The sequence below is a fragment of the Melanotaenia boesemani genome, chromosome 6, assembly GCF_017639745.1.
Source record: "Melanotaenia boesemani isolate fMelBoe1 chromosome 6, fMelBoe1.pri, whole genome shotgun sequence".
NCBI classification, from domain to species: Eukaryota; Metazoa; Chordata; class Actinopteri; order Atheriniformes; family Melanotaeniidae; genus Melanotaenia; species Melanotaenia boesemani.
This window is the reverse complement of record NC_055687.1, coordinates 28,072,429-28,141,539: the sequence shown is the minus strand read 5'-3', so window position 1 is coordinate 28,141,539 and position 69,111 is coordinate 28,072,429. Positions and strand designations below refer to the sequence as shown.

The 69,111-nt window shown below is 38.9% G+C and overlaps 7 protein-coding genes across 13 annotated transcripts in view; all 7 read left to right on the top strand.

Annotated features, from left to right (window-relative positions):
• The window catches only part of gapdhs (glyceraldehyde-3-phosphate dehydrogenase, spermatogenic), an 11,486-nt gene extending 210 nt beyond the window's left edge, over positions 1–11,276 (top strand). Inside the window, exons 2-11 of the mRNA XM_041988085.1 lie at positions 7,556–7,615; positions 8,532–8,628; positions 8,741–8,847; positions 9,385–9,475; positions 9,573–9,691; positions 9,860–9,941; positions 10,049–10,200; positions 10,310–10,472; positions 10,558–10,655; positions 10,780–11,276. Of these exons, the coding sequence (XP_041844019.1) occupies positions 7,587–7,615; positions 8,532–8,628; positions 8,741–8,847; positions 9,385–9,475; positions 9,573–9,691; positions 9,860–9,941; positions 10,049–10,200; positions 10,310–10,472; positions 10,558–10,655; positions 10,780–10,849 (1,008 nt within the window). The 5' untranslated portion in view covers positions 7,556–7,586 and the 3' untranslated portion in view covers positions 10,850–11,276. The remainder of the gene's footprint in view (positions 1–7,555; positions 7,616–8,531; positions 8,629–8,740; positions 8,848–9,384; positions 9,476–9,572; positions 9,692–9,859; positions 9,942–10,048; positions 10,201–10,309; positions 10,473–10,557; positions 10,656–10,779) is intronic.
• Positions 11,277–17,809: 6,533 nt separating this feature from the next.
• On the top strand, positions 17,810–19,710 carry LOC121642055. The gene is made up of 3 exons (XM_041988523.1): positions 17,810–18,101; positions 18,183–18,495; positions 18,692–19,710. The coding sequence occupies exons 1-3, from the start codon at positions 17,821–17,823 to the stop codon at positions 18,890–18,892; spliced, it is 795 nt and encodes a 264-aa protein (XP_041844457.1). The 5' UTR covers positions 17,810–17,820; the 3' UTR covers positions 18,893–19,710.
• A 2,133-nt stretch (positions 19,711–21,843) lies between these two features.
• On the top strand, positions 21,844–26,718 carry tmem147 (transmembrane protein 147). The gene is made up of 8 exons (XM_041989104.1): positions 21,844–21,963; positions 22,661–22,765; positions 23,244–23,313; positions 23,421–23,486; positions 23,578–23,714; positions 23,824–23,908; positions 24,242–24,363; positions 25,997–26,718. Exons 2-8 carry the CDS (start codon positions 22,689–22,691, stop codon positions 26,115–26,117), a joined length of 678 nt encoding a protein of 225 aa, XP_041845038.1. The 5' UTR covers positions 21,844–21,963; positions 22,661–22,688; the 3' UTR covers positions 26,118–26,718.
• Positions 26,719–30,975: 4,257 nt separating this feature from the next.
• Positions 30,976–40,165, top strand: LOC121641248 (sulfotransferase 2B1-like). 2 transcript variants are annotated; one of them, XM_041987279.1, is made up of 7 exons: positions 33,423–33,466; positions 36,121–36,288; positions 37,571–37,779; positions 37,853–37,979; positions 38,156–38,250; positions 38,460–38,640; positions 38,850–40,165. In XM_041987279.1, exons 2-7 carry the CDS (start codon positions 36,147–36,149, stop codon positions 38,963–38,965), a joined length of 870 nt encoding a protein of 289 aa, XP_041843213.1. In that variant the 5' UTR covers positions 33,423–33,466; positions 36,121–36,146; the 3' UTR covers positions 38,966–40,165. The 2 variants fall into 2 exon arrangements, with proteins under 2 accessions (XP_041843214.1, XP_041843213.1); XM_041987280.1 differs by lacking the exons at positions 33,423–33,466; positions 36,121–36,288 and adding an exon at positions 30,976–31,186.
• Positions 40,166–41,309: 1,144 nt separating this feature from the next.
• Positions 41,310–63,753, top strand: LOC121641249 (sulfotransferase 2B1-like). Of its 3 annotated transcripts, XM_041987281.1 has the most exons (7): positions 41,310–41,365; positions 59,248–59,489; positions 61,244–61,452; positions 61,526–61,652; positions 61,829–61,923; positions 62,133–62,313; positions 62,522–63,753. In XM_041987281.1, the coding sequence occupies exons 2-7, from the start codon at positions 59,354–59,356 to the stop codon at positions 62,635–62,637; spliced, it is 864 nt and encodes a 287-aa protein (XP_041843215.1). In that variant the 5' UTR covers positions 41,310–41,365; positions 59,248–59,353; the 3' UTR covers positions 62,638–63,753. The 3 variants fall into 3 exon arrangements, with proteins under 3 accessions (XP_041843215.1, XP_041843216.1, XP_041843217.1); XM_041987282.1 differs by lacking the exon at positions 41,310–41,365 and having other exon boundaries at positions 59,192–59,489; XM_041987283.1 differs by lacking the exons at positions 41,310–41,365; positions 59,248–59,489 and adding an exon at positions 59,997–60,187.
• Positions 41,318–58,129, top strand: LOC121641244 (sulfotransferase 2B1-like). 4 transcript variants are annotated; one of them, XR_006010673.1, is made up of 11 exons: positions 41,318–41,615; positions 49,481–49,689; positions 49,763–49,889; positions 50,066–50,160; positions 50,370–50,550; positions 51,377–51,434; positions 52,030–52,142; positions 52,217–52,524; positions 53,075–53,341; positions 56,535–56,798; positions 57,266–58,129. XR_006010673.1 is itself a non-coding variant. In XM_041987274.1 (6 exons), the coding sequence occupies exons 1-6, from the start codon at positions 41,480–41,482 to the stop codon at positions 50,824–50,826; spliced, it is 873 nt and encodes a 290-aa protein (XP_041843208.1). In that variant the 5' UTR covers positions 41,318–41,479; the 3' UTR covers positions 50,827–51,419. The 4 variants fall into 4 exon arrangements, 1 of the variants encoding a protein (XP_041843208.1); XR_006010671.1 differs by lacking the exon at positions 41,318–41,615 and adding an exon at positions 45,116–45,260; XR_006010672.1 differs by lacking the exons at positions 41,318–41,615; positions 57,266–58,129 and adding exons at positions 45,116–45,260; positions 57,055–57,253 and having other exon boundaries at positions 56,535–56,969.
• A 1,682-nt stretch (positions 63,754–65,435) lies between the features above and the next one.
• Positions 65,436–68,649, top strand: LOC121641250 (sulfotransferase 2B1-like). The gene is made up of 6 exons (XM_041987284.1): positions 65,436–65,466; positions 66,644–66,852; positions 66,926–67,052; positions 67,229–67,323; positions 67,533–67,713; positions 67,924–68,649. The coding sequence occupies exons 2-6, from the start codon at positions 66,655–66,657 to the stop codon at positions 68,037–68,039; spliced, it is 717 nt and encodes a 238-aa protein (XP_041843218.1). The 5' UTR covers positions 65,436–65,466; positions 66,644–66,654; the 3' UTR covers positions 68,040–68,649.
• Positions 68,650–69,111: the final 462 nt, after the last annotated feature.

Sequence of the window (69,111 nt, the reverse complement as noted above, 5' to 3'; positions counted from 1 at the left end):
AGTCGTGACACTAGACGTCGTAAAGGGCATGCGGAAGCAGGTCCATCAGGCTGCATCCAGGGTTAATAAAATCGTATATTTGTTAAAAGTGCGTATTAGGTGGCGAAGACAGCAGCAGAAATGCTAAAAGACAAGAGGGGCCTATACGGGATATCAGTTTATCTGGCCAGCGCGTTTTACAGGATAAACCATCCATTGCTAGCTACAAGCGTGAGGATGGGAGGGGATGCGTCATAGCCTCGAAGTGTGGAAGAGAGGCTTGCTATTGCATAATGTCTTCTGCCACCGCTGTGTAGTTGTATCACGTAGCTTAACGTAAATGTATCCAATATTTGACACGAAATTAACACAAACTAAACGCCTTATTCATACAGCGAAGTTCGCGGTCTTCCACTAAGCTCACCAAGCCGCATCTGCGGAAGTGGATTAGACTCCATGTTATGTAACCCAAAAATGTAGGGTTTGCTAATGTCTTTATTAGAGGAGAAAAATCAGGCATGTAAATTAGTGGGAAAAGCTGGAATGAAAATCCCCCTCGTCACCTTAGTAACATGGTTAGTACTGTTTTTGTGTAATGAACCGTGAGCATGATGTCGCTGTAACGGAATGAATGGATCCATGTGAATAAATTAAGCTACGTGCCTCCCCTGGTTTTCGTGATGAAGTCTGACGACGTTACGCCATTCTGAGATGAATTGTATTCTCGCAGTTACAGGAAGTATAGACCAGAATAATGAGAAGCGAAAGGAGAAAATGAGTAACGTAACTTTCATTTTATACATGTGGAAAAAAATTGAGGGTTACTGAAAGTCCCATTTGAAGGGCAGATCAGAGATGCAGCCCAGTGTCGCATGATTTTGCCGCAGTTTGACTTCAGACTCGATGGACCTGTTGATGCGGTTTGCTAGCAAGCTCGGTTTTGCTGAAAGCCGTTGGGAGTATAATTATGAAACAACTAGATTTATATTTTATCTCATACTTATATTTTATTCATTTATTATTGATATTTTTATTCAGACAAAAGTAAGTTCACAGTACTCTTAGCTTAATCTGTTAGCAATGCGTGGCTGATTTTTCCATATAGTGCAGGTTTGCTCGCCTACAGCCATGTCTGCCTGATGAAGGTCACATACTCTGTTGATGAAGGGCGTTGAAGGCCCAGAGCTACTGGGATGATGCTGATCACCACTTTAACATTGACCTTTACCTGAATTTAACAGTTCATACCGTAGGACATGGACAGTCACACATATTAGCTCAGTCTACTCAGGGTCAGCTATCTCTCCGTAGCTGCGCATAGCTGCTTTGAGCTAGTATGTTTGGACTGCATCTTGAGGCCTGCAGCAGGAGGAAATTAGCAACTATATTCACACTGAAATTTAGATGTTTTAATCAAGATACTTTATACACATTATTTTATTCAAAGTTTACCTTGCCATATGTCGTATAATGCGAGCAAAAAAAAAGTAGGACAGAAATTATTATTGTATTTTATTTATTTTAAGATGTTAGTTAAATGCAGTGCATTAGGAGGCTGTTTACTCTTAATGTCTTTCTTAATTACTCAGACATTCTGCTTTGTTTTAACTCAGGCTTACTGCAGATGTGTGAAATGTACATGTCTGTGACTCTGGTACTTAACTGCTGAGCAAACTGTAAGACAATGAGATTAGCCAGAGCTCACCAACATCACACAGGGCATAACAAGGACTAGAAGATGTAGACAATTTTCACTGCCTACTTGCTGTGAAGTCTTTATCACTCAGGTTATAGATATGGACTGGATTTTGACTTGTTAGCTGTAAAGAGTATATACATATTTCCCCATTTGTTCTCAATCAGTGTAAATATTAAGTGCTTCTTCATGTCAGTCTGCCATGTGACTAATTTACATTTTTATATCATTCATTCTTGAGGTGGTACTGAGCATAGATTAAGCTTTGATTAAGTCAGGTTTTCCACATTAAAGTGTTGTGGTTTGTATGATTTTCCTACTTAATCATACAGCTGCAGCTCAACCATCAACCTGCCATCATGTGTACGTGGTCTGAGAAAGGGAAGGAGCTACAGTGACTCAGCACTCTGAATTAAACTGTCGCCAGTTTTAGGAAATGAACCACAACGCAGGGAAGGAGGTGCACATTGAGGCTCAGGAAACATGACAGCTTGTGAGGTTATAACCGTCATGCGATGTGTTTGAATTCCGCAAGACAATTTAAATACCAGATTACAGTGATTAGAAAGTGAAATAAAAGAATTTGAGCCCCAGGAAAACAGTGTTTTGTGTGTTTTGTCATAGAAATGAATAATGCTTATCATCTTAATTGTCCACTGTTAAAATATCTTGTGGCAACAGTGGTATGGGGCCATGCCTCCTGAGTGAGGACACTGTGAGTGTGTGGGTGTGTGTGTTTACCTGTCAGGTAGGGTGATGGTGATTGAGTGATTAGTTGGGGGCAGCAACGTGGCATTCTCAATGAAACATCATCAAAAGGAAGTCAGCAGGTTTTCTTTTAAATAATGATTAAGATGAACATAAAATATTACTCCAACACTTGGATTTGACGTGAAAAGGAGAAAACATGAGCTAACAGGATAGTTTGTCTGGCCTCTGGCCATCAACCCACTGCAGTGGAAAAACACTGGAGAGTCAGGGTGTGACGGAGGAATAGGAAGCTGGGGGAAGGTCTGAATAGGCAAGGGACTGTGAAAAAAGGGCAGTTGAAGAAGGAAGGCAGGGGGAGGGTCAGAGTGGTGAGGTAAAATGAGGATACACTCCTGAATTAGTTGATTCACTGTGAACTTTATCATCAATGCACAAACTAAGGGAAACTAAACTATGTGGAGAGTCTGGTACATTTATTACAAACTTAGCTTTAGCTTCCTTTAGCAAGACTATAGTGAATTATGTGATGGGTTTACTGAGTTTTGTCTATATATGAGTCATTACACAGTCAAGCAGTAAATCATTTTTTGCTATTCTGAACTTGAGTCTGTAAAAAGGTTTGCAGCAAGGTATTGCCTCCACACATCATCCTAATACTGCTGGAAGACCAGTGACACGTTGCACACAGAAGTAGAATCAGTCTTTCATTTCAGTAGAAAAATGTTGGCACAAGAGAAATGCTGTCATACTCATTTCTCCTCTCAGGCTTGCTCTCATAGTTTTCAGACTTCAGCACCTGATACATCTGATTGTCTTGGTTCTTTGCTGGTCAACCATTTGCAAGTTATCCTCTCCCAGTGGTCCATCAAGCCCACCCTTATGGGTTACTCATGTTGTTTGTGAGAGGAAAATAGGTCATGGGGGGAGGGAAGGACGTAGTAAACCAAGAGGACCAGACATACAAAGAGTGGCAACAAAAAAGACAGCTGGAGGTTGCTGAATTTTAATGATTAGTTCAGGGGGTGTTGGTAATGTGATGGGAAGTGTGAAAAACTCATGCAGCCAAAAATGGATGATAGAGGGGGTGTAAAGGTAGCTGGGAGGAGTTGCTGGTTTACTTGTGCTGATCAAGATAGATAGATAGATAGATAGAAGATAGAAGTACTTTATTCATCCCAAGTTGGGAAATTTAGGTGTTGCAGCGGTACAGTCATTTAGCAGTTGTGCTTCTAAAGGTAGCAAAATACAAAACAGTATAAAAGAGGAAGTGAGAAGAACCCTTACAGAGATATCAGGATGGATGCACAGATGGAAAAGAGAAGGAACATAGGTTAAGGAAAATAGTGAGTAGCTGGATGGGCCTTCCCTAATCTACCCCTTCAGAAGAGGAGCTGGTTGCACTGCACATCCCCCACTTTTGTCTGATCCAGGCTTAGCAGCAGTATCTGTTTGTGGCCTGTGAAAGCACCTGCTTTTGCTTGAAGCAAATAGTACTAAAAGCATTGTCTTCTTACCTATATTATCAAATCTGAATGACAGAACCAGCTACAAAGTGTTGACCCTTCATGTGTGTCCCTACTTGTTAGAATTAATGAACACACATATATCAAAGCTGTAAAAGGTGGAAATGGTCCAGAAAAGGATAAAGGGAACTTGCCAGAGCCACTTTATCTGGCCATGTGTCTGCCTCTTCCTCTAATGTATTAATGAGTGTCAGCAGATTGTAGGCTGCAGTTGACAGCGTGTTACCTCTTTACCCTCTTCTGCACAATACGGTCTCTGTGAGCTGTGGTATGTCTGTGTGAGGGCTTTCAGAGAGTGTGTGCTGAATACCAGACTGGGCCTGTCTGAGTCTTCTTTTGCAAGAGGCAAGACTTTGAACTTAAATGAAAGTAGAGCTGCTGGCTACTAAGCTGTTTTCTATTGTTGGAAGTAGAATTGAGGTTAGGTTTATTGCACATAAAGAGATTTAAACATACAATTAGTTTGTTATTAATACATGATATTATGGTTAAATTTCATTCAACATTGTATTGATTTCCTGAAAAATATTTGCTTCAGTCAACCTGTAAAATCTTCACCTGTAAAGCTTAAAGACTTCAGCTAATTCATGTTTTAAGGAGAATGTTGTTTACCAGTTAGATTGTGTGTTCAGATATCACCAGTTGCTATAGTAATGGTGTAATTTATGAGTCAGTAATTAACTGTTAGGTGGATATTTGGTGTCACACAAGTCAGATTTTGATTCACTTCTCATCACTGTGGGCTCAGATACTGTTAGATAAATATTAGGAGGCTTTGGCTATCCAGATGTTTTGTCTGAGAAACTATTTCTAAACAGTCTCTCTCCAATTTTAGCAGCAACAAAGTCACATTCTGGTAATTCCTGTCCCACACTGAATTATTATCTGTTTGTTAGCCCAAATAAATGTGCAGCTGGCTGGTCGGATGTGACAAACAAAAAACCTTTTTTAAAATTGAATTTGAATTGATTCTGAATTTCTGAAAATAACTAATTACTAAATATCCCTATTATCCATGCTTATAGTGTGGCTTTTGTCTCTCCACAGACTTTGGGCCTTCATTTTTTTCTTCCATAACACTGCTTATTGTTGTTGTTGTATTGATCCCACTCAGCAACACCAGTGCTGCAGATTCAGCCAGTTTAAAATCAAGCCGAGCAACCAGAGCTTCTCAACTATTTTAACCTTCAGCAAACAAGATTTGGATCCATATTTCATTAGGTTTCTCACAATTTTAAAACTCAGTTTGCAGAGTAATCTGAATAAGCCAATAAATAAATAAAATAAAAAATATATCTGATTTGGACTGACAGTCTGAACCTAATTTGTGAATTTGGGGACCTGTTCTTCATCACTACATTCTCAAACTGAATTCATACTCAAGTTGCCTCCTTTTTAAATTATTATTATTGTTGTGTTCACTGTGCCTCGGCATTGAGAAATGGTTTTTTCTTTCAGAACATTGCAACGTCCATCCCCTTTCTTTTCTGCCCATGATTGGCCAGTCCAACCTAACAGCTGCAAGGCAGCATTTACAGATGTTTCACCATGTTTCACCAAGTACAGGAGACTGAGGCTCACGGACATTCCCCAGGCTCCACTTCTTGCTTTAACATGTTTATCAAATGTGAGCTTAGTAAAGCATAATAGACCACTCTGTTGCATCATTTTTCGGGATACAAGCCATTTTGTTGTTGGATACCAGAGGCAACAGCTCTTTGTAGAGAAAACTGAGAGGGTAAATGGTGAAGCAGGGGACGGTCACTGCTGAGTTTTGCGAACACTATAAGCAGGAGAAATGTGAGAAACATTAATCATACTGAATGCTCTCTCTCTCTCTCTCTCTCTCTCTCTCTCTCTCCTCTTCCTCCATCTTTGGTGACCTTGTGTTATAGATGCTAGTAGCAGAACACAAAATGGTCGCTCTCCCTTCAGAGAAAAGCACAACAACTCAAATACGACAACACTACTAAAAACTCGTGTAAGAAAGCAGACCATTGCGGTCATTGAGGTTGTGCTATTTTAAAACTGCCTGATCAATAGATTGATTTTAAAATGCAACATAAATCCAGTTTAAAACAAGCCGAGCTCTAATTTACTATAGTTCATAGGTGAACAGAGACAGAGATGATGTTTCCTAATCTTGCAACCCTGCTAGCCTATTTAGAATGCACCCACAATGCATTTCACCAGATTGTCCTACAGAGTTCCCGTTGAGATACACACTCTCACAGGCACACACACATGCGCTCACAACAGATTACGAGATTAGAGTAGTTTAAAATGACAACCAGCCACTTCCAAGGACAATCCAGTTGCCCTCACCTGCTTTACCTTCACTTGCCGCACACACACTTACACACACATACGTTCAAGTCATCAAGGTGCCATTTCTGTTAACTTCATGCTACAGATAAAAAGCTGTAAATGTGAAGGACTTGCTAACCAAGTCACACCTATCAATGTTTTAAGTTTATGTCACAAGTGTCTTATATATATTTGGGAAGCTTAGAGACAAAACAAGTAAAACAGATGAGACTGAAAAGAGGAGGCAGACATTCATATCTTTATTTATCATTTACTCCAATACAATAGACATAATAGACGTTTGTGTTTATCCAGTAATAGAAATGATATGAAAATGAAAAGATTTCTGTGAAAAGAACAAACACAGACTGTTTTTACCATATGTAATCAGATCATGTTCACTGTCATCCGAAGTCACACCTACAGGCCCGCGGTGAGCCTGGATAGAGCTGAAAATAAGCAGGAAGAGGAGGAGAAAGGGGTGTGCTGGAAGCAGCAGCTAAAGAAAAGGAAAGCAGAGAGAAAAGCAGGTCGCATAGTTGGGACAAGGCCAGACCTCCCCTCAGCTCAGCTGCCAGACAAGTCTCTACTGCGTTACATACCAACCACTTTCTCCCACCCCTCTTATTGTTTTTAAGCATGTCCCTATGTGGTCCAACCCCTCCACACATCTGAAATACTTGTTTAAGACACGCATTTGACTACCTGTTTTATTTTTTTTCACTGACTGGTCATAATCATAATTAAACACTTGCTCGCTTTCATTAACATCAGCTTTATGCATACTGCACATCAACTTGCATATTAAATGTTTAGTTTTTCTTTTCTGTGCTAAAGCTGCATTGATTATACACTATGTGGCACTTGCTAGCTTGCAAGTTTTTTCACGTGCAATCTCTTTAACAAAAAGCTACAAGAAGAGAGGAAGTCTGCAAATCACTTAATGTTACCCTGCATGCTCTTGTCCAGGCTCATGGTAGACAGATGGAAAGAGTGGGATAATCAAACAAAAACAAGTGAAGGCCATAAAGTAAGAAAAGAGTTGTAAAACATAGTGGTGGAATTATGCACAGACTTGGATTTTGATGCCAGAATTTTCCAGATATGTATACAATGCTTTTTCAAAGGTTAACATAAACTTTGAAAAATAAGAAGCATTCTTCTGCTGAGGCGTAAAACTTTCCATATTGGTAAACTGTTACCATTCGCAAACTGCCTCAACATTTTGTCCAAATTTAAGGCAGTTACAGATACATTTCTAAAGCACAAACTAGTAAAGATTAAGTAGTGTGCATAACTTAGTTTTTCTAATAACATGGTTATATCTTTTTTTCTTCAGGTAACTCCACTCCCCCTAAGCAGCAACAGCCATGTCAGACCTCTGTGTTGGAATCAATGGGTGAGTTTGACCTTATAAACAAGATGGTTCAGACTGAATTTCAGATGTTTTAGCAGGATGTCAGTGAAGCTTAGTGAGGGGATGCAGTAGCAGAGGATCAGTAAATATTTATGAAGAATGACTCATGCATGTGCTGAACTTTGTGCGGATGTTCAGAACAAGAGAAACAGACATCTGCCAGATTATAATTACACAGCAAAAGCTGTCATTTGTCATAATGACTTGTTGGTGTTTTAAATTCACATGCCCTTAGTCTTTCATCTCACAGGCTTTATTCTTACTTCCTACTGTGTGATGTATTTAATTGAACCCTGGTATAACAGAAGAAAAAATCCTGTGGTTCATCTGCAAGCTGCTCACCTTCAACAGACTTTAAAAACCATGTTTTTATCAGACTTGGATGCACAGTTGAATGTGTTAGATAACAAAATATTGAAAGGGAAAAAAAATCTTCCATAGTTGCTCAGAAAATTGTTTGGTTTCTTTTACTGTTTCATACGTGTTTATTTAGTTTGGTTGGGCATGGAAATACTTTGACCTGATAAGTTAAATGGTCAACTGGCTCTGCAGCCGTGGGGGGAAAACGTGATCTGACTGACTTGAAAGAATGATTGCAATATGGCAATATAAAAGATAAAATCCTCCCCAGTTAATAGAAATGTGCAGGATTTACCTATTCTTTTCCATGACATTTAAAAAGTTGACAGTATGATTGAAACAAAGTGAAACCAGCCAGTTAATAAGGTTAAAAAAAACAAAAACACATATCTCATTTATTTGGCAAAACAACAGTTGGAGTTATATTTAGTCTGTTAGAAGATTGATGCGTGGTCCCAGGAGTGGTTTGACATCCTGAGGAAATCTCAGCTCCCAAAGCAGCTGTTATTAATCATTGTCTCCATCTTTGGATCTGCAGCTTCGGTCGCATCGGCCGCCTGGTCCTGAGGGCTTGCCTCGAGAAAGGCATCAAAGTCGTGGCCATCAATGACCCCTTCATTGACTTGCAGTACATGGTGAGAAAATCCCGTTTTCGTCACATATAAACTAACACACGTACACACTTAAGAAGATTTTTTACAACCAAATTACGTTGTTAACCATCATTTCTTCCCCGGCCCGTCCTAGGTCTACATGTTCAAGTATGACTCCACTCACGGCCGTTACCATGGTGAGGTCTCCCAAGAAGGCGACAAGCTTATCGTTGATGGCAACGCCATCTCTGTTTTCCAGTGGTAAGTAATGATGGTTAGTGTCTATCAGCAGTAATTCTACTGAAAACAGATAGCTAATGCTTTTCTTAATATTTTATTTTTAAAGTGAAGTTTTTATTCCAGTTTGACCTGCTGGTCTTCAATAATCTGAGTGAATACCTGCCAGCAGAATGAGGCTTTAAGCTTCTCAATGCTTCACTCATATAATGACCCCCTCCAACCCGAGGTCCAGCTGTTGTTTTAGTGCATTATGTAATATGTTCTCTGATCTGGAAAAAGCAAAGCCAGCATAGAGGATGGGTATAGAAGAGACATTCCAGCTTCACTGCTTTGAGCACTGTGTCCGTGCATAAACCAAGGCTCTGCACGCAGTTCGAAAGCACAGGTTGCATTTCTCCAACAACAGCAGCACTAACCCTTTTCCTTGCATTGTGATGATTTGCTCATTATCTCCATCTTTGCTGTCTGTGCTGTTGCAGTATTTTAATGTTGTATGAATCAAATTTCAAATCATTTAATCTGGGATTGACTCTATTTGGGTTGTTTTGTTTATGTTAGTATGAAGCCAGCTGAGATCCCCTGGGGTAGTGCTGGAGCCAAATACGTTGTTGAGTCCACTGGAGTCTTCCTCAGCGTGGAAAAGGCCTCTGTATGTATTCACACCTAAATATAGCTTAAAACCAAGGAGTATAGACAGCTCACCAGATTGTCCATTTTCTGATCTGTGCTCACTTTCTTCCAAACAGTCTCACATCCAGGGGGGTGCGCAGCGCGTGGTTGTGTCCGCCCCCTCACCTGATGCTCCAATGTTTGTCATGGGAGTTAACGAGGACAAATACGACCCCTCCTCCATGACCATTGTCAGGTAAGGGATACACATTTCTGTATATTTTCTGTTTTGTACAAACAAGCTCCAACATGTAGCTCCATTGTCTAACCAGAACATAAAGATTGCACCTCCTGTGTTTAAAAAAAAAAACGGAAAAGAATATAGTTGAGTTTAATAGCAGCTTGTTTCTTTTTATATCTATAGTAATGCCTCCTGCACCACCAACTGCCTGGCCCCTCTGGCCAAAGTCATCCACGATAACTTCGGCATCGAGGAGGCTCTCATGGTAAGTAATTGTGCAGTAACCAAATGCGTTATTACAAGTTTTGCAGTCACAATGTTATTTATTTTTGGGCTTTGATGTTTCACACTGTGGGACTCTTCTCTCTGTAGACTACAGTCCACGCATACACAGCCACCCAGAAGACAGTGGACGGACCCAGCGCCAAGGCCTGGCGTGATGGCCGCGGTGCCCACCAGAACATCATTCCAGCTTCCACTGGTGCCGCCAAGGCAGTGGGCAAAGTCATCCCTGAGCTCAACGGGTGTGTATCATCAGTAACCCTCATTAATTGTGGCCAAAAATGCATAATCAGCTTGTGAGGGCCCAGAAAAGACCAATGTGTCTCTTATTCTTTCTCCATGTCGGTTTAGCAAGCTGACAGGAATGGCGTTCAGGGTGCCAGTCGCAGATGTGTCCGTGGTGGACCTGACATGCCGTCTGTCCAAGCCTGCATCCTACGCTGAGATTAAGGAGGCCGTGAAGAAGGCTGCACATGGGCCCATGAAGGGAGTTCTGGGTTACACTGAAGACCAGGTATTTATTTACTCTGTATCTTCCTGGAAGATATGACCCACTTTGAGGAATATATAGATGAAGATTTCTGACCTGTATTTTGCAGGTGGTGTCTGCTGACTTCATTGGTGACTCTCACTCCTCCATCTTTGACGCCGGTGCCGGCATCTCTCTTAACGACAACTTTGTCAAGCTCATTTCCTGGTCAGTTTTTTAACATTTCACCCACATTTTAACCAAGAAGTTTTCATTGCTCCGAAGACGAAAAAGAAAACATTTAGAAAAAAACATTCAGAAATCGGCTGATTTTTTTTCCCCTTCCTCACAGGTATGATAATGAATATGGCTACAGCAACCGTGTCGCTGACCTGCTGTTGTACATGCACTCCAAGGAGTAGACACTTCCTGCCCAGAGAGGAAGTCCAGAAAGGGACCACTCATAACCATCTTCTACCCCTCCCTTCTCTTTTACACACAAGCCCCACCCATAGCCAAGTCATAGCATCAAAGCCCTTAGCTCTACTACAGTAAATGTAGGCAGCAGCAACAGTGTGTTTGAGTGTTCTGAGTTCATCTGTCTTTTCCTTTAATGACGAGGCGACCGGTCGGTGAAAGTATTTGTGTCCATGTGTTCCTTCTCCACCTTCCACTGCCACTTTAGATGTGTCGTTATGGCTGAGTATTATGGTAACTACTGTATCCATCTCACTGTTGGTGTGTTTTAAAAGCTTAATCACCAGTGGAAGGAGGAAGCTGAGAGGCAGATCTACTGTAACTCTGCTTAAGATTAACGAGGCAAAGAAATAAAGTTTGAAAAAAACCTAAGGCTGAGTGTTTTGTCTCATTTTTTAAATGGACCAAAAGTGTGAGAACTCCCAACAATCTAAAGTACTTGGGCTACTAATTACCTTGAAATTAGTCAAAATGATAGTTAATCTGATCCACTCTATTGTAGACTGACATAATGTACAGATAGCCAATGTACAGAAGCCAAACTCATGCACTGACATTGTAGTAATCTGATCAGGTTTATACCTGTCTTCTCGATGATCAAATATCTATTTTATTAATTTTTTTGAGGAGACTACAGATGTAGTTGAAACATGTCAAGGTAACAAAATCTGTTAAGTTTGGATCTTTGGCTGAGGCTTGTCTGTTTTCTCATTGTGACATTGAGGATAATGCAAATGCATGCTAGCTTCATTGGTGATTCTGAACTTGCTGCAGGTGTGAGCAGGTGGTTGTTTCTTTTTAAATGTTAGCCCTGTAATCGGTTAGAAATCTGACCTCTGACCTCATGGAAACCAGGATATCTTCCTGAACCCAACAACCCTGATATTGCAAATATATAAAACAGACATGTGAATTCAGAAAAATCCAAAGATTTAATGATGATGCCGCCACCTTATCATGGTGGAGGAGTTTGTGCGTCCTGACGATCCTAGCGGCTATGTTGTCAGAGGCTCATGCCCCTGGTAGGGTCACCCATGGCAAACAGGTGTCTAGGGAAGGGACTAGACGAAGTGGGGCTCAAATCACCCCTATGATGATGAGAAAGCAAAATCCAAGGTTTCCCTTGCCCGGACGTGGGTCACCGGGGACCCCCCTTTAGAGCCAGGCCTGGAGGTGGGGCACGGAGGCAAGCGCCTGGTGGCCGGGCCTTTGCCCATGGGGCCCGGTCGGGCTCAGCCCGAAAGGGTGACATGGGCCTCTCCTCCCGTGGCTCACCACCTGCAGGAGGGGCCATAGGGGTCGGGTGCATTGTGAACTGGGAGGCTGCCAGAGGCGGGGACCCTGGCAGGCTGATCCTCGGCTGCAAAAGCTAGCTGTAGGGACGTGGAATGTCACCTCGTCCCTACGGCAGGGAAGGAGCCTCAGCTGGTGCGTGAGGTTGAGCGGTTCCGGCTAGATATAGTTGGACTCACCTCGACGCACAGCTTGGGCTCTGGGACCATTGTCCTTGAGAGGGGCTGGACCCTCTTCCATTCTGGAGTTGCTCCCGGTGAGACCCTCCGAACAGGTGTGGGCATGCTCATTGCCCCCCAACTTGGCGCCTGTACGTTGGGGTTTACCCCCGGTGGACGAAAGGGTAGATTCCCTCCACCTTCGGGTGGGGGGACGGGTCCTGACTGATGTTTGTGCTTATGCACCAAATAGCAGTTCAGAGTACCCACCCTTTTTGGAGGGGGTGTTGGAGAGCACTCCTTCCGGGGACTCCCTCGTTCTGCAGGGGGACTTCCGTGGTCACTTCAATGATCACGTGGGCGATGACAGTGAGACCTGGAGGTCTCACTGTTCCTTCCTGTTCCTCCCACCGGAAAGAGGCCCCGGGGAAGACCTAGGGGTCAGACTACATCTGTCGGCTGGCTTGGGAACGCCTCGGGATCCCTCTGGATAAGCTGGTGAATGTGGCCAGGGAGAGGGAAGTTTGGGTTTCCCTGCTTAGGCAGCTGCCCCCGCGACCCGACTCCGGATAAGTGGCAGAAAATATTTGGATGGATGTCTTTCTTTTTTTTTTTTTTCTTTTTCTTTTATAAATCATTTAATCTATGTGCCCTGTGATGGACTGGGTGCCTCTTGTTTGACAGCAGCTTTAGCCTCCAGTTCCCCCAGCAATACTGAACTGGATAAACTGAGCAAGGAAAATGACTGAATGAATCTACAGTGCGCTTTGTCTGCGGACAAAGGAAGGTGGAAGGAGACATGCATAATTGAAAAAGGAGAATTTTGAATGAAGGATGCATGGGCAGTCAAATTTCTAAAGTTTCTTGTGTCTTCACTTATCCTTTGTGTAGACACCTTGAAAATTGTCTATATAAAATTTCCTTTTAGATGGACAGACAAATACTTTACAAAAGCTATTTCTTGTCTCCATACTTGTTTACCCCAAATCAAGGATGGAGTAGCTGCGAGGAAACTTCAAAGCCATCTGCTGTCTTTTTGTGGCACTACAGGAGAACCACCAGAAGATACCAAAGCTTACAGACAAAGTCAGTTTTTTTCTGTTTTGTTTTTAGACAAACCAGGATCATTACCATCCTGTGGGGAGAAAGAATGGACTGCACAGTTGTACTTAACACAGAGGATTATCACAAAAACAAATATAAAATGAAATACAATAAACATAATGAAAATACCATCTTCAAAGATAAGTTTAAAAAAATAATATTAATATTAGCAACCAGGAAGCCACTAACTGCCCATCTTATTGACTTTACCCAAGAGGAGATTCATATATTGATTTCTGAAGACACATAAAGATCCCCATAAAGACCCAACAGCAGCATTAACTCCATCACCCCTGACACTGCAGAACATCACATGACCATGTTATCACTACAATTCACATAAAAAATTCAGCCCTGTCTGTGAGGTCAAAACTCTGACTATTGACTGAAATGATGGTGTCATATTCATATAGTCATCTGCTGGCAGTGGAGCCAGTAAGAAAATGGCTGCAGCAACAACCAAAGTGGCCTCACTCTGTCCTGCACAGCCTCTACCTTACTGCTCCTGTTTCTAGTAGACTGAGGATGAAGCAGACAAAGTTCTAGCTGTGTCATGTATTATTCAATGTTATCAAAATCTTTGTGGCCAGTGTCTTCAACACCAGCTCTGAAAATGTTTCATGCTGCAATGATTTACAAATCTCTTAAACCAATACTGAAAACAATCTACAAGATAATCTAGAAAACATGGCAAATGCTGAAAGTTGAACTTTTTTCCTATATATATATAAAAAAAAGAACTCATCTTGAATTTGATGGCAGGACCCACATCCCCTCTTCTTTAAACAACAGTCTGTAAATGCCCGGGCACTGAGGAGACTGTTTTTGACCTTTGAAATACTAATATTGTCTCATTCAGGTCTGATATGGTATCTGGGGTCTTTTTTTTAAATTTTGCCCCAAATGTATTTTAGTTGAGTTCAGCACCCGGACTCTTATTCTATGAATCCATGTTGCATAAATCCAGTATGTGCAAGCTCTTCCATAAAAAATACTTCATCTGGACGGATGCTACTCTGAAATTTGTATAAAACTTCAGCATTAATGGGGCCTTTCCAGAGGTACAAGTCAGATCCATAGACACTCCATAGACATACCATCATTGGAGACAAAGGCTTTTAAAACAGAATTAATAAAAAAAAAAAACCTGATGGTCTCGACCTTCTTTAGTCCAGAGGACACAGTGTCCATGTTTTCCTAAAAAAAAATTGAAATTTTTTTTTCAGAAATTTTTGACCACTTTTCCACTTTGCTTCAGTCCACTTAAAGGAGTTTCGGAACAGAACATGTTGATGTTTCTGCACCAAATATGGGTTTTTCTGTTAATGGTAGAGCTTTAGGCTGCCTTTGTGGATAGCACAGTGGGCTGTGGTCACAGACAGTGATTTCTGCAAGTGCCCATGCTTATGTTTCCACGAGAGAATTGTTCTTGTTTTTAAGGCAGCACTGCCTGAGAGCTGAAGATCATGGGCATTCAGTATTGATTTTCAGCCCTGTTCCCTGTACACAGATGTCTCCACATTATCTGAATCTTCTGATGCACTGCAGATGATGGAATATTTCAGATTGAGGAACATAATTTACATTCACTGCCCATCTTTATTTCTGAGAGACTCTGCCTCTGTAAGGTGCTCTTTGTATGCCCAATCATGTTACTGAGCTCTTGCTAATTAACCGTATCCATTGAAGCCTGCTTCTCCAGCTGTTTCCTGTTCGTATCACTTACATTTCCAACCTTTGTTGCCCCCATCCTAACTTTTCTCAGATATGCTGCAGCCATCAAATTCAAACTGAGCTATTAAAAAAGTCTGTCAACATCTGGAAACAACAATTTGTTTTTCAAATCATTTAACGGCCATCAGACAACATATCAGTTTTGTGGACAACAACGTCAACTTCACAGGGGTAGATGTCACTGAAAATACACGTTCAAATACCTTCTGATCATCCCATACATTTTTATTACCTTAGTCAAGGGTGCTTAGTCATTTACAACATGTGTTGTAAATAAAATGATTATGCATCTTATAAATCTTAGCCGATTAATGAAATAAACAGAAGAGGATATTATTAGAGGAAGAGAGGTAAAGAGAGAAAGAGACAGAGCTAGAGATAAGACAAGACTCAACATCAGACTATGTTTTCTGGCTGTGCTCAGATTAAAGACAGGATACAAGATGGATGCTAAATTAGTTAACGTTGGGTGGCTCACTAATAAAATCCGTCAAAATTCAGTTGTGCTGATTTAAAGTCCCTAAGAGGGGACATACCTGGGATTCAAAACCATTCAAAAATGATCAATCATCTTGAAAAGAGACATGAACCTTTTTCAAGAACTAAAAAGAAGTCCAGATGTTTTCTTCAGATGCACAGATTATTTTTTCTACCTCTATCTTGTCTGTATTCTGAATAAGTCTTCCTGCAGTAGCAGAAAAACGACTAATGACTTATTACAAATCCATCAATCTCCTACAGGAGCACAAACATGGAAGAGACAGGCTGTGAGGGCTGTCATGACCTGGATGACTGGAAATATACAAAAAATATAAACTGAATTAGAAGAAATGTTTCATGCCCTTTCTTATGTTGTAAGAACTGCTTCCTGATCCCATGAATGGTCAAGATCCCCTTGTCAACTAATAATATAATATAATATAATATAATATAATATAATATAATATAATATAATATAATATAATATAATATAATATAATATAATATAATATAATATAATATAATTGGAATTTGGGTATGTGAATAGTTTTTTTTTCAACTACTTACTTTAAAAAGGCAGTTTGACTTACATTTTGTCTGCTGTTTAGTTGGATTAGCCACCTCATGAACATAGTATGCATTCTGACCTTGTCTTTAGATGACAGAGTAAAACCAGCTGTACAACAGAGATTTTATCATCACTTTTTGTCTGTAGCATTTCCATTTTAAAACACTTGATGTTTGAAAATAGCTGCAACTGAGGCTGAATTGGTAAGCCGGACATGAATCATGTCAAGGATGCATTCATCACCAAGACGTTTCAGAGGATCAAATAGCCAACCTGCTGCCTGATTTCCCCATCCAAGCACGAGGACTGTTTTGAATGAAGAGGATTTGAATGAAATGCTGACAACCACTGAAACACACAATGCTGCATTTGAGTACACTTTGTTTGGTTTTGTTTTTCATTTCTTAAAATTTGTTTTTAAAATCCCCATGTACATGAAAAGCTAATTAACCACCATCATTTCCAGTCACTCCATCACCGTTTCTGATCAGGTCATATAGATTAGATATCAGGATTACAAATACATATTTTAATTTAGGCAGAAAGAAGAAAACTTAGTAGATTAGGGCACAGAAGGGATAAAAGCACTAAAGAGAACAGGTGTGTAGAAGTACAGCAACTGGAGCACCCCTGGGAATATCCAGAATATGATGCAGAAAACATGCAAAATACTTAAAAATTCATTCCACATTTCACAAAATACTTTCAGAAAATGAAACCGCCGTCCTCACTTTGTTTTCAAGTATATTATGTTTTACAAAAGAATAAAGACAAAACTCTTCTGAAATGGGAAAGTTTAGTAAAGTTAGATTTGTTGTGGAGTAATTATTTTACTAGCCTACTTTTATTGGACCATTTTTGTTGCCGTATCATCTGCTATGGGGCACAGTATGGATTCAAAAATAAATTACGTTTGCGACTGGTCAGAAATAAATGTTTACTGAATCTGTTGTTCTGATCGTAGCCTGGAATGGTATAGATCATTTAAATAGTGTTAACTTTCCAATGGGGTAAAACTTGTGTAGGTAGTTGGAAGGGAGAATAAATAAAATACAAATTTATGCCACAGGATGTATGGTCCCAACAGGTTAAAGATCTTTTGATTTTTAATATATGAATTATAAAACTTACAGAAAACTTAAAATGTAAAAGTTTAAAAAGGAAAAATAATTAATTCCATCATGAAACATCCATTGTTGACATATTTTAGTTATAAGTGCTTTTTTTTCTGAAAACATTGTTTGTTTCTGAAATATTGTTTGATTTTGTAAATGAGGAATTGTTTGATAAATTTGCACTGATTTGACACCCTAATATATTTTCATGTTTCCTCTCTGGTCCATACAGATGTTCATGTAGTACAAACCAAACAAACAAAACAAAAACAAAAAGGACACCTTAAAGGAAAGATAAAAGTCAAACAGTGACATATCTCCACCTTCACTTCAACAGCAGGGGAGGAGAGGTCAGCTGGATCTGAGCATATGTGTCCAAGTGGGACTGACTTGTCAGTTGATATAAAAGCAGAGTGGCAGCATCTCTCCGGTCACTTTAACTTGATGTGACAACAGGACTCAACATGGGGAAAATTAGCATCTTTGAGCTCCTGTTACCCTTCCTACTCACGAGTGTAGTTTGCTTAGAATCAAAGATAGAAATTACTGTATTCCTTCCTGGTAAAAAACTAGATTGGACAAACGCAAGACTGTACTGCCAAAGTAATTACGTTGACTTGATTACTTGGGACATAGTGGGCACTGACCAGCTTAGTACGTGGTTAAAAGGACAATCATCGTTTTTCTGGATCGGTCTACACAGAGATAATGAGACAGCTTCAGTTTGGAAGTGGATAAATGTGAAGTGAGTATCCTTTTTGTGTATTTCTTGATAATGATGTTAACTTCACTGTTAAGTGTCTCTGCATTTCTGTGTTTTTTGCAGAACTGGTGAGGGACTTTCAGGAGACTATGTCTCACAAGACAGCAACTGGGGTGACTTAAAATTAACTGGTGACTGTGGCTCTTTTCAGCCTACAACTGGTAAGTGGAACAGTAAGACGTGCTCCGCAGAGTTTAAATTTATCTGCTATGATGACAACCTGGTGGTGGTGACTGAAAACAAGACATGGGAGGACGCCCTGAATCACTGCAGGGAAATGACAACATCATCATACCAGTATGACCTACTGAGTGTGACCAGCCCACTAGACTACAGCTATGTCAGAGACAAGATCTACAGAGCCACCACTGATGAGGTTTGAGGGTTAAAACTGTTTCCTTCAGAACATTTTAACTAGTTTTCAAACTTAGTCTTTAATTCAACATAATCATTAAGATTTAATTGTTTTATTTTGGTCTTTTAAATAAACTAGTGTCCCCTGAAATGCATCAGCACTCACATAAAGAATTTCCATGAAAGGTGATTCTCAGACTCTGCACTGTGCTTGTCAGGTTTGGACGGGTCTCCGCTTCCTGGCAGGGGAGTGGTGGTGGATGGATGGAGAGGAGGTGGATCACAACAGCAGCCTGCCAGACTGCCCGACCCTTTGGCAACACTGTGGGGTCTTCTCAAAAAGTGGCAGTAACTGGATCACAAGGGACTGCTCAGAAAAAAGAAACTTCATCTGCCACCGTACGAAGGTGCAGACCTAAACTGACAGTGTAGAAAACACAGAGGAAGATTAGATTGAAGTCTCTTCACTGTAGGCCGAGTTTTAGGATTTTATTTTACATTGATGATATTTATATAATATTCAGTTAATCATTGTGAAAGCAGACATGTATATGTATTTTATTAAGAAAAACAAAGCAACCAACATATATTAGATGGCAATTTTGATTTAAAAAAAATATAAAATTTGTATTTTAACAAGTTTTTAATCATTTTGGATTATATTTGCTTGAATTGTTAGCATGGGGTTTGGTTGGCTGTTGGGCCTTTTGGGTTGGTTTGTTCTAGATGAATGATCCTATGGCTGGTGGAGGTATGCGCTCTCTGAGTGCTTCTAGTTTAAAATGCTTCTTGGCTATTTGTTTATGTGACCTAATATGTATTGATATGCAGTGATTTGTTGTTGTTTCCCCTTGTTTAAATGGCTGTCATATTTATGAAGATAATTGGTAGACGCTTCAGTTCAGCCACAACCAAAGTAACAGTATGTTAAAATGCCGACTTAAAACATTTAAATCCTTAATGCAAATGGACTCAATGCTGCAGAGCACAACAGGCAAATTATTTTCAATATTTAAATATCCAAATAACATTCAAATGAAACTTTGTAAATACATTAGAAGTAATTAATACAGAGAGGAAGAGCTGCATAAATGAGTGGATTTGTCCTTTAAAGCATTTTACGACTGATATTAATATTTCTGTAGATGGTGTTGACTGCCTATGCGGCTAATGGTTTCTTTTTAGTTTCCTGTTGCTATATGCCATAAAGAAAAACAAATATAAGACTGAATTTGAAAGAAAAAAGCAATAAATAAAAAATTAAAAAATTAAATAATTGTTTGTGTAAATAATTTGTGTTTCATTGAGCACACTTTGTATTTGGGTACACTTCACTTTATTTCTTGATATTTGTTTTTAAAATCACCATTTACTTAGATGACAAAGCAAATTAAAGACAATAACTATTTATTGTGTTTATTTCTCATTACACATCACTGTTTTTGTTCTCTTTATATATATATACTGTATATATGTATACATCCTCTGCAGGAGGAAAAGTATGGTGACACAGAAAATAAAAATAGAAACATCTATTAATATGCATGAATAATACAGACACCTTAGAAATGGATGATAACTAATTTTGACCCATTTTATAACATCCATATTTACTTTCTGCCTTCTATCCTTGGTTGTTAGTATGCAGGGTATTTCCTGGATAAGTCGCCCGTCCATCACTGGACTGAAGTCAGAGACAAACAGCCACACTCACAATTTAACCATCCAGTTCAGAGCCAATTAAATAATTCAACTGATAATTTGAAGCAAAAACTGGATCACCAAAATTCACTCCACATATCCCAAAATACATTCAGTGTAGGAGGGAAAAAACATCCATTCTCATCTTGTTTTTATGTACATGTTGTACTAAAGAAATGAAGACCAAACACCTCTAAACCTGGCAAGTTTGGTAAATGTATCTACACTAAGGAGGGGATTTCCCTTCCTGGGAGGAGAGTGGTGGTGGATGGACAGGGAGGAGGTGGACCACAAAGGCAGTCTTCGAGACTGCCGACCTTTTGGCAACACTGAAGGGTCTTTTTAAGAAGAGGCAGTAACAGATCACAAGGGACTGCTCAGAAAAAAGAAACTTCATCTGCCACAGTAAAGAAGTGCAGACAGAAACTGACAGTGTAGAAAACACAGAGGAAGATTAGATTGAAGTCTCTTCACTGTAGGCCGAGTTTTAGGATTTTATTTTACATTGATGATATTTATATAATATTCAGTTAATCATTGTGAATGCAGACATGTATATGTATTTTATTAAGAAAAACAAAGCAACCAACATATATTATATGGCAATTTTGATTAAAAAAAAATATAAAATTTGTATTTTAACAAGTTTTTAATCATTTTAGATTCATTTTGTGTAAATCCTAATGACATTATTACATTTAGAAATGAACCATAAGGCTTTTGACATGCATCAAATGTCAGCGATAAGGAGAAACCAGGCAAGCTGAAGGAAGCTGGAGATCTTTGGATGACATCTCTGAACGTAAGGAAAGGGTTGTTGAAGGGTGTTGTGAGGGAATTGTATGACACATCATTCTACAGAGGGAAGGGATTTACATAAAAGGTTATCACATGCTAAGCTGCAAAAAATAAATAAAATAAAATAAAATAAAGTAAAATAAATAAATAAATAAATAAAAAGTTCCCATTGATAGCAGGTTAATGGGAACTGATTAAATGAAGAGGGAAGGATTGGACCTCCAGTAGTAACCTGTGTGATGAAGGGATCACTAGTGTTTCTTTTATTGTTTAGGAGCTGTGTCACATGAAATAAACTTAAAATAATACTACCACCTTATTGTCAAACAGAACCTTGTCTTACACTTGTCTTACGCAAATATTAGTGTTTCAATGGAAGAAAAATTATATTTAGACATACTTTAGTGGAAAGTCAAGAATTTGACTGCAAACTGAAAAACAAGTTTAAGAGGTTTAATGGATTTATTAGAAAAAATATCATCAGAATATTATACACGACTGAGACACGCTCTGAATTCTGCAGGATTGTGTGTGATATAGAGGTAAGACTGCAAATGTGACTTTAAAAGAAGATTCTCACTGGGGCAATTTTACTACTATTGTCTCTATTTGGATATGGATGTGTTTTATGGAGCAATGGATCAAGTGCATCTAGTGGAAAGAGCAGTAAATTTGATTGCTTATTCCTTTGTGGAGTAGTTAAAAAAATGCTGGATATTATTTTAAAACCTTAAAGGTCCATATCACAAATTACAAAATAGACATCGGGGGATGAAGAGCGACAGCGCCGTTTTTGTGACAGTAGGTGGCAGCAACGCACTGAGCTATACTTAGACTGCCGGAGGGACAAAGAAGAAGAAGCAGCAGCAGAAGAAGAAGCAGAAGAAGAAGAAGAAAAGCCGGAAGCATTTCTAAGTGACGCCTGGCTCACTTCCGTTTGTCATTTAATGACAGTTTCACGATTGTGTGTCTTCTCTTCTCTTTTAACGTTGTAAGTTTCATTTATTGAGTTGTTATTTTTTGGTTCATAGGTGCTGCCATTAGCTCTAACCCTTACCACAACAGGGACAATCTTCGTGCGAATATTATCAGTGATAAATACCTTGTTAGCATAATGTATCGGCGTGCCCACGCCGGTTAAAGACATTGCAGCTTAGCTAGCTGAAATACAGATTATTCATTTTCTTAGCAGATTTACACGACTCTGTTGCTTTGTTAGGTACTCATTTAATGAACACGCTTAAGGTTTTAGAAGGCAATGGAAGATTTGTTTTTATCCAATGTCATTTAGCTGTTGTGCTCGTGTATATGAGACACTGACTATCTTAGAACACTTGACGTTCTTCAGTTAAAAACATGTAAGGTTAAATTGGTCTAACTGTTTTATGAACGCAGCAAACAGGTTATCTTGTAAATTGTTTTATGCTGTAAACAAAGCAGTCATTGAGTTACTACAAATTCGTAATTTTCTCGCTTGATAATAGTTTTGAGACAGCGAGAAATTTAATTCAGCACATTTTTAGTTTTAGTATTTCTAGACAAACATTTAACAGACTTAAGTCTGGAGCTGTAAATCAGAATGCTGTCTCGGGCAATATGTGATAAGTATTATTTTGAATGGTATAATTATTTAATGCATTGCATAGTTGTTTTTAATGTGTGTTTTCCTTGTTTTTTTTTATCTCCAGGCTGAGCTGAATTTAGTCGCCATACATCATGACGCTTTTTCACTTCGGAAACTGCTTTGCCCTGGCCTATTTTCCCTACTTTATAACATACAAGTGCAGTGGCCTGTGAGTGTCTGAATTGGGGAAGATGCAAAGTTTGTGATGACTGAAAGACACTTGTTTGACTTTAGATGCTGTGTGATGCCATCAGTGAGATCACAACTAAAGAAAGTTCATTAAGAAGAAATCTAGTTGTACCATAATAAATAAAAATAAAGTAATACCTTTGTTGCAGCAGTAACATGTTTAGAGACTGTAAATTCTCTATAAGATAATAATCTTCTTAGTAATGTCTGAGGTTTTGGGAGAGGGTCTACATAATCCTCTTAGATCTGCACAGCATGTTCATGAATTGCCCAGTATGTTCACTAAAGGCACTTTTTTCCTGTGTGTTAAGGCACTTATTATTTTAACTCGTATCTTAAAACTTTGTATTCTAAAGTGGAGTTTTTTTTTTCTTCTTTTACATAACGTTAAGCTGACATGCCAAGCATTGTGTCTCAGGCCTAGGATTTAACTCTGTGTTTGTCTGTTAAATGCTTAGCTCAGAGTACAATGCCTTCTGGAGATGCGTCCAGGCTGGTGCAACATACCTTTTTGTCCAGCTCTGCAAGGTGAATGACTTTCTCTGATCTGCTTTTTTGGGGGGGGGGCTTGTTTTTACATAAAAATTAAATGTTTCTCTTTGTGTGAACGTGGCTTGTTTAACTTCCTCCTTCAGATGCTTTTCCTCGCTACATTTTTTCCCACTTGGGAAGGAGGAGCAGGAGTTTATGACTTTGTAGGGGTGAGTGTTTAAACTTCATGAGGAAGCACACTGAATACTAGCTTTTTTTTATAACATAATATTTGTATTTGTGTGTTGTGTTGTCTTCTAGGAATTCATGAAAGCCACAGTGGACCTGGCAGACCTGTTGGGCCTCCACCTTGTGATGTCTCGTAATGCTGGTAAAGGAGAGTACAAGATCATGGTAGCTGCCATGGGCTGGGCAACAGCTGAACTTGTGATGTCCAGGTTGGCAGTCAGTCTTCCTTTTTAAAAACAAAAAAAAAAACAAACTTGAATTTCTAGCTCATTAAAAAACACTGCATCTCTATTTATTTATCTCTTTGTGATTCTTCAGGTGTATTCCTCTGTGGGTTGGAGCAAGAGGGATTGAATTCGACTGGAAGTACATCCAGATGAGCTTTGACGCTAACATTAGTTTGGTGAGTAGCTAGACTTCTTTCCTGTATCTTCTAAATTTAATCACTCTATGTATTTTCCACTCAGTCTTTAGTTTGCATTTGGACATTTGATTTCAACAGTTTTTATCCATTTGACATCCACATAAAGTTTTTAACAAATCGTTTTTACCAAAAGCTACTTGCACTTATAAACTTCATCATTGCAACAACTTTTCTCCTGTTTGGACGTTAAGATGAAAATAAACATTCATTTGCTCCATCCTCTAATATTGACATTTTTGTTGAATGTGTATTTTATAAAAATGTACTTGTATGAAAAAAAAAAAAGGAATGAAAATGTTTGTGATTGTACAGGTTCATTACATTGCTATGGCATCGGTGGTGTGGATGTTCACCCGATATGACCTCCCTAAGAGCTTCAGGCTGCCTGTTACCGTTCTGCTGGTTCTGTGTGTCTATAAGTCCTTCTTAATGGAGTAAGTTTTGCATGCTCTATACAAACATATGCAAGTCAAGACATTCAGTTTAAGGATGACAAAACTAGCCTTTGTTTAAAAACTAGTCCTGGAGTATATAGCTCACTCAAACTGGGAGTCTAAAAAGTATAACATCAGTAAAAGAACGGCTGAGTCTGACCTCTTAAGTTTGATATAACTTAGAAACAGGAAGGAGATAAAGTTGTCTTGTCCACACTTCATGGACAGAATTACTTACAGAAGAATCTTCTTATCAAAACTGATGTAAAAACTTTCATATTATCAGAGTTGAAATGATTTTTAAAAGTGAAACTGTAGTTCAGCTTGCGATGCTGAGCTGCCCTCAAATAGCTGAACATGACTTTATAAACCACATGATGGCACCACTACTACAGAAAATAAGTTTCATTGTAAACCATGCAACAATAGTAAAAGCTTTATTCATTCACTCATAAGCATGGATAACTGGTACTTTTGTATATAGTAATGTGGCTCTTGTGTTACAGCTTTACTTTATTAAAATATATATGTACAATGGAACGTCAGCTAATTTGACCTAATTTCCATTTACACAGCCTGAAATGGAGTAAACATGAATATATGTATGAGTTGAATTTATTATTTGTTGCACTGGCATTTTTCATGGTTATATTTGAATTTGTTTAACTGTTAATTTAATATCTGTTCATATTGTAAGTTAAGTAATTAAGTAATTCATCATAATTCATCAAAATCATCAGTAAGTGATGTCCACTCTGCATCCGGCAGATGTTACGTTTTTCTTTTTGGTCCTATAAAGTTAAAAGATTTTGCCACAGCACTTATGGCTCTGTAACTAGGTCTTCACATTATTTTTCACAACATTCAACCCCTTCTCTGCTATGAAAACCAAATATGAAATCCCACCATTGTGATATAAAACCCAGTCATATCACCTTTAGTGCTGTGAAGTCTTCTGCATTTGCTCTTTACCATCAGAAGTGATTACATATAGAAAAGAAGGTAGAGCTGAAGAGTGGTACTTTAAATATGATATTATCCATTAAGTTATTGATAAATAAATTTAATATTATGAAAAGATCAACAACACACTGGTTAGGAGTGAGCTTTGTGATTACATAATGACCGTTTGTGCAAAATATGTTATTGTCTTAATATTTAATGAATCAGTTATTTTATTTTTTTTATTTCAGAGTCTAAAGCATCTGTCTTCCTTGTTAGCTTCACCTCCGAGTCCTGAAATGTTCTCGTTGCTCTTGCGTATTCTGACAACCTCAGAAAGACAATCACGGCCTTGAAAACCTGAAATGTAATGTAAAAGTTAGCATAGCAGAATTTACAGAAAACAAAAAGATTATAAATAAAGGCGGTTTTAGAAAATTTAATACTCCTGAAATTATTCAAATTTGTCCTTTTCTACAGATCCCATTTTTAAAATAACTTGTTTTACTCTTTCAAGAGTTTTTACTTCATAGTCATATTTATCAATTGTACAGGTTTAATTATTAAAATAATATTTCATCACCTCCATCATGTTGGTGTGGGCGGTGTTTTGTAATATTAGTTTGACTTAATATCTGATATTTGCATGTTTAAACCATGTTGAACATGTTCCTCTCTGTTGTGTCCTCAGGTTGTTTGTCCACGTCTTCCTGCTGGGCAGCTGGACAGTGTTACTGGTGAAAGCTGTGCTGACTGGTGCCATCTCTCTCTGCTCACTCTTCCTGTTTGTCACTCTGGTTCACAGCAACTAAGCAAACGTCAGCATCAGGGATAGGCCTTCAATGGCCCCTGGATAAGGGGTGTTTGTGTGGCCTTTGTCACCATACACCTCTAAAGATTATTGTCAGTGGGTAGCGGAGTGATCTAACTGGCACAAATCACCAACTGGTTTTCTTACCAGTTTGTTGTGTTCAGTGCGAATGGACCAGTGATAGAAAAATGTGCTCAAGAGATCATTTTGTTCAATTTCACTCCATCAGTTGAAGGTGCAGAATAAACTGTGACATCAGAAGGTTTCTGTACTGTGATTGGTCAACATGAGCTGCTTTGGTTTTATAAAATGTGATTTTACATCAGAGTAACTACAAATGAATTAATACTTTATAGGAAAAAATCTTTTCTATGTTTTCCAGTGAGTGAGGATAAATGCATTTATCATATAGTGAAGTAGATTTTTAATTAATTAAGTCACTGCTCCTAGACAGTTAACTCTGTAGCCATAAATTTGTCCATTTATTTATATTCAAATAAATGTTTTTAAACACAACTGCTAATTTTCTTTTAACACATGAAAAGAAGTCTATCACTAATCTGGATTTCTGTGGTTTCTTTGTAATGAAATGATTGTCTTATCTCAGTGGCAGTGTCCTTATTTATCAGATTGTGATGTGAAATATTTATGTATACATAAGAACTTAATTCATACAGTTTTTTCTAAACCCAGGGAAATTTAATTTGGGTATGCGCAATGGTCTAAAATGACGCATCTATTTAAATTATTACCAGTATATAGCTTGGCTACTGATCAGTTCAAATGATGCTAGAAAATAAATCATCTGTCCTAAAATTGTCATCAGAAAGCTCTTTCAGTCTATTTAGTAGCCAAAGGGAAAAGCAAAGACTTTGATGTTAAAATGAGAATATTATATGTGTAAATTATTACATGAACATAAAATGTGATTCCTGAACCAACTTAATTTTTCCTTTACAGGTAAACGAGCTATTTTCCCACATTCCTACTGTTACTGTTGAGACTAAGAAAATCAGGCCAGCCTGAATGAACGTAGATAAGACTGGTCTCCTGGGAGTGATGGAGGGCAAAGCAAGAAAAGACTGCCCATTACACTGGTTTTGGCTTTAAAAACACCTTTAGTGTACAGCTAAAGAGAATCCAGTGAAATGTGAGAGCTGGTGGAAAAAGCAGACAGAAGGAAAACTTCTTCAAGCTTAATGTTTTGAAACTAGTAAATCCAGTCAACTATTGTGAGCTGCAGTATAATTATCCCTATTTATACTGAACATACTTTAAACAAAAACACTAGCCTAAATTCCCCACTATGACTTTACTTTGAACACACTGCCCTTGAATTAAAAAAAAGTACTATGTTTCTACAAAAATCTTTTGGAAGGTTAAATCATGACATATAAACACCAGAAACAGTTTATCTTCAACAATATAGAGAAAAACTGGTTTAACAGTTTAATATATTGTGTTTATTTTAACAAAAAAAGCACATAAATGTTATCCCTTTGTTTTATTTGAATGTCAAGCTCAACACATGTAAAAGAGCATGATCTCCACGACATGATGCTTCCACCGCCATGCTTTACTGTGGGGATGGTGTTCTCAGAGTAATGGACCTGTGCAACATTTCCCTGAAGGTATAAATGTTTTTATCCTATCTGACCATAAACATACATTTAAATAAGTTAAATAAAGTGTAATGAAATGGGAACAACACCAAGGAGAGTGAATATATTTTTAAGACATTGTTGATAAAAAGCAGAAAAGTAGTGCAGCTATTAAGTTTTTAAGTGTCAAAGATAATATAATAAAAATAAACAAAGGCATCATAAACAGGTTAATCATAATCTTTGTGAATTTTATATACATCTATATGTTATGACACAGCTTCCTTTCTGTTGCTGCATGTTGTCCTGGTTCGCAAAACCAGCAGATTAAATGCTAAACAAGACAAAAAGTGGCTTTAGAACATAATAAATTTGTCAGTGTCGTTGAAAAAAAAAAACACTGATAGGTTTCCTGACTATCACACACTTATGTGACTGTCTTAAAGAAGCAGCTTTACTTGAATCTTGTAGCAGCTCCTCATCAGATGACTCTCATCACTTCCTCTGGATGCATGAAACATCACCAGTTGCTGTCAGTAAAAACAAAGCCTTCATCCTTGCTGTGTCCTGGACTGACCAGTGGAGCACAAGAGCCACAACCTGATAAAAGAAATGTATTATGTTAATTTGCTCAGAGTAACACGGTGTCTTTGTGTCCATTTAATATTACAAAACTGCATAGGTGAGCGTGGCAGGAGTCACTCACCTGCCATGTGGAAATATCAAGACTGAGTCACATCCTGGCTGCTAGAGTCTTTCAAGTACTTTACTCTGTTTCATCAATTTTCCACTGTATAAACTTACTGGTTATAGATAGATCTTAAAGATTATATGGTAAAGGCCAGGAAAACATCATGGCTTTGATGAAACTCACCCTGTGATAACATATTACATGGAAATATAATTTTCCTGGTTTTTTGATGGACAAGTTTTGCACTCATGGTTTCATTACACATGACATATGAAGCATCTATCCTGTCCTGATGAGAGGCTCTAAAAAAAAAGATTTAATCTATATGCGCAGTAATACATATTTCTTTGTAACTGGAAAAATAATTAGATGGCATTAAATAAAATGGGGAGTGCTGCTCACAAATGTGCAGGTACTTCTTATAAAAAGTACACAGTTGTACAAATAACATCTTTATTTAGTGGAAAGAAATCATTAAAATGTATTTTAACAGTAGTGTTATTTTTGGGTTAGCAGAATAAGCACGTCCTTCAGCCAATTCCTTTAATTAGCTTTATCTAATTTTTTCTTGTTTTTGTGGTTTTACTGAAAATTTTCTGAATACTGATCAATAAATAATATCTCTATTTGAAATGTTCTAAGTTGTATTCTTACAAATATTGGCATTTTTTGTATTTATTACAATTTTTCGTCTATTTTTATTAATCTATAGTCACCTGTTCATCACAAAAAACCCAACCTTAGGCCAAATATAGAGACTAAAATAACCAAAAATACATAGTTTTTTGGCTAAGGGAAGCTGATGCCAAGTCAGACGCTGAGTTGGATGCATGGGGAGAACATGCAAACTCCACACAGAAAGGCCTCAGCTGAGATTTACACCAGCTCTAATAAGAATCAGAAAATATAAAAATACACAGCATACATACAGTATATTTCACATGTAAATCCTCTGATTAAGTTTGCAGATGAGAAAATCTTAGTTCTGCAACATCCAAATTTTCAGTCAAGACAATCTTTAATTTATATGAATGTTTTAAACTAAATAAACATGTTTTTTTTAAAATACCTAAAAAAGAACTAGAAAAATAAGCAAGGGGAACTTGATTAAAAAGATTATGGCATGAAAAAGTATCTTATTCTGGCGTCAGAAATAAAAAATAGTTTTTCTTTTATTTGGATTAAACACATTTAGGAGGACATTTTTGTAACCACAAAATTTATTTGCTGGTCATTTTCAAAATTTGGTTTCACGTTCCACAAAATCCCCACAAGAGTGAGTGATTATGATTATTAGATTAGGAGAAATTGAATTCTCCACAGGCTGGAATGCTGTAAAAGTCAATTCAGAATAGAAAAAAAGTCACAGTGTTGTCATGTGGAGTGAATAAAACTGGTCAAATTAGTGTAGGACTTTTAGGCAGGCATTGTATCTTCATACTTTGTTTTAAAAACTGCTGAAAGTAAGCCTGCATGCCTTTCCTCACAGTTCATCATGCACTACTGCAATATAAATATCAGTTTGAGACTAAAGGCTTGTTTCATAAGAATTAATATGAGCATACGGGATCACATAAAGGAAGGAAGCCAGGAGACAAAAATACCTCCTCACACAACATACTTTCTCCGTGGTTACACTTATTTTTTCTTTTTCCCCTGTCAGCCCTCTTTTCTGTTGCTGCAGCTCACCCTCTCTGCATTTCTCTCTCTCTTTTAAAAAGGACCTTAAGAGGGCAACAAAGGTCTCATTATTTAAAGGCCACAATGGAGTTTCTGTTACCTAATAGACACACACACACACACACACACACACACACACACACACACACACACACACACACACACACACACACACACACACACACACACACACACACACACACACACACACACACAATACTTTCTACACAGCTGCTGCCTGAATGTGTTGTGGAAAACCTCATGCTTGCTAATTACAATGCTGCACACATTACATTAGTTTGGAATAGAGGATCTCGGTGAGGATTGGTTTGTCATTGTGGGATCAGTCTAGTACCAACCCTGCTTCATGAAGGTCATGTTAAACTCTAAAAGATTAAAATTGTGGTCAGACTGTGCTTGACTTACTTATTATCACCATTATGTTAAATCCAAATGCATTAACATTGAATCAATACAATGTTTTTTTGTCAATATCAAGCTGGGGATAAGATTGTAGAACACACCCACAAACACAGAGGAGACATTTCAGATAGTAAATTCACAAAAAAGCATTATTAATGCCCTAATAGTAAGCACTGTCCATTTCTTTTAGATGTTCTCCTAATGCCTGTGAAGACTACATTGCTCTTGCTTTCTTATAACAGTTTTAAGTTTGAGAACCCAGAGCAAAGAAGAAAAGTAGCAAGGGTGGTGCGAACCAGCTCGCTAAACCTGGTTATTAAGTCTTGGTTCCAACCCCTAAATTAGAAAACAGCCGATGATTTGCAGTGCAGAACTGCCATTCATAAAAATTTTCAAGGAGACATAAAGTGGTCCAGTCTTACCAGCTTGCGCACAAGTAAATAGGTTTGGGGAAAGGGGACTGTGGCAGGAGGAATACTACCTCTGTGGCAGAGAGAGGTAGAAGCAACGTGCAGACCAATTCCCCGGAAACAGTCTTCATGTCGTCCCTCAAGTACATTCAGTACCACGGCCTTCTCCTGCCCCCTGTGGCCCACAGTGCAGAGAGCCTGGAGTATGCCCAAAATTTCTCTGTGGAAGACACCGATGTTTTTGCTGTGACTTATCCCAAGTCAGGTATTGTAAAATTGTTCTAATATCTGTCATCTCTCTTCATCCCACCTCCTGTGTGGTATGATTGTGATATATATCAGCTTTCCATTTTCAATCATAAAGTAGAATCTTATATGTAGTACCAAAATAACCAAGATATGATGTTTAATCCTTTTTAGGGTATGTGTGGGCTATTACATCATTTGCTGTTTTAGGGCACCAGCGGCATGTAACACATTACACTTCAGTTCAATACAATACAACTAGAGGAACACTTGGACCTCAACCAAGGCCAATTAGTCCACATTTCTAAGAGATCTAAGTTTACAAACTAAACTCTTAAAAAGCCATTTTATGCTTTGCATTAGTCCAATGACAGAAAATAGTTGGTCCTTTATCGATAAGTGGACAAGTCCAAGGTTTTTCTTATTTCTGTACTTCCTAACACTGCAGTGCTTCTTTGGTAGACAGTGTGTGTTGGATTAGTGATCACACTGGAAACATTAACTGACCTGGGTTAAGGAAGGCTTGTCCAGGTTGGATCCCTCCTCAGTTTTAATAGACATTTAAGTAGATTTAATAAAGCTCCCCATTTTCTTTTAGTATTATGTGGTGTGATTGTTTTAAGGGCTTCAAAATTTGAGTAAAGAATTTCTGACTGTGGGGAATCTGCAAAGATTTATTACAACATTGTGTTTAAGAAGCCTGACTTTAATGTTATATTTAAAAGCAGTCTTGAGGTTTTTTTTGAAGGTCTTCCAAAGGTTGTCCTTAAACTTTGATTAACTTTTCACTCATTTTCAGTCCAGTCCATATATCTGACCATTTTCAGAAGAATTTGTTTATCAGGAAAGTAAGGACAGCTGAGAGATGCATCTGGTCCTTCAGTTAATACATTTATTATTCACTGAAGCCTCATAAGAAATCAGAAGCTGTTCATAAGGAAGAGAGACTGGGGAGAAAAGACCAAGGTATGCCAAATGACACAAAAGGTGGATTGAAAATCAGTTTCAACGCGTCTTAGAGTGATGAATTATTCCAAGGGACTAGACCTCAACATTACTGAAGCAGTGTGTGATGATCTTTATTAGAAAAGACAAAAATGGATTGAGTAGCTCCCAAGAATCAGAAAATCTTCAATGAAGTCTCAGAAAATATTCCTGAAGACTACTTAAAGAAATCATGTAAAATGCTCCTTTAAGAGAGGCTCTATTATTATTATTATTATTATTATTATTATTATTATTATTGCATCTAAAGGGGATCTGACACTTCATCCAACAAATTTAAAGTAAATATATGTTTTAATAAACACTTTTAACTTAAAACAGCAGTTGATTGTAGCTCAACAATATGATGATGCAGCTCTCAAACTTAATGCTTAATTGTTGTTGGTTTATTATGACAGCTCCAAAACAAGTATGTCATGTGTTGTTTTTGTCTCTTTCGTCAGTGCTAAAACTTCGGGGATGACTTCACTTCTTGTTCTTAGCAGCTGCACAGCTAATTTCAATTGGCTGACAAGAACAACCATTTTTGCTAAACTAAAATGTCATGACTACTTTAGCAAGTTTGGTCTAAATATAATTTGAGACAATTAATGTGAAGAAAAAAAAACATTTCACTGATGACAAATGTTAATGGTTTCCATGGAATCTGATATGCTGAGAAAAAAATCTAGAATTGCACAAACTGTTGTATTAATTACTCTTAAAATATTTATTTTAATTAACCTTTGATTGCAGTGGGGAGTTTTGGTTTTTTCGTTTCCTGTTCTTGACAGTACTGCCCTTCCTGAACCTGAAAATAAATAAATATATAAATTAACATATACAGTCTTCAACTGTACTAGCATTGCAGTGCTGAGTGTGGATAGACAAGTAAAAATATTAGTTATTTTCTCTGTTATTAAAAAAAAAACTCTCCTTCAAATTACCCCACAGATCAGGAAGTATTGTGCTGCATTCCTGTACCCTCGCAATTACAGTGAGAATAAATCAGTTGATGTCCAGTCATTTCTGTCTCGACTAATATTTTCAGATGTTAAACGTAACAGTTATGATGACTTGCTTAAGTCAAAGATTGGACTCATTAGAGTTAAATATTCTAATTCTATAATGAAGTCTCCGGTATTTGAAGGCAATATTTACGTGTGTACATGAACGCACCAGATTTCTGGTCTCCTTTGGTTTTGTGGTAGCGTTCGATTTGTAGGCTTCGTCCTCCGGTCTGTCTCATTTATACTTAAGGCCCGCCCAGTAGGTAGGCGGTTGTTTCGGAGGGTTAAAATTCGTAATCAACGTCATTAGGCCCGAGCACCGAAGGCGGTGCGAAGGCCTGTTGTAATTGCTCCGTTTTTTCCTTATTCTTATTATTATTCTTCTCAAAAGTAAATCGCATGGTAGGGGACCTGAACATGCGCGGAAACGCGCCTAGTTTTGCGTACCCCCCCAAAGGAATGCGAAAATTTACGTTTTGTCATGTGCTCGGGACTGTTTGGGCAAAATTGAACGAGAGCGCCACCTATTTATGTTGCCCCGCCACTGCACATCATCAATCTTCATGAAATTCGCTACACATTTTCTAAATGCATGGGCGAACAAAAAATCCTCTTGGAGTAAAGCCCTAAAACAAACAAGAAGTCGGCCATTTTGGGTCAAAGTCGCCATTTTGGCATTTTGCTGACATATTCAAAATCTATCTCCTCCTAGAGATTTTATCGTATCGCGACCAAAATAGCTTAGGATGTTCAGAAGGCATGTGTCTTTAAAAGTTATTGAAAGTTTTCTAATAGGAGAAAGGGCATGGAGGGGGCGGGGCCTCAAAGTTTGACGTCTCGCCGTGAAGAACGAAAGTGATATAACTTCCACATAAAACAATATATCTGAACCAAAATGGCCATGTATGATGCCAGTCCCATCCTGAACACATCTACATGTCAATATTTGGGATATGAATCGGCCACGCCCCCTGGCGACAGGAAGTCATGGTTTTTACTCGAAGACCCACTTATCTCACGTTTTGGACACAACCAGGTCCAAACTGTGTCAGACAACAGAAAACAAGTTGGTGATGATATCCAGTGAAAACTGTTGCTCTATGCTGCAGGGCGAGACCGTGGCGCCATGGCGAACTTCGAAAAGACGCCATGACATCATAAATCACTATAAATCCCTCAATTCTGATCCAATCCCCATCAGACTTGCAGAGATTACTCAGGGTGTAGCCCTGAATAGATCTATATGACCAATACCGGTCCAGCCCTAAGCCCCGCCCACTTCCAACAGGAAGTGCTTTTTTTCACACGCAGGGATCCATCTTCTCAGGAATGAAAGTTACACACTTGAAAGTGCTTCACAACAGGTCAAACCCTTTCATGAAACCACAAGAAAAATCTCAAGCTGCTTCGCCAAATGTAACCATGGCGAATAGTGGTCCAACGCCATCAAACAGGAAGTACTTGTGACTGACACATTGTAATGTTGAGCTTCACCAAACTCACAATGAAATAGTGTGGTCAGAGAAGGATCTCAGCCACATTAACATCTGCTGGAACAATTGCAATATGGCTCTATAGCGCCCCCTACAAATATTGCATTGATCATAACTGCCCACTACATTGACCGATATGGCTGAAATCCACAACATTTATAGAACTTGGAAGGATGTACAAAAAAGCCTCTTGGACCTATATGATAACTTCAACAGGAAGTCGGCCATTTTGTAAAAATTGTCATTTTGGTGGTTATTTTTGCATGTTTCTTTGCCTTGCATTTGAACGAACTCCTCCTACAGATTTTATCGTAATTACCTCAAACTAAGTCTGAACACTCCAGAGGCATGTGTGGGCAAAAGTTATTGAAAATTTTCTAATAGGAAGTGGCGTTCAGCGGCGGCGCCTCATCAAGTTTTGATGTTTCGCCATCAAGCATGTCATCCATTATTTCTGAAATACAACACTCATTCTGTAGCAAACTGCAAATGTTTCACTTCAGTTCCATGCCAACCACAACTACAAGTCCTGATGTTGTCATCTGGACATTGCTCAACGCTGCATGGCGAGACCGTGGCGCCATAACAAAGTTGGATAAGGCGCCGTGACAACATTAATCTGTATAAATCCCTCAATTTTCATCCAATCAATATGACACTTTCTGTAATTAATCAGGGTCTGCTCCTGAACAGACACATGTACCTACTTCTGGTCTTGGCCTAAGCCACGCCCCCTGGAAACAGGAAGTGCCTTTCTCAGACACCGGGGTCCAGCTCATCAGGGATTAACCTCAGACACTCTACAGTGCTTCAGATCAGGTCAAACCCTTTCATGACACTACAGAAAAAAAACCTCAAGTTCCGTTGTCAAGCAAAACCATGTTGAATGGCGTCCACCGCCATGAAACAGGAAGTACTTGTAACTGACCTAATGTACTCCTGATCTCCACCATACTCAGCAGGGAGGACAGTGGTCAGGCCTGGAACTGATTCAAATAGACATATGCTGGTTATTTGTCTCTATATCGCCCCCTATGGTCATATTTTTCGCCATGAAACAGGAAGTCGCTCTAGCTCTGCTGTCAGTTGAACAAAGGAGGTGATTTTTTCCTGTTCTCATTAGAGTTCCAACCTGAACATGGTTCTTCATGAAAAACGACTATAGTAGAAATACGTGGAAATTTCCTCTTGATGAAATCATGCTCCAGTTTGTGGTATTTCAACACAGTTTGTAAGAAACAAGGTCATGAAGGCTTCAGATGTCATCACTGGACAGGCTGAGGTGCAAGTTGATCCTCTCATGAGGAAAATCACCTCTTGATGGAGATAAACTCTGGAAGAAAGGACATATGGCTGTGGGGAAAAGCGGCCGTGCTTACGGAGGAAGGTTGCTGGCTGAGGGGGCGGTGCAATAGGCCGAAGCGGTGCCAGAGGTGCGAGGGCCTCCAACGCTGCTTGCAGCTTTAATTTAGTCTGTAATCCTTGTGTCAAAATGTCAGCTGCTGAAGACATCTATCTTCAGTATCAAGGATTTCTGCTTCCCAGAGAAACTCACTCCTTACAGAGTTTGAAGTTTGCAAATGAATTCAAGTTTAAAGACGATGACGTTGTGGCTGTTACATATCCGAAGTCAGGTCAGTGCTGTCAAAGACTCCATATTTTCAGTGCTCACAGCGAACTAATGTGTCCTGAATGTAGAGATCGCACCGGCTGTAACTCAGCTGCCCACGGTATAAGATACCTGGACTTTGCTGTAGCAAGTGTATACACACACACACACGATTACAACAGTGGCTAAAATGTATAATTCATTAGGAGTTACGTACTTTTCATCAAAATGACCGTTTCAAGGAAGATGGAAAACTGATCTTTGAATCAATAAATCGGATGTGATAAGTAAAATGATTTAAAAAAACATCTGCATATTGTGGTTCAAAATACGCATTTTATGGTTAAATATATAATTATACTGTCTAAACTTCATTGATATGTGCGCCTGCAGTCTCAGAATTGCAGTGGCGAACTAATAGGTGGTCACAAATAACTCCTGACAACTAAAAAAAAAAAAAAGAAAATCAACTCTTGGTTTATTTCTTGGCTCTTCGCAACCTATATTGTTGTGGCTCCTAAACCGATAACAACGTCATATACTAGGAATGTGTCCCAAGGCTGTATAAATTACGGTGTCAAGCTTTTATCTTGTTGGCAATTTTCCCTGACAAGGTCTTAGTCAGTAAACGCGCAGAAAGCAAATGCTTATTTTTTTCCCCACTTTATTCCTCTGAGGAATTAATTTTCACAAAACAAAATAAAAGGTGTTATCCCAGGCCAGCGTTTGTCTATTTGTTCTCAAATACAAGACCACACCTTGATAACATAGAGACCTAAGAAAAGATTTCCTTCCAAGTTCCCTTTTTGTAATAAAACTTTAAAGTATTTGTAGAAAAGAGGTATTAAATTTACTTACCATGGGATTGCTAGAAAGACAGATAGTATTTACTGGCTTTACACGTGTCAATATGTTGTGAATAAAAACAATATTTGAGAAACACGAAGCTCGATGCCTCATAGTCACTAAACCTATGAGACAAAATGCTGTGTTGCTGCGACGGTGTACTAATCAACCTCAGGTATCTGAAATTAAGTTGCAGCCTATTCAGACCTGATGCTCCTTTCATACATAAAACCTATATATGTTTGCAGATCATATGTTGTGTGATCTGCAACATGCTAATGCAAACTGCTCATGGCAAACTTTTTGTAATATATTAACTTACTAAGTTCTGTCTGACAGAAAGTGTCAGACTGTGAAAATCTCTGACCTTATTATACCAGATTATGTTGATTAATAAGTCTGTTTTTTCAGTAGAGCAGAAAGAATTGTTTCAGTGCCCCTCCTTTTATTTATTTCTGCAGGTACTATCTGGATGCAGGAGATCCTTCCGTTGCTGCTTAATGGAGGAGATCTGACTCCAATCCAGACTGTTGTAAACTGGGACCGGGTCCCATGGCTGGAAGAGAAAAGATTGGCTGAGGTTGCAGATAAGCTGACATCTCCACGTGCTCTGGTCACACATTTTCCCTACAGCCTCATGCCCCCTTCATTCCACACCTCCAAAGCCAAGGTACATGTATGGACACTTTGCCTGACATGTCCATGTGTAAGCTCTTAACGTTTCTGCTCGTTATCACTTGTAGGTGATCTGTGTGATGAGGAACCCAAAGGACATCTTGGTGTCTTCATACTACTTCCATCAGATGGCGACCTTTCTCGAGGATCCAGGGACTTTTGATGAGTTCTTGGAGAAGTTCCTGGAAGGCAGAGGTCAGAGTTTTTACAGCCCACATATAGACTTTTCTTAGAGACTGACATCTGAAATGAAGTGTTTGAATTTTCTGCAGTGGAGGGTATGCAGAGGCATGAAGTCGTGTAAATGTGATGAACGTAGAGCAGTGGTTTATTGTAAATACGCAGCGATCCAGGATTTGTTTTGTCTGCAGTGCTGTTTGGGAAGTGGACAGACCATGTGAAGAGCTGGAGGCGTGCAGAGCTGGGAGACAGAATTATGTTCATCACTTATGAAGAAATGGTTCAGGTAAAGTAGTTGCTGGTAGAGTTTAAACATAAAATACAGAACTGTATTTTGTATAGAGATGCTGCTTCACCTCTTATCTCTGATAAATTTAAAGACTGGACCCTGTCACATCTTCTACTCAGAAAAGAAACACTAAGATATCAGTCTCAGTTTGTGGATAAGAGCATCAACCATCTGCTGCACTTTAAGGTTGTGTATGTCTTTTTCAGGACCTGCCTGCAGCTTTAAGGCGTATGTCAGACTTCTTGTGCCGTAATCTGAGTGACGAAGCCGTTCTGAAGATAGCAGAGCATTGTTCTTTTAAGACTATGAAAGCCAACAGAATGTCCAACTTCAGCCTGGTTCCCAAAGAGTATATGGACAATGACAAGTCTCCTTTCTTGAGGAAAGGTGAGCGTCTACATGTCAGTCATTACACACGACTAGTCTGAACAGTAGACCCGACTGGAAACCTTTAGAGCTTCTGCTCTTTGTTGTGAGATTTAGTGAGACATTTTCCTAAAATATCAGATTTTATTTTTAAATACTACACAGAACATTTTTTTCCTTCAAAAAGTTGTTGTGTTTGCGTAACTCCTCCTTGTGTGTTTTTGTGTCAGGGATTAGTGGAGACTGGAAAAACCACTTCAGTCCAGAGCAACTGGCCCGGTTCACATCGGTCATTTTCAAAGAGCTGGAGGGCGAGAACTTCTCTCTGCCCTGGAGCCTGGATTGACCAGCAAAGAACAAAAAGGGCTGTATGGAGATAAAGTTCAGGCCTGTACATAACAGTCATTTACAACTGGAGTTAAATTCTCAAAACAAACACAAGTCTGCAGAATCCTGCTGATGTGTGTTTATGTATTTTATTATCTGTCTTCAGCAGGATTCTAGAAACCTGCGTTTAAGTTCTCAGGACTGACAAAATGCTAAATTTATCAGATACCAGGATCTAAACATTGCAATCAGACTTTTATCGTTGCCAATAAAATAAATACTGCTAAAACACTGATCATTTGGATCTCTCACATCTGTAAATCTGTTGTAGGTTTATACTGTATGATCAGTAAAACATCAGTTTGTGCTAATTGCTACATGACTACTCTGTAAATACTTTTAGATCTTTTGGTCTTTTGAGAGTACAATGTATGAAACACATGACATACTGTATAAGATATGCTTAATAAACTGGACAAATATAAATGAACTGTCATTTTGATACTGAGAGGCATCACAAAGCGACACTTCAATGCAAAAAAGTTCAATTTATTTACTCTTGAAGAGGAAAGAAGATATTAGAAAATAAGCTTTTGATCAAATGCCACTGTCCTGTTATGTTTTGTTGTTTTTTTTTTTACTAGAAGTAATAAAAAAATATTAAATTAAATAAAAACCTTTTCACCAAGTCTACAAGTTTGGGCACCATACTGAGTCAGTATTTATATATTCTTATATTTGCCTGCGGTAATTGGAAACAGGGCCAACTCATTTTTGCAAGCTCTGCAATATTTATAGGTTGTCTAATTTTGTTCTTTTTGTAGTTCGTGTTGGCTTTTAATGTTATATTTTGATTTTGTACTTTACACTGTTGTGAAAACCAACCTCCTAAACTGATTATGTATGTATGTATAATTTTTGCATCTTGAGTTCTCCATCATTAAGTGTTCTGCCCATGCAATGTTTCCGTAGTAAGTTCATACTGTAACATTTTGTAAACCTGCCTCGTTTGCTTTGCTTGATGTACATAATACCTGAACAATAATAATAAATTGATGAATACAGTTTGCAACCTGCCTAAAAAATCCAGATGAGTCACTTAAGGTCAGACATGTTAATGAAGTTCTCAGACTTTACAAATAGTGTACAGGCTACTACAAATTCACCATAGTTAATGTTTTTATTCATCTTTTTTAACATGAAATAAACAGTAACACCAAAGAAAGCTTCATTTTTGTTACATGACTCATTATTTCATGTCACATCAAAATTCAACACATTATGCAAACTACTGATGTATGACAACGTTTTATATATAGAGCCAGCATAACACTTGAATCACAGTATTTTACATTTGATTCAATTTTCCTGACAATTTCTTTCTCTTATTATCCAGTTATAGATGGGTTTTATTTTACCTGGAAGAAATTTTTACTAAATACTGTTAAGGTGTTTTTACTTTTTATAACTCGTCATTGTAGTTTGTCTTCCTGTCCAATTTTAAAAAATTGTCTAATCATAGATTTAAAAATCAAAATGTGCTAATAGAAGTCATTTTCCCTCATGGTGCTTACAGAACGTTTGCATGATTCATGACTAAGTCAAACTAAACTAACTCATAAGTATGAACAAAACAGACATAGCTGTTTCAGACAGAGTGGCTGTTGTCTAACAGCTGCAGTTTCTTGAAAAAATGTAAAACAGTCCAACTATGAATGTTTTACATTCCCAGTCTCAGAAGAAACAAAATTAAAGAATAAAAGGTCAAACCTTTGTGCTGTTACTGCACAAAGCAGACACCCTTGGTTACAGCCTTATGGTAGCATAACACGAGTAAACAATCAACCTTAATGAGAACATGTCACTGTGTGTGGACACTAACTGAAAAGACTGTTAAAACTAAGAGATAAGTACTTAGTTTGAGAAGTTTAATACAGAACAGGTACTGGATGTCCATGAACTGTTATGGGAAACCCATTGGTCTACTTTTTCTCTTAATATTTAATGTGGGAATAATCAAACTGGTGTGACATTTACCGTGATATCATTTCTGAAAATGAAGAAAGTTTAAAAGTTTTGTGCATAAAAACACCTTCAGCTTTGACACCAGAATTTTCTGTATGTACATTGATCTATACTGCTCTGAAAAAGTATAACTTATGTGTGATCCTCATAAAAAGAAACTGTAGTCATTGTTTACCAATAAACTTTTAGTGATGATACATCACAGATCAGGACGTAATGTTCTACCTGCACAATCCTTCCTTACAAAGTTATTGTTTGATCAAAGAAATAGTTGATCTGCAGTCATGTGGTTTAATTCATATATAATATTGTCATAGTTGTCTGTGAGATAACTGTGGAAGGTCAAGACTGACATCAGGGCTCAGTACAAAAAGTGGTCCAGTCCTACCAGCTTGTGCACAAGTAAATAGGCTTGGGGAAAGAGGACTGTGGCAGGAGGAATACTACCTCTGTGGCAGAGAGAGGTAGAAGCAACGTGCAGACTACCAATTCCCTGGAAACAGTCATCATGTCGTCCCTCAAGTACATTCAGTACCACGGCCTTCTCCTGCCCACTGTGGCCCACAGTGCAGAGAGCCTGGAGTATGCCCAAAATTTCTCTGTGGAAGACACCGATGTTTTTGCTGTGACTTATCCCAAGTCAGGTACTGTATATTTCTTCTAATATCTGTCATCTCTCTTCATCCCACCTCCTGTGTGGTATGATTGTCATATATTTCAGCTTTCCATTTTCAATCATAAAGTAGAATCTTATATGTAGTGCCAAAATAACCAAGATATGATGTTTAATCCTTTTTAGGGTATGTGTGTACTATTACATCATTTGCTGTTTTAGGGCACCATCGGCATGTAACACATTACACTTCAGTTCAATACAATACAACTAGAGGAACACTTGGACCTCAACCAAGGCCAATTAGTCCACATTTCTAAGAGATCTAAGTTCACAAACTAAACTTTTAAAAAGCCATTTTATGCTTTGCATTAGTCCAATGACAGAAAATAGTTGGTCCTTTATCGATAAGTGGACAAGTCCAAGGTTTTTCTCATTTCTGTACTTCCTAACACTGCAGTGCTTCTTCCTCCTGCCTGCCACCCTACAGTCCATTTTATGTGTTACTTTTGGAAGGATGTCTAAAATGAATTAAATGTATCTAGGGGATAGGAAAATGTAGGTTTCCTGAAGGAGTATCACTACAACACTACAAAAGTCTTCTGCCAACCTTCATGTCTTCATATTATGATGTGACTGGATGGAACAGAGAGAGGGAGACTTGGCACAGGTGTGTGCAGTTAACAGAGGAGGAAATCATCAGGAGGTGATGAAGCTGAGAGGAGTCAGGCGAGTTAAGTAAACTCTTCTTCCCTTTTAAATTGCTTGCATATTTTTACAGATCTGCAGGATTTTAACTTATCTTGGGTGGAAAGTGTGTGTGGGAGGATTTGAATGAAAGCGAGAAGGCAGTTTTATGAGTTCCCCTAAATTGCATGTGTCCTTTATGCAGTGCCTGCTGAGGGGGGCAATGTGGTTTTTAGTGGATTGGTTTGGTAAACTGTGTGTGTTGGGTTGGTGATCACACTGGAAGCATTAGCTGCTCTGGGTTAAGGAAGGCTTGACCAGGTTGGATCCCTCCTCAGTTTTAATGGACTTTTAAGTAGATTTAATAAAGCTCCCCATTTTCTTTTAGTATTATGCGGTGTGATTGTTTTAAGGGCTTCAAAATTTGAGGAAAGAATTTCTGACTGTGGGAAATCTGCAAAAGATTTATTACAACATTGTGTTTAAGAAGCCTGACTTTAATGTAATATTTAAAAGCAGTCTTGAGTTTTTTTTTTGAAGGTCTTCCAAAGGTTGTCCTTAAACTTGGATTAACTTTTCACTCATTTTTAGTCCAGTCCATATACCTGACCATTTTCAGAAGAATTTGTTTATCAGGAAAGTAAGGACAAATTCTGTTAAAAGCTGAGAGATGTGTCTGGTCCTTCAGTTAATACATTTATTATTCACTGAAGCCTCATAAGAAATCAGAAGCTGTTCATAAGGAAGAGAGACTGGGGAGAAAAGGCCAAGGTATGCCAAATGACAGAAAAGGTGGACTGAAAATCAGTTTCAACGCGTCTTAGAGTGATGAATTATTCCAAGGGACTAGACCTCAACATTACTGAAGCAGTGTGTGATGATCTTTATTAGAAAAGACAAAAATGGATTGAGTAGCTCCCAAGAATCAGAAAATCTTCAATGAAGTCTCAGAAAATATTCCTGAAGACTACTTAAAGAAATCATGTAAAATGCTCCTTTAAGAGAGGCTCTATTATTATTATTATTATTGCATCTAAAGGGGATCTGACACTTCATCCAACAAATTTAAAGTAAATGTATGTTTTAATAAACACTTTAACTTAAAACAGCAGTTGATTGTAGCTCAACAATATGTTACGGCCCTGCTTGTCGTAGACAAGCTGTGGCCGTTTGTGTGTGATTAGGGGCGTCAGAGCGCTGCCCGGAGTGGCCAAGGCCAGCGCCTTTGTCCCCGCCCCTGTGTGACTGGCACCCCTCTGGACCAGTCAGGCTGCAGCCTACGGAGAAGCTCAGGCTGAAAAGACTGCAGCCGAGGCAGGTCTGGAGGGGGAGAAACTAGAATGGCTCCGGCCTCTCTCCCCCTCATGTTGTGCACCGGGTGTGTGTGTGTGTCGCGACCACCTCCTTTTCCACAATGGGTGCCTTAAGTGTTTGGTTGAGTTAAGTTTACTTTGTGTTTGTGTTAGAGCTGGGCTAGGTTAGCGTTTTATTGTGTTGTGACGACGGTCACTTTAGTTTATGGGCCTGTTGCTTTTGTTTGGTTTTAGTTTCCTCACCGAGTTGCGGTTGTGTCTGTGTGTGCACTCGGTGAGTGTTTGGTATAGGTTTTGGTTTGTTTCTTTCTGCAGGTCCGCTAACCCCAGCTCATCTTTTGTTTTACAGGTTGTCCATCACTTATCACGGGAGTTGTAAATAAATGTGCTTTTATTTTGAAATACCACCTGTCCACGCCGTGTTTCTTTGTTACGCCCGTCCCTACCCCTTAAGTCGGGTCGTAACAAATATGATGATGCAGCTGTCAAACTTAATGCTTAATTGTTGTTGGTTTATTATGACAGCTCCAAAACAAGTATGTCATGTGTTGTTTATGTCTCTTTTGCCAGTGCTACAACTTCGGGGATGACTTCACTTCTTGTTCTTAGCAGCTGCACAGCTAATTTCAGTTGGCTAACAAGAACAACCATTTTTGCTAAACTAAAATGTCATGACTACTTTAACAAGTTTGGTCTAAATATAATTTGAGACAATTAATGTGAAGGAAAAAAAAACATTTCACTGATGACAAATGTTCATGGTTTCCATGGAATCTGATATGCAGAGAAAAAAATCTAGAATTGCACAAACTTGTATTAATTTCTGAAAACAGACAGCAGAATATAATTTTCTCTTTTTTTACTTAGACTCCATTTTAAATTTTATGCTTAATCATTCATGGAGGTCTAACTTTTGCAGAAATATGTCATCAGTTAAGCAATCATTTTCTGTAAATACATGACTGCAGGAAGTAACAAGTTGCAGACCAAAACTTTGCATATACAGCAAGTGTTTGAATAATATCCCTTGCCAGTGTATAAGTTAGTTAGGTGAGGTTGGCCTTTTAAAAACTGGTTGGCTTTTTTTTGTGACTATGCATGCAGCATTTTAGATTTTTATTTTTTAATTTTTAAAAATATTTATTTATTTTAATTAACCTTTGATTGCAGTGGGGAGTTTGATTTATTCATGTTTCCTGTTCTTGACAGTACTGCCTTCCTGAACCTGAAAATAAATAAATATATAAATAAACATATACAGTCTTCAACTGTACTAGCATTGCAGTGCTGAGTGTGGATAGACAAGTAAAAATATTAGTTATTTTCTCTGTTATTTTAAAAACTCCCCTTCAAATTACCCCACAGATCAGGAAGTATTGTGCTGCATTCACGTACCCTTGGAATTACAGTGAGAATAAATCTTTGATGTCCAGTCATTTCTGTCTCGAATAATATTTTCAGGGTTAAACGTAACAGGTATGACGATTTGCTTAAGTTAAAGATGGGAATCATCAGAGTTGAATATTCTACAATGAAGTCTCTGGAATTTGACATCTATCTGCAATATCAAGGATTTCTGCTTCCCAGAGAAACTCACTTCTTACAGAGTTTGAAGTTTGCAAATGAATTCAAGTTTAAAGACGATGACGTTGTGGCTGTTACATATCCGAAGTCAGGTCAGTGCTGTCAAAGACTCCATATTTTCAGTGCTCACAGCGAACTAATGTTTAAAATCTGTTTCTTCTTTTACTGATACCAATTTTCCCCTGACTGTAGAGATCGCACCGGCTGTAACTCAGCTGCCCACGGTATAAGATACCTGGACTTTGCTGTAGCAAGTGTATACACACACACAAGATTACAACAGTGGCTAAAATGTATAATTCATTAGGAGTTATGTACTTTTCATCAAAATGACCATTTCAAGGAAGATGGAAAGCTGATCTTTGAATCAATAAATCAGATGTAAGAAGTAAATTGATTTAAAAAATCTACATATTGTGGTTCAAAATACGCATTTTATGGTTAAATATATAATTATACTGTCTAAACTTCATTGATATGTGCGCCTGCAGTCTCAGAATTGCAGTGGCGAACTAATAGATGGTCACAAATAACTCCTGACAACTAAAAAAAAAAAAAAGAAAATCAACTCTTGGTTTATTTCTTGGCTCTTCGCAACCTATATTGTTGTGGCTCCTAAACCGATAACAACGTCATATACTAGGAATGTGTCCCAAGGCTGTATAAATTACGGTGTCAAGCTTTTATCTTGTTGGCAATTTTCCCTGACAAGGTCTTAGTCAGTAAACGCGCAGAAAACAAATGCATATTTTTTTTCTACTTTATTCCTCTGAGGAATTAATTTTCACAAAACAAAATAAAAGGTGTTATCCACGAAGCTGAACTTAGCTTCCGATTTGTGCAGCCTCCGATTTGCTAGTTAAGGGAAATTTTAAGGGACCCTTAAGTCAGAACGCAAGTGACTGTATTTCTCTATTAACCCTGCGTTTTATTGATACTCAATGCCGTCAAACCTGTCTTAGATTATTCTACAGAGTCTCCAGAATCTGAAAAACATAGTTTGTGATTTGTGAAACCTTTCTCTGATTTGTGAAAATGCAGTAAAGGCAGATTTCACTCATTTTTCTGCTGTTTTTACACACTAGATGTTATAATATCACACTGAGTCAGGTCAAACCTGTCTTAGATTATTCTACAGAGTCTCCAGAATCTGAAAAACATAGTTTGTGATTTGTGAAACCTTTCTCTGATTTGTGAAAATGCAGTAAAGGCAGATTTCACTCATTTTTCTGCTGTTTTTACACACTAGATGTTATAATATCACACTGAGTCAGGTCAAACCTGTCTTGGATTATTCTACAGAGTCTACAGAATCTGAAAAACATAGTTTGTGATTTGTGAAACCTGGTGGGGTTTATTTTGTGGAAGCAGGTGTTCTGGAGAAATAGTCTGTTGTGGCATTTTGTAGTTTACTGTCCTTAATAACATTCTATAGTTTTGTGAAGCCATCATCTGGTTGATAACTTCTCCTCTCTCGGTGCTGTACGGTGGTTTCCCCTTTAGTGTCCTCTGTGTCTTCATAGCCGTTTCTGTAATATGATGACTTCATCATATGAAGATCTTCTTCTCTGGATCATACTATTTTGTAGTAAATTACTTTAGGCTTATGCTGTGGCAAAAATACTTTCAGGTAAAAGAAGAGCTCCGGACATCAGCTTTATGTAAAAATGACGGTTTATTACAAAAAGTGACATCGTAAACAGATATGCATCTCTGTGAGGTTTCTGAAGCCAATCATAGAAAAACCCCCTGACTAGATGTGTAAGTCTCTCTTTTATAGTTTTCAAACAAAGAACATTCCTCAGTCCTGAATCGTCCAATCATAGATCAGATACAAGTTTAAATATAGGATGTTTGTGTGTTCTTCTCCGAATTTCATGTTAATATCCTGTGCTGGGAACGTTTCTAAGTGCAGAGTACAGTCCTTTAAGACAGACCCTTATAAGGAAACCATCTACTGTAAGTGTGTCTTACACGATGCTATGTTTAGATACTCCTAGAGGCCTATAAGCCTGTCCATGCTTGGATCCTAAAGCAAAGAGCCGTCTGCTTACAGCTGCAATGAAGTAGTGTTATCCAAAAGGTGTTATCCACGAAGCTGAACTTAGCTTCCGATTTGCGCAGCCTCCGATTTGCTAGTTAAGGGAAATTTTAAGGGACCCTTAAGTCAGAACGCAAGTGACTGTATTTCTCTATTAACCCTGCGTTTTATTGATACTCAATGCCGTCAAACCTGTCTTAGATTATTCTACAGAGTCTCCAGAATCTGAAAAACATAGTTTGTGATTTGTGAAACCTTTCTCTGATTTGTGAAAATGCAGTAAAGGCAGATTTCACTCATTTTTCTGCTGTTTTTACACACTAGATGTTATAATATCACACTGAGTCAGGTCAAACCTGTCTTAGATTATTCTACAGAGTCTCCAGAATCTGAAAAACATAGTTTGTGATTTGTGAAACCTTTCTCTGATTTGTGAAAATGCAGTAAAGGCAGATTTCACTCATTTTTCTGCTGTTTTTACACACTAGATGTTATAATATCACACTGAGTCAGGTCAAACCTGTCTTAGATTATTCTACAGAGTCTACAGAATCTGAAAAACATAGTTTGTGATTTGTGAAACCTGGTGGGGTTTATTTTGTGGAAGCAGGTGTTCTGGAGAAATAGTCTGTTGTGGCATTTTGTAGTTTACTGTCCTTAATAACATTCTATAGTTTTGTGAAGCCATCATCTGGTTGATAACTTCTCCTCTCTCGGTGCTGTACGGTGGTTTCCCCTTTAGTGTCCTCTGTGTCTTCATAGCCGTTTCTGTAATATGATGACTTCATCATATGAAGATCTTCTTCTCTGGATCATACTATTTTGTAGTAAATTACTTTAGGCTTATGCTGTGGCAAAAATACTTTCAGGTAAAAGAAGAGCTCCGGACATCAGCTTTATGTAAAAATGATGGTTTATTACAAAAAGTGACATCGTAAACAGATATGCATCTCTGTGAGGTTTCTGAAGCCAATCATAGAAAAACCCCCTGACTAGATGTGTAAGTCTCTCTTTTATAGTTTTCAAACAAAGAACATTCCTCAGTCCTGAATCGTCCAATCATAGATCAGATACAAGTTTAAATATAGGATGTTTGTGTGTTCTTCTCCGAATTTCATGTTAATATCCTGTGCTGGGAACGTTTCTAAGTGCAGAGTACAGTCCTTTAAGACAGACCCTTATAAGGAAACCATCTACTGTAAGTGTGTCTTACACGATGCTATGTTTAGATACTCCTAGAGGCCTATAAGCCTGTCCATGCTTGGATCCTAAAGCAAAGAGCCGTCTGCTTACAGCTGCAATGAAGTATAGTTCTAATCTATGTATTTTAAGTAACTCTAATTATGAAATGTTGAGAATAAGATACTTCACAATAGATATTATAACATCTGGACCAGGTATAGTGTGTAAAAACGGCAGAAAAATGAGTGAAATCTGCCTTTACTGCATTTTCACAAATCAGAGAAAGGTTTCACAAATCACAAACTATGTTTTTCAGATTCAGTAGGCTCTGTAGAATAATCTAGGACAGGTTTGACGGCATTGAGTATCAATAAAACGGAGGGTTAACGGAGTAATACAGTCACTCGCGTTCTGACTTACGGGTCCCTTAAAATTTCCCTTAACTAGCGAATCGGAAGCTGCGAATCGGAGGCTAAGTTCAGCCTCGTGTGTTATCCCAGGTCAGAGTATGTCTATTTGTTCTCAAATACAAGACCACACCTTGATAACATAGAGACCTAAGGAAAGATTTCCTTCCAAGTTCCCTTTTTGTAATAAAACTTTAAAGTATTTGTAAAAAAGAGGTTTTAAATTTACTTACCATGGGATTGCTAGAAAGACAGATGGTATTTACTGGCTTTACACGTGTCAATATGTTGTGAATAAAACCAATATTTGAGAAACACGAGGCTCGATGCCTCATAGTCACTAAACCTATGAGACAAAATGCTGTGTTGCTGCGACGGTGTACTAATCAACCTCAGGTATCTGAAATTAAGTTGCAGCCTATTCAGACCTGAGGCTCCTTTCATACATAAAACCTATATATGTTTGCAGATCATATGTTGTGTGATCTGCAACATGCTAATGCAAACTGCTCATGTCAAACTTTTTGTAATATATTAACTTACTAAGTTCTGTCTGACAGAAAGTGTCAGACTGTGAAAATCTCTGACCTTATTATACCAGATTATGTTGATTAATAAGTCTGTTTTTTCAGTAGAGCAGAAAGAATTGTTTCAGTGCCCCTCCTTTTATCTATTTCTGCAGGTACTATCTGGATGCAGGAGATCCTTCCGTTGCTGCTTAATGGAGGAGATCTGACTCCAATCCAGACTGTTGTAAACTGGGACCGGGTCCCATGGCTGGAAGAGAAAAGATTGGCTGAGGTTGCAGATAAGCTGACATCTCCACGTGCTCTGGTCACACATTTTCCCTACAGCTTCATGCCCCCTTCATTCCACACCTCCAAAGCCAAGGTACATGTATGGACACTTTGCCTGACATGTCCATGTGTAAGCTCTTAACGTTTCTGCTCGTTATCACTTGTAGGTGATCTGTGTGATGAGGAACCCAAAGGACATCTTGGTGTCTTCATACTACTTCCATCAGATGGCGACCTTTCTCGAGGATCCAGGGACTTTTGATGAGTTCTTGGAGAAGTTCCTGGAAGGCAGAGGTCAGAGTTTTTACAGCCCACATATAGACTTTTCTTAGAGACTGACATCTGAAATGAAGTGTTTGAATTTTCTGCAGTGGAGGGTATGCAGAGGCATGAAGTCGTGTAAATGTGATGAACGTAGAGCAGTGGTTTATTGTAAATACGCAGCAATCCAGGACTTGTTTTGTCTGCAGTGCTGTTTGGGAAGTGGACAGACCATGTGAAGAGCTGGAGGCGTGCAGAGCTGGGAGACAGAATTATGTTCATCACTTATGAAGAAATGGTTCAGGTAAAGTAGTTGCTGGTAGAGTTTAAACATAAAATACAGAACTGTATTTTGTATAGAGATGCTGCTTCACCTCTTATCTCTGATAAATTTAAAGACTGGACCCTGTCACATCTTCTACTCAGAAAAGAAACACTAAGATATCAGTCTCAGTTTGTGGATAAGAGCATCAACCATCTGCTGCACTTTAAGGTTGTGTATGTCTTTTTCAGGACCTGCCTGCAGCTTTAAGGCGTATGTCAGACTTCTTGTGCTGTAATCTGAGTGACGAAGTCGTTCTGAAGATAGCAGAGCATTGTTCTTTTAAGACTATGAAAGCCAACAGAATGTCCAACTTCAGCCTGGTTCCCAAAGATTATGTGGACAGTGACAAGTCTACTTTCTTCAGGAAAGGTGAGCGTCTACATGTCAGTCATTACACACGACTAGTCTGAGCAGTAGACCGGACTGGAAACCTTTAGAGCTTCTGCTCTTTGTTGTGAGATTTAGTGAGACATTTCCTAAAATATCAGATTTTATTTTTAGATACTACACAGAACATTTTTTTCCTTCAAAAAGTTGTTAGACTGGAAAAACCACTTCAGTCCAGAGCAACTGGCCCGATTCACATCGGTCATTTTCAAAGAGCTGGAGGGTGAGAACTTCTCTCTGCCCTGGAGCCTGGATTGACCAGCAAAGAACAAAAAGGGCTGTATGGAGATAAAATCCAGGCCTTTACATAACAGTCATTTACAACTGGAGTTAAATTCTCAAAACAAACACAAGTCTCCAGAATCCTGCTGAAGACATAATAAAATACATTAACATATATAACATATATATATAAATAAAAAGAGAGAGAGATAGATAGAGGAGGAGGGGAGGCTGGGGCCCGAGGCCTGAGGATGATGAACCGGATGGAAAGACCTGCCGATGGAGGACAAACACCACACCATAGATTGATAGATGGATAGATAGATAGATAGACAGACAGACAGACAGACAGACAGATAGACAGACAGATAGATGGATAGATATGTCTGTGTATGTTTATGTATTTATTATCTGTCTTCAGCAGGATTCTAGAAACCTGCGTTTAAGTTCTCAGGACTGACAAAATGCTAAATCTATCAGATACCAGAATCTAAACATTGCAATCAAACTTTTTTCATTGCCAATAGAATAAATACTGCTAAAACACTGATCATTTGGATCTCTCACATCTGTAAATCTGTTGTAGGTTTATGCTGTATGATCAGTAAAACATCAGTTTGTGCTAATTTCTACATGACTACTCTGTAAGTACTTTCAGATCATTTGTTTTTTTTAGAGTACAATGTATGAAACACATGACATACTGTATAATATATGCCTAAGCTGCCTTATTTAAAGATTATATTATTATTATTATAAGATATGCCTAATAAACTGGACAAATATAAATGAACTGCCATTTTGATACTGAGAGGCATCACAATGCGACACTTCAATGCAAAAAGTTCAATTTATTTACTCTTCAAGAGAAAAGAAGATATTAGAAAATAAGCTTTTGACCAAATGCCACTGTCCTGTTATGTTTTTTGTGTTTTTTTAACTAGAAGTAATAAAAACATGAAAAAATAACATTTTCATCAAGTCTAAAAGTTTGGGCACCATACTGAGTCAGTATTTATATATTCTTATATTTGCCTGTGGTAATTGGAAATAGGGCCAACTCATTTTTGCAAGCTCTGCAATATTTATAGGTTGTCTAATTTTGTTCTTTTCGTAGTTCGTGTTGGCTTTTAATGTTATATTGTGATTTTGTACTTTGCACTGTTGTGAAAACCAACCTCCTTGTCATGGGTTTACACTTGTTGGTGCTTCTTCCACCTCTTTCCTTATTCGGATGAGAGGCGGCTTCACTAATCAAGGCTGGGCAGCTGAGGTGAATCGGGCTCATCAGACGGCTGCATAAAGATTCCAGGATCTTCTCTAGTCTTCGCTGCATCGTACAACTAATAGTGGTAACCGGCTCTGCACAAATCTAAGTCTAGAATTATCTATCTGTGTTCTTACCTGCATATTATTCTCTCCCAAGCACCCTGCCCTTGATTGTACAACGGACTCGTGGAATCCTGTCTGCCCGCTCTCTGCCTGCCTTCTCCTCGCCTTGAGTCACACTGGAACTCACCTGACTTCTCACAATCGCTTTGTAAATAAACACTCACTAATTCTAAACTGTGTGCTCTCCTCCTTGGGTCCTAAACCAGATTCCGACCGAACGATCCAGCCACCAACATGGACCCAGTGGGAAAGTCTTCTGCGGATGCTGGCAAACCCGACTCTGCCGGAGAATTGTTTTTTGCCGTTTCTTCTCAAGGAAATCTGCTCGGACAACATTCTTAGGTACTCCGATCCCTCAGTGATAGTCATCAGGCCTTACAGACTCAGCTAAATGATATCACCACCAGAATGTCCGACATGCTAACCCAGCTATCCCAGCTTTCCGTTCCCACAGCTCCACAGCCTGGCCCTGTGTGTCCACCGACTGCATCCACCCGTGAAGTTCACATTCCTGACCCCAAACCCTACACTGGAGAGTTGGGCAAGTGTAGAGGTTTCCTCCTTCAGTGCTCTCTTGTGTTTGAACAGAAACCACTCACCTACGCCACTGACAGGTTCAAAGTCTCTTTCATTATAGGTCTGCTAACATCCAGAGCACTGACCTGGGCGAAAGGCTTATCTGGAAACCACACCACTGCACACTTTAACCTACAGCAATTAAAAAAGGTTTTTGACGATCCTGTGCGTGGTCGGGAAGCGGCCAAGCATTGTATGACGTTGAAGCAGGGTGCCTTGAGTGTGGCCGAATTCTCCGTCGAGTTCTGGACTCTTGCCGCTGACTCAAAGTGGAACCCCACTGCATTAACAGATCATTTCTTGCACTGTTTAACAGACACGCTGAAGGACGAGCTGGTGACCCGAGATCTTCCGGAGGATCTCGATGACCTAATCGATTTGGCCATTTGTTTGGACAACCGTCTTCGGGAGAGGCGTCGGGACCATAGGGGGTCCCGGTCTGTGCCGGTTCAAGGAGATGACACGACATCCACGCCCCATCCTTCCCTGGTTTCTTCGGCTTCGTTCCTCTCTACCAAGGAGCCAATGCAGGTGGAGCGGGCTCATCTGGCTCTGGCCGAACGCCAGAAAAGGCTGCGGGCTGGTGAGTGTCTGTATTGTGGTGAAGCTGGTCACTTCCGTATTTCCTGTCCTGTGCGCCCAAAAGAGGGGGCCCGTCAGTAAAGGTCGGTGTCCTGACGGGTCAAACCAGTTACAGAACCACTACCCCAACCAAGACACAGATTCCCGCAACCTTAACTTGTTCTGACCAGTCTGTCACTATCCCCGCCTTACTTGATTCTGGTGCAGAGGACAGCTTTCTGGACATTGGCTTGGCTGAGAAGGCTCAGATACCACTGGTTCCTCTACCACATCCCATGACAGCCAACGCCCTGGATGGCCGAACACTGGCCCAGGTAACCCCCACCCCTATTCCAGTCAGATTGAAACTTTCGGGCAACCATTCAGAACTAATCGATATTATTAAGCTTATATTATCGTATAAGATAGCTGTCAAAAAGACGTATGCATGATTCTAAGATTTGTAGTCGTATTTTTGTGTTAATAAAAGTTTTGTGCACAAATCAAGGCTGTCATATATGTGCGTCTGGTCAATTTTGTGGATTAGGAGTTGTTTTATGTGAGTATGAATCTTAAAGCTGTGAGTGCAAAATCTTGTGAATACAACTCCAATTTCTACGAAGACAAAGTCTCCTATTCTGTGTGGACACGAATTCACGTTTTTGGGTACGAGTAGAAAAGTATTCAGATGACGTCACAAGGGAGGAGTAATCGATCTGCCGATTGTACAAAACACAACAAGCTCCAATTTCAAAGATGGCTGAAGAAATTGCAGCGGGAGGAGCTACCGGCTCAAGTGAAGCATCACAGGTAAGATGTTCAAGCGGTCTTTATTTATATATTAAAGAAAAACATACTATTTTCAATAATATTCTTTGATTTAAAGACGTACTGCTATAGTTTGCCATGTCGGGTAGTGCTAGCATTAGAAGCTGGCTTGTGCTATTAGCATTGATGTAGCGTGGAAACTATAAAATGTTTATTCTTAGACAATGTCGATTGAAATGCGACTTTTATGGATTTATTAATTACGCTATTTAGTCGATCAGTCTGTCCTCGCCAATCCTCTTTTCCATTTACCCCACTCCCTTCGTCCACCTTTTTTTTTTTTATTCCACTCCTGCGTTGTTCAGAAGCTGAGGATAAATCAATCCATGTACCGGTGAATAACCGTATTTATTATATATGTCATGATATGCATATTTATGTAATCTTCTCTGCCATAAACACGATATTGCGGGGGTTGCGGGGGCGTTTGAGTGACGTGACCTGGGACGCCGATGGAGTGAAGAGACTTAATTCCTCCCAGTAGAAAGTTGCAATGGATTTCTTTAACCATCACTATTACTCTGAAGTTGGTTAAGTACCGCGTAAAACCTCATAGGGCAAATATCTGGCATATTTCCTCCCTGAGCATCATCTTTGTCATCTGATCAACCAGCGGAGCACCGTTGCTAGGGGCATTGGCGTCCCTAGCAACGGTGCTCCGCAAGTCGTGTTATACTGTTTACAAAAATGACAATCCATTGCAACTTTCTACTGGGAGGAATTAAGTCTCTTCACTCCATCGGCGTCCCAGGTCACGTCACTCAAACGCCCCCGCAACCCCCGCAATATCGTGTTTATGGCAGAGAAGATTACATAAATATGCATATCATGACATATATAATAAATACGGTTATTCACCGGTACATGGATTGATTTATCCTCAGCTTCTGAACAACGCAGGAGTGGAATAAAAAAAAAAAGGTGGACGAAGGGAGTGGGGTAAATGGAAAAGAGGATTGGCGAGGACAGACTGATCGACTAAATAGCGTAATTAATAAATCCATAAAAGTCGCATTTCAATCGACATTGTCTAAGAATAAACATTTTATAGTTTCCACGCTACATCAATGCTAATAGCACAAGCCAGCTTCTAATGCTAGCACTACCCGACATGGCAAACTATAGCAGTACGTCTTTAAATCAAAGAATATTATTGAAAATAGTATGTTTTTCTTTAATATATAAATAAAGACCGCTTGAACATCTTACCTGTGATGCTTCACTTGAGCCGGTAGCTCCTCCCGCTGCAATTTCTTCAGCCATCTTTGAAATTGGAGCTTGTTGTGTTTTGTACAATCGGCAGATCGATTACTCCTCCCTTGTGACGTCATCTGAATACTTTTCTACTCGTACCCAAAAACGTGAATTCGTGTCCACACAGAATAGGAGACTTTGTCTTCGTAGAAATTGGAGTTGTATTCACAAGATTTTGCACTCACAGCTTTAAGATTCATACTCACATAAAACAACTCCTAATCCACAAAATTGACCAGACGCACATATATGACAGCCTTGATTTGTGCACAAAACTTTTATTAACACAAAAATACGACTACAAATCTTAGAATCATGCATACGTCTTTTTGACAGCTATCTTATACGATATATATCTGCTCCAGAATCCCCTCTGGTCCTAGGACACCCCTGGCTATCTCGCCACAACCCGCACGTTGACTGGGAGACGGGAACCATATCTGGCTGGAGTGAGAGGTGCCACCAGACATGTCTACGATCAGCGTTGCCCCCTATCGAAAAAACGGAGAGTCCTGAAAAGACCCCTGATCTGTCATCCGTGCCTAGTGAATACCACGATCTGGCTGAGGTATTCAGCAAGCTTAAGGCAACATCTCTTCCCCCTCACCGGCCATACGACATGGCTATAGACTTGTTACCTGGGTCCTCTTTACCTAACAGCCGCATATATAACATCTCCAGACCCGAGAGAGATGCCATGAATAAATACATTCAGGAGTCTTTGCAGGCCGGCATAATAAGAACCTCTTCTTCCCCGCTAGCTGCAGGATTCTTCTTTGTGTCTAAAAAGGATAAAACCCTGTGGCCCTGCATGGACTATCGGGGTCTGAATGACATCACTGTCCGCAACAAATATCCCCTGCCTCTCAGACTCTGCCTTTGATGCCCTGCTAGGCTCCACCGTGTTCACAAAACTGGATCTCCGCAACGCCTACTACCTGGTTCGTGTCAAAGAGGGGGACGAGTGGAAGACTGCTTTCAAAACCCCCTTAGGTCACTACGAATATTTGGTCATGCCCTTCGGTTTAACTGATGCCCCTGCTGTTTTCCAGGCCCTTGTTAATGACGTCCTCCGTGACTTCCTGAACCAGTTTGTGTTTGTAAATCTTGATGATATTCTGATCTATTCCCAGAACCTGACCGAACATAAGGTCCACGTCAGACAGGTGCTGCAGCGGTTGCTGGAAAACAGGCTCTATGTGAAGGCAGAGAAGTGCCAGTTCAATTCGGACACCGTCAGCTTTCTGGGATACATCTTCATGAGCGGGCAGATGAAGACCGACCCGAAGAAGGTTAAAGCAGTGCAGGAGTGGCCCAGGCCGGATACCATGAAGCAGTTACAGCGTTTTCTGGATTTCGCCAACTTCTATCGGCGCTTCATCAGGAACTTCAGCCAGGTAGTAGCACCACTCACACAGCTAACCTCACCTAAACATCCCTTTCATTGGTCAGAGCGCGCGGAGTCAGCTTTTCAGGAGCTGAAGAACAGGTTCACATCCGCTCCGGTACTCACTCATCCCGACCCGTCTCGCCAGTTCGTGGTGGAAGTGGATGTCTCCGACATGGGGGTAGGAGCGGTCCTGTCACAACGGGCTGAACAGTCGGGAGTTCTTCATCCCTGTGCGTTCTTCTCACGGTGCCTCTCCCCTGCAGAGAGGAATTATGATGTTGGCGAACGGGAACTATTGGCTGTAAAATTGGCTCTGGAGGAATGGCACCACTGGCTGGAGGGGGCAGCGCAGCCATTCATCGTTTGGACAGATCACCGGAATCTCGAATACATACAGACAGCCAAACGCCTAAACGGCAGGCAGGCCAAGTGGGCTTTGTTTTTTGGACGCTTTAACTTCTCCCTTATTTACAGGCCCTGATCCAAAAATGTCAAGCCAGACGCCCTGTCTCGACGGTTCTGTCCCGATGACCCGTCCGCCGATCCTGGTCCCATCCTGCCTGCGTCCTGTATTATCGCGGCGGTCACCTGGGAGGTTGAACAGAACGTCCGTGATGCTCAATGCGCGCAGCCTGATCCAGGTACCGGTCCCCCTGACAAACTGTTTGTTCCAGATAACGTCCAATCCCACGTCATCCAGTGGGGTCACTCCTCCCGAGTGGCTTGTCATCCTGGTGTTGCCCGGACCTCAGCACTCATCCGGAGGCGCTTCCGGTGGCCCACGCTGGAAAAGGACATCCGGGAATATGTGGCTGCCTGTCCCATCTGCGTGCGAGGAAAAGCCTCCTCTAAGGTCCCTGTTGGACTTCTTCGACCACTTCCTGTCCCCGAGAGGCCCTGGTCTCATATCGCCTTAGATCCTGACACTCCTAAACTGATTATGTATGTATAATTTTTGCATCTTGAGTTCTCCATCATTAAGTGTTCTGCCCATGCAATGTTTCCGTAGTAAGTTCATACTGTATCATTTTGTAAACCTGCCTCGTTTGCTTTGCTTGATGTACACAATTACTGAACAATAATAATAAATTGATGAATACAGTTTGCAACCTGCCTAAAAAATCCAGATGAGTCACTAAAGGTCAGACATGTTGATGAAGTTCTCAGACTTTACAAATAGTGTACAGGCTACTACAAATTCACCATAGTTAATGTTTTTATTCATCTTTTTTAACATGAAATAAACAGTAACACCAAAGAAAGCTTCATTTTTGTTAAATGACTCATTATTTCATGTCACATCAAAATTCAACACATTATGCAAACTGCTGATGTACGACAACGTTTTATATATAGAGCTAGCATAACACTTGAATCACAGCATTTTACGTTTGATTCAATTTTCCTGACAATTGTCTTATTATCCAGTTATAGATGGGTTTTATTTTACCTGGAAGAAATTTTAACTAAATACTGTTAAGGTGTTTTTAACTTTTTATAACTCATCGTTGTAGTTTGTCTTCCTGTCCAATTTTTAAAAATTGTCTAATCCTAGATTTAAAAATCAAAATGTGCTAATAGAAGTCATTTTCCCTCATGGTGCTTACAGAACGTTTGCATGATTCATAACTAAGTCAAACTAAACTAACTCATAAGTATGAACAAAACAGACATAGCTGTTTCAGTCAGAGTGGCTGTTTAACAGCTGCAGTTTCTTGAAAAAATGTAAAACAGTCCAACTATGAATGTTTTACATTCCCAGTCTCAGAAGAAACAAATTAAAGAACAAAAGGTCAAACCTTTGTGCTGTTACTGCACAAAGCAGACACCCTTGGTTACAGCCTTATGGTAGCATAACATGAGTAAACAATCAACCTTAATGAGAACATGTCACTGTGTGTGGACACTAACTGAAAAGACTGTTAAAACTAAGAGATAAGTACTTAGTTTGAGAAGTTTAATGCAGAACAGGTACTGGATGTCCATGAACTGTTATGGGAAACCCATTGGTCTACTTTTTCTCTTAATATTTAATGTGGGAAAAATCTAACTGGTGTGACATTTACAGTGATATCATTTCTGAAAATGAAGAAAGTTTAAAAGTTTTGTGCATAAAAAAACCTTCAGCTTTGACACCAGAATTTTCTGTATGTACATTGATCTATACTGCTCTGAAAAAGTATAACTTATGTGTGATCCTCATAAAAAGAAACTGTAGTCATTGTTTACCAATGGACTTTTAGTGATAATACATCACAGATCAGGACGTAATGTTCTACCTGCACAATCCTTCCTTACAAAGTTATTGTTTGATCAAAGAAATAGTTGATCTGCAGTCATGTGGTTTAATTCAGATATAATATTGTCATAGTTGTGTGTGAGATAACTGTGGAAGGTCAAGACTGACATCAGGGCTCAGTACAAAAAGTGGTCCAGTCTTACCAGCTTGTGCACAGGTAAACAGGTTTGGGGAAAGGGGACTGTGGCAGGAGGAATACTACCTCTGTGGCAGAGAGAGGTAGAAGCAACGTGCAGACTACCAATTCCCCGGAAACAGTCTTCATGTCGTCCCTCAAGTACATTCAGTACCACGGCCTTCTCCTGCCCCCTGTGGTCCACAGTGCAGAGAGCCTGGAGTATGCCCAAAATTTCTCTGTGGAAGACACCGATGTTTTTGCTGTGACTTATCCCAAGTCAGGTACTGTATATTTGTTCTAATATCTGTCATCTCTCTTCATCCCACCTCCTGTGTGGTATGATTGTCATATATTTCAGCTTTCCATTTTCAATCATAAAGTAGAATCTTATATGTAGTGCCAAAATAACCAAGATATGACGTTTAATCCTTTTTAGGGTATGTGTGGGCTATTACATCATTTGCTGTTTTAGGGCACCAGCGGCATGTAACACATTACACTTCAGTTCAATACAATACGACTAGAGGAACACTTGGACCTCAACCAAGGCCAATCAGTCCACATTTCTAAGAGATCTAAGTTTACAAACTAAACTTTTAAAAAGCCATTTTATGCTTTGCATTAGTCCAATGACAGAAAATAGTTGGTCCTTTATCGATAAGTGGACAAGTCCAAGGTTTTTCTCATTTCTGTACTTCCTAACACTGCAGTGCTTCTTCCTCCTGCCTGCCACCCTAAAGTCCATTTTATGTGTTACTTTTGGAAGGATGTCTAAAATGAATGAAATGCATCTAAGGGATAGGAAAATGTAGGTTTCCTGAAGGAGTATCACTACAACACTGCAAAAGTCTTCTGCCAACCTTCATGTCTTCATATTATGATGTGACTGGATGGAACAGAGAGAGGGAGACTTGGCACAGGTGTGTGCAGTTAACAGAGGAGGAAATCATCAGGAGGTGAAGAAGCTGAGAGGAGTCAGGCGAGTTAAGTAAACTCTTCTTCCCTTTTAAATTGCTTGCATATTTTTACAGATCTGCAGGATTTTAACTTATCTTGGGTGGAAAGTGTGTGTGGGAGGATTTGAATGAAAGCGAGAAGGCAGTTTTATGAGTTCCCCTAAATTGCATGTGTCCTTTATGCAGTGCCTGCTGAGGGGGGCAATGTGGTTTTTAGTGGATTGGTTTGGTAAACAGTGTGTGTTGGGTTGGTGATCACACTGGAAGCATTAACTGACCTGCGTTAAGGAAGGCTTGTCCAGGTTGGATCCCTCCTCAGTTTTAATGGACTTTTAAGTAGATTTAATAAAGCTCCCCATTTTCTTTTAGTATTATGACTAAGACAAGGTCTTAGTCAGTAAACACACAGAAAAAAAATGCATGATTTTTTTCCACTTTATTCCTCTGAGGAATTCATTTTCACAAAACAAAATAAAAGGTGTTATTCCAGGTCAGAGTATGTCTATTTGTTCTCAAATACAAGACCACACCTTGATAACATAGAGACCTAAGCAAAGACTTCCTTCCAAGTTCCCTTTTTGTAATAAACCTTTAAAGTATTTGTAGAAAAGAGGTTTTAAATTTACTTACCATGGGATTGCTAGAAAGACAGATGGTATTTACTGGCTTTACACGTGTCAATATGTTGTGAATAAAAACAATATTTGAGAAACACGAAGCTCGATGCTTCATAGTCACTAAACCTATGAGACAAAATGTTGTGTTGCTGCGACGGTGTACTAATCAACCTCAGGTATCTGAAATTAAGTTGCAGCCTATTCAGACCTGATGTTCCTTTCATACATAAAACCTATATATGTTTGCAGATCATATGTTGTGTGATCTGCAACATGTTAATGCAAACTGCTCATGGCAAACTTGTTGTAATATATTAACTTACTAAGTTCTGTCTGACAGAAAGTGTCAGACTGTGAAAATCTCTGACCTTATTATACCAGATATGTTGATTAATAAGTCTGTTTTTTTCAGTAGAGCAGAAAGAATTGTTTCAGTGCCCCTCCTTTTATCTATTTCTGCAGGTACTATCTGGATGCAGGAGATCCTTCCGTTGCTGCTTAATGGAGGAGATCTGACTCCAATCCAGACTGTTGTAAACTGGGACCGGGTCCCATGGCTGGAAGAGAAAAGATTGGCTAAGGTTGCAGATAAGCTGACATCTCCACGTGCTCTGGTCACACATTTTCCCCACAGCCTCATGCCCCCTTCATTCCACACCTCCAAAGCCAAGGTACATGTATGGACACTTTGCCTGACATGTCCATGTGTAAGCTCTTAACGTTTCTGCTCGTTATCACTTGTAGGCGATCTATGTGATGAGGAACCCAAAGGACATCTTGGTGTCTTCATACTACTTCCATCAGATGGCGACTTTTCTCGAGGATCCAGGGACTTTTGATGAGTTCTTGGAGAAGTTCCTGGAAGGCAGAGGTCAGAGTTTTTACAGCCCACATATAGACTTTTCTTAGAGACTGACATCTGAAATGATGTGTTTGAATTTTGTGCAGTGGAGGGTATGCAGAGGCATGAAGTCGTGTAAATGTGATGAACGTAGAGCAGTGGTTTATTGTAAATACGCAGCGATCCAGGATTTGTTTTGTCTGCAGTGCTGTTTGGGAAGTGGACAGACCATGTGAAGAGCTGGAGGCGTGCAGAGCTGGGAGACAGAATTATGTTCATCACTTATGAAGAAATGGTTCAGGTAAAGTAGTTGCTGGTAGAGTTTAAACATAAAATACAGAACTGTATTTTGTATAGAGATGCTGCTTCACCTCTTATCTCTGATAAATTTAAAGACTGGACCCTGTCACATCTTCTACTCAGAAAAGAAACACTAAGATATCAGTCTCAGTTTGTGGATAAGAGCATCAACCATCTGCTGCACTTTAAGGTTGTGTATGTCTTTTTCAGGACCTGCCTGCAGCTTTAAGGCGTATGTCAGACTTCTTGTGCCGTAATCTGAGTGACGAAGTCGTTCTGAAGATAGCAGAGCATTGTTCTTTTAAGACTATGAAAGCCAACAAAATGTCCAACTTCAGCCAGATTTCCAAAGAGTATATGGACAGTGACAAGTCTACTTTCTTGAGGAAAGGTGAGCGTCTACATGTCAGTCATTACACACGACTAGTCTGAACAGTAGACCCGACTGGAAACCTTTAGAGCTTCTGCTCTTTGTTGTGAGATTTAGTGAGACATTTTCCTAAAATATCAGATTTTATTTTTAGATACTACACAGAACATTCTTTTTCCTTCAAAAAGTTGTTGTGTTTGCGTAACTCCTCCTTGTGTTTTTGTGTCAGGGATTAGTGGAGACTGGAAAAACCACTTCAGTCCAGAGCAACTGGCCCGATTCACATCGGTCATTTTCAAAGAGCTGGAGGGTGAGAACTTCTCTCTGCCCTGGAGCCTGGATTGACCAGCAAAGAACAAAAAGGGCTGTATGGAGATAAAGTTCAGGCCTGTACATAACAGTCATTTACAACTGGAGTTAAATTCTCAAAACAAACACAAGTCTGCAGAATCCTGCTGAAGACATAATAAAATACACACATATATATATATATATATATATATATATATATATATATGAGAGAGAGAGATGTGTGTTTATGTATTTTATTATCTGTCTTCAGCAGGATTCTAGAAACCTGTGTTTAAGTTCTCAGGAGTGACAAAATGCTAAATTTATCAGAGACCAGGATCTAAACATTGCAATCAAACTTTTATAATTGCCAATGAAATAAATACTGCTAAAACACTGATTGTTTGGATCTCTCACATCTGTAAATCTGTTGTAGGTTTATACTGTATGATCAGTAAAACATCAGTTTGTGCTAATTGCTACATGACTACTCTGTAAGTACTTTTAGATCTTTTGGTCTTTTGAGAGTACAATGTATGAAACACATGACATACTTTATAAGATATGCTTAATAAACTGGACAAATATAAATGAACTGTCATTTTGATACTGAGAGGCATCACAAAGCGACACTTCAATGCAAAAAAGTTCAATTTATTTACTCTTGAAGAGGAAAGAAGATATTAGAAAATAAGCTTTTGATCAAATGCCACTGTCCTGTTATGTTTTGTTGTTTTTTTTTTTTACTAGAAGTAATAAAAAAATATTAAATTAAATAAAAACCTTTTCACCAAGTCTACAAGTTTGGGCACCATACTGAGTCAGTATTTATATATTCTTATATTTGCCTGCGGTAATTGGAAACAGGGCCAAGTCATTTTTGCAAGCTCTGCAATATTTATAGGTTGTCTAATTTTGTTATTTTCGTAGTTCGTGTTGGCTTTTAATGTTATATTTTGATTTTGTACTTTACACTGTTGTGAAAACCAACCTCCTAAACTGATTATGTATGTATGTATAATTTTTGCATCTTGAGTTCTCCATCATTAAGTGTTCTGCCCATGCAATGTTTCCGTAGTAAGTTCATACTGTAACATTTTGTAAACCTGCCTCGTTTGCTTTGCTTGATGTACATAATACCTGAACAATGATAATAAATTGATGAATACAGTTTCCAACCAAGTCAGGTACTGTATAATTGTTCTAATATCTGTCATCTCTCTTCATCCCACCTCCTGTGTGGTATGATTGTCATATATTTCAGATTTCCATTTTTAATCATAAAGTAGAATCTTATATGTAGTACCAAAATAACCAAGATATGATGTTTAATCCTTTTTAGGGTATGTGTGGGCTATTACATCATTTGCTGTTTTAGGGCACCAGCGGCATGTAACACATTACACTTCAGTTCAATACAATACGACTAGAGGAACACTTGGACCTCAACCAAGGCCAATTAGTCCACATTTCTAAGAGATCTAAGTTTACAAACTAAACTTTTAAAAAGCCATTTTATGCTTTGCATTAGTCCAATGACAGAAAATAGTTGGTCCTGTATCGATAAGTGGACAAGTCCAAGGTTTTTCTCATTTCTGTACTTCCTAACACTGCAGTGCTTCTTCCTCCTGCCTGCCACCCTAAAGGCCATTTTATGTGTTACTTTTGGAAGGATGTCTAAAATGAATTAAATGCATCTAGGGGATAGGAAAATGTAGGTTTCCTGAAGGAGTATCACTACAACACTACAAAAGTCTTCTGCCAACCTTCATGTCTTCATATTATGATGTGACTGGATGGAACAGAGAGAGGGAGACTTGGCACAGGTGTGTGCAGTTAACAGAGGAGGAAATCATCAGGAGGTGAAGAAGCTGAGAGGAGTCAGGCGAGTTAAGTAAACTCTTCTTCCCTTTTAAATTGCTTGCATATTTTTACAGATCTGCAGGATTTTAACTTATCTTGGGTGGAAAGTGTGTGTGGGAGGATTTGAATGAAAGCGAGAAGGCAGTTTTATGAGTTCCCCTAAATTGCATGTGTCCTTTATGCAGTGCCTGCTGAGGGGGGCAATGTGGTTTTTAGTGGATTGGTTTGGTAAACAGTGTGTGTTGGGTTGGTGATCACACTGCAAGCATTAGCTGCTCTGGGTTAAGGAAGGCTTGTCCAGGTTGGATCCCTCCTCAGTTTTAATGGACTTTTAAGTAGATTTAATAAAGCTCCCCATTTTCTTTTAGTATTATGCAGTGTGATTGTTTTAAGGGCTTCAAAATTTGAGGAAAGAATTTCTGACTGTGGGAAATCTGCAAAGATTTATTACACCTTTGTGTTTAAGAAGCCTGACTTTAATGTAATATTTAAAAGCAGTCTTGAGGTTTTTTTTGAAGGTCTTCCAAAGGTTGTCCTTAAACTTTGATTAACTTTTCACTCATTTTCAGATTTTTATTTTTAAATTTTTTTTTTAAATTTTATTCATTTACTTTAATTAACCTTTGATTACAGTGGGGAGTTTTGAGTTATTCATGTTTCCTGTTCTTGACAGTACTGCCTTCCTGAACACTTACATAAATTAATATATAAATTAACAGTCTTCAACTGTACTAGCATTGCAGTGCTGAGTGCGGATAGATAAGTAAAAATATTATTTTCTCTGTTATTATAAAAACTCCCCTTCAAATTACCCCACAGATCAGGAAATATTGTGCAGCATTCATGTACCCTCAGAATTAGAGTGAGAATAAATCATTTGCTGCCCAGTCTTTTTTGTCTCGACTAATATTATCAGTGCTCACAGCGAACTAATGTTTAAAATCTGTTTCTTCTTTTACTGATACCAATTTTCACCTGAATTTAGAGATCACATCGGCTGTAACTCCTCAGCTGCCCACGGTATAAGATACCTGGACTTTGCTGTAGCAAGTGTATACACACACACAATTACAACAGTGGCTAAAATGTATAATTCATTAGGAGTTATGTACTTTTCATCAAAATGACCATTTCAAGGAAGATGGAAAGCTGATCTCTGCATCAATAAATCGGATGTGATAAGTAAAATGATTTAAAAAATCTGCATATTGTGGTTCAAAATACGCATTTTTATTGTTAAATATATAATTATACTGTCTAAACTTTATTGATATGTGCGCCTGCAGTCTCAGAATTGCAGTGGCGAACTAATAGATGGTCACAAATAACTCCTGACAACTAAAAAAAGAAAAAAAGAAAATCAACTCTTGGTTTTTTTTCTTGGCTCTTTGCAACCTGTTGAGGCTGCTAAACCGATAACAACGTCATATACTAGGAATGTGTCCCAAGGCTGTATAAATTACACTGTCAAGCCTTCATCTTGTTGGCAATTTTCCCTGACAAGGTCTTAGTCAGTAAACGCACAGAAAACAAATGCTTATTTTTTTGCCCACTTTATTCCTCTGAGGGATTAATTTTCACAAAACAAAATAAAAGGTGTTATCCCAGGCCAGCGTTTGTCTATTTGTTCTCAAATACAAGACCACACCTTGATAACATAGAGACCTAAGAAAAGATTTCCTTCCAAGTTCCCTTTTTGTAATAAAACTTTAAAGTATTTGTAGAAAAGAGGTATTAAATTTACTTACCATGGGATTGCTAGAAAGACAGATGGTATTTACTGGCTTTACACGTGTCAATATGTTGTGAATAAAAACAATATTTGAGAAACACGAAGCTCGATGCCTCATAGTCACTAAACCTATGAGACAAAATGCTGTGTTGCTGCGACGGTGTACTAATCAACCTCAGGTATCTGAAATTAAGTTGCAGCCTATTCAGCCCTGATGCTCCTTTCATACATAAAACCTATATATGTTTGCAGATCATATGTTGTGTGATCTGCAACATGCTAATGCAAAGTGCTCATGGCAAACTTTTTGTAATATATTAACTTACTAAGTTCTGTCTGACAGAAAGTGTCAGACTGTGAAAATCTCTGACCTTATTATACCAGATTATGTTGATTAATAAGTCTGTTTTTTCAGTAGAGCAGAAAGAATTGTTTCAGTGCCCCTCCTTTTATTTATTTCTGCAGGTACTATCTGGATGCAGGAGATCCTTCCGTTGCTGCTTAATGGAGGAGATCTGACTCCAATCCAGACTGTTGTAAACTGGGACCGGGTCCCATGGCTGGAAGAGAAAAGATTGGCTGAGGTTGCAGATAAGCTGACATCTCCACGTGCTCTGGTCACACATTTTCCCTACAGCCTCATGCCCCCTTCATTCCACACCTCCAAAGCCAAGGTACATGTATGGACACTTTGCCTGACATGTCCATGTGTAAGCTCTTAACGTTTCTGCTCGTTATCACTTGTAGGCGATCTATGTGATGAGGAACCCAAAGGACATCTTGGTGTCTTCATACTACTTCCATCAGATGGCGACCTTTCTCGAGGATCCAGGGACTTTTGATGAGTTCTTGGAGAAGTTCCTGGAAGGCAGAGGTCAGAGTTTTTACAGCCCACATATAGACTTTTCTTAGAGACTGACATCTGAAATGAAGTGTTTGAATTTTCTGCAGTGGAGGGTATGCAGAGGCATGAAGTCGTGTAAATGTGATGAACGTAGAGCAGTGGTTTATTGTAAATACGCAGCGATCCAGGATTTGTTTTGTCTGCAGTGCTGTTTGGGAAGTGGACAGACCATGTGAAGAGCTGGAGGCGTGCAGAGCTGGGAGACAGAATTATGTTCATCACTTATGAAGAAATGGTTCAGGTAAAGTAGTTGCTGGTAGAGTTTAAACATAAAATACAGAACTGTATTTTGTATAGAGATGCTGCTTCACCTCTTATCTCTGATAAATTTAAAGACTGGACCCTGTCACATCTTCTACTCAGAAAAGAAACACTAAGATATCAGTCTCAGTTTGTGGATAAGAGCATCAACCATCTGCTGCACTTTAAGGTTGTGTATGTCTTTTTCAGGACCTGCCTGCAGCTTTAAGGCGTATGTCAGACTTCTTGTGCCGTAATCTGAGTGACGAAGCCGTTCTGAAGATAGCAGAGCATTGTTCTTTTAAGACTATGAAAGCCAACAGAATGTCCAACTTCAGCCTGGTTCCCAAAGAGTATATGGACAATGACAAGTCTCCTTTCTTGAGGAAAGGTGAGCGTCTACATGTCAGTCATTACACACGACTAGTCTGAACAGTAGACCCGACTGGAAACCTTTAGAGCTTCTGCTCTTTGTTGTGAGATTTAGTGAGACATTTTCCTAAAATATCAGATTTTATTTTTAGATACTACACAGAACATTGTTTTTCCTTCAAAAAGTTGTTGTGTTTGCGTAACTCCTCCTTGTGTGTTTTTGTGTCAGGGATTAGTGGAGACTGGAAAAACCACTTCAGTCCAGAGCAACTGGCCCGGTTCACATCGGTCATTTTCAAAGAGCTGGAGGGTGAGAACTTCTCTCTGCCCTGGAGCCTGGATTGACCAGCAAAGAACAAAAAGGGCTGTATGGAGATAAAGTTCAGGCCTGTACATAACAGTCATTTACAACTGGAGTTAAATTCTCAAAACAAACACAAGTCTGCAGAATCCTGCTGATGTGTGTTTATGTATTTTATTATCTGTCTTCAGCAGGATTCTAGAAACCTGCGTTTAAGTTCTCAGGACTGACAAAATGCTAAATTTATCAGATACCAGGATCTAAACATTGCAATCAGACTTTTATCGTTGCCAATAAAATAAATACTGCTAAAACACTGATCATTTGGATCTCTCACATCTGTAAATCTGTTGTAGGTTTATGCTGTATGATCAGTAAAACATCAGTTTGTGCTAATTGCTACATGACTACTCTGTAAGTACTTTCAGATCTTTTGGTCTTTTGAGAGTACAATGTATGAAACACATGACATACTTTATAAGATATGCCTAATAAACTGGACAAATATAAATGAACTGTCATTTTGTTACTGAGAGGCATCACAAAGCGACACTTCAATGCAAAAAAGTTCAATTTATTTACTCTTGAAGAGGAAAGAAGATATTAGAAAATAAGCTTTTGATCAAATGCCACTGTCCTGTTATGTTTTGTTGTTTTTTTTTTTTTACTAGAAGTAATAAAAAAATATTAAATTAAATAAAAACCTTTTCACCAAGTCTACAAGTTTGGGCACCATACTGAGTCAGTATTTATATATTCTTATATTTGCCTGCGGTAATTGGAAACAGGGCCAAGTCATTTTTGCAAGCTCTGCAATATTTATAGGTTGTCTAATTTTGTTCTTTTTGTAGTTCGTGTTGGCTTTTAATGTTATATTGTGATTTTGTACTTTACACTGTTGTGAAAACCAACCTCCTAAACTGATTATGTATGTATGTATAATTTTTGCATCTTGAGTTCTCCATCATTAAGTGTTCTGCCCATGCAATGTTTCCGTAGTAAGTTCATACTGTAACATTTTTAAACCTGCCTCGTTTGCTTTGCTTGATGTACATAATACCTGAACAATAATAATAAATTGATGAATACAGTTTGCAACCTGCCTAAAAAATCCAG

What these genes read in the sequence shown, in the direction of transcription:
- LOC121641248 (XM_041987279.1), top strand. Translation starts at nt 36,147, where the DNA reads ATGTCAGCTGCTGAAGACATCTATCTTCAGTATCAAGGATTTCTGCTT. An exon ending in GAAGTTCCTGGAAGGCAGAG is followed by an intron (nt 37,980 to 38,155) that starts GTCAGAGTTTTT and finishes TTTTGTCTGCAG; the next exon opens with TGCTGTTTGGGAAGTGGACA. An exon ending in GTCTCCTTTCTTGAGGAAAG is followed by an intron (nt 38,641 to 38,849) that starts GTGAGCGTCTAC and finishes TTTTTGTGTCAG; the next exon opens with GGATTAGTGGAGACTGGAAA.
- LOC121641250 (XM_041987284.1), top strand. Translation starts at nt 66,655, where the DNA reads ATGCAGGAGATCCTTCCGTTGCTGCTTAATGGAGGAGATCTGACTCCA. An exon ending in TCCACACCTCCAAAGCCAAG is followed by an intron (nt 66,853 to 66,925) that starts GTACATGTATGG and finishes TATCACTTGTAG; the next exon opens with GCGATCTATGTGATGAGGAA. An exon ending in CTTATGAAGAAATGGTTCAG is followed by an intron (nt 67,324 to 67,532) that starts GTAAAGTAGTTG and finishes TGTCTTTTTCAG; the next exon opens with GACCTGCCTGCAGCTTTAAG.
- LOC121641249 (XM_041987281.1), top strand. Translation starts at nt 59,354, where the DNA reads ATGTCGTCCCTCAAGTACATTCAGTACCACGGCCTTCTCCTGCCCCCT. An exon ending in TGTGACTTATCCCAAGTCAG is followed by an intron (nt 59,490 to 61,243) that starts GTACTGTATATT and finishes CTATTTCTGCAG; the next exon opens with GTACTATCTGGATGCAGGAG. An exon ending in GAAGTTCCTGGAAGGCAGAG is followed by an intron (nt 61,653 to 61,828) that starts GTCAGAGTTTTT and finishes TTTTGTCTGCAG; the next exon opens with TGCTGTTTGGGAAGTGGACA.
- LOC121642055 (XM_041988523.1), top strand. Translation starts at nt 17,821, where the DNA reads ATGGGGAAAATTAGCATCTTTGAGCTCCTGTTACCCTTCCTACTCACG. An exon ending in TGGAAGTGGATAAATGTGAA is followed by an intron (nt 18,102 to 18,182) that starts GTGAGTATCCTT and finishes TGTTTTTTGCAG; the next exon opens with AACTGGTGAGGGACTTTCAG. An exon ending in ACAGAGCCACCACTGATGAG is followed by an intron (nt 18,496 to 18,691) that starts GTTTGAGGGTTA and finishes TGTGCTTGTCAG; the next exon opens with GTTTGGACGGGTCTCCGCTT.
- tmem147 (XM_041989104.1), top strand. Translation starts at nt 22,689, where the DNA reads ATGACGCTTTTTCACTTCGGAAACTGCTTTGCCCTGGCCTATTTTCCC. An exon ending in ACATACAAGTGCAGTGGCCT is followed by an intron (nt 22,766 to 23,243) that starts GTGAGTGTCTGA and finishes TTAAATGCTTAG; the next exon opens with CTCAGAGTACAATGCCTTCT. An exon ending in TTTTTGTCCAGCTCTGCAAG is followed by an intron (nt 23,314 to 23,420) that starts GTGAATGACTTT and finishes TTCCTCCTTCAG; the next exon opens with ATGCTTTTCCTCGCTACATT.
- LOC121641244 (XM_041987274.1), top strand. Translation starts at nt 41,480, where the DNA reads ATGTCGTCCCTCAAGTACATTCAGTACCACGGCCTTCTCCTGCCCACT. An exon ending in GAAGTTCCTGGAAGGCAGAG is followed by an intron (nt 49,890 to 50,065) that starts GTCAGAGTTTTT and finishes TTTTGTCTGCAG; the next exon opens with TGCTGTTTGGGAAGTGGACA. An exon ending in GGAAAGGTGAGCGTCTACAT is followed by an intron (nt 50,565 to 50,715) that starts GTCAGTCATTAC and finishes TCCTTCAAAAAG; the next exon opens with TTGTTAGACTGGAAAAACCA.